Source organism: Anas acuta, chromosome 16, assembly GCF_963932015.1.
Source record: "Anas acuta chromosome 16, bAnaAcu1.1, whole genome shotgun sequence".
In the NCBI taxonomy this organism is placed as follows: Eukaryota; Metazoa; Chordata; class Aves; order Anseriformes; family Anatidae; genus Anas; species Anas acuta.
Genome location: NC_088994.1, coordinates 9,693,691 through 9,765,564, shown reverse-complemented (window position 1 = coordinate 9,765,564; position 71,874 = coordinate 9,693,691). Strand labels below are relative to the sequence as shown.

At 40.1% G+C, this 71,874-nt stretch overlaps 2 protein-coding genes and 1 long non-coding RNA gene across 9 annotated transcripts in view; 2 read left to right on the top strand and 1 right to left on the bottom strand.

The window, feature by feature from the left end:
• Nucleotides 1-20,074: 20,074 nt before the first annotated feature.
• LOC137865425 (uncharacterized) lies at nt 20,075-22,545 on the top strand. Its single transcript, XR_011101891.1, has 3 exons — nt 20,075-20,233; nt 21,641-21,746; nt 21,818-22,545. It is a non-coding gene; the product is annotated as an uncharacterized lncRNA (long non-coding RNA).
• Nucleotides 22,546-27,698: 5,153 nt separating this feature from the next.
• Nucleotides 27,699-56,084, top strand: ZNF217 (zinc finger protein 217). 5 transcript variants are annotated; one of them, XM_068700661.1, is made up of 7 exons: nt 27,699-27,890; nt 39,987-40,079; nt 42,469-44,258; nt 46,392-46,517; nt 47,343-48,938; nt 52,550-52,678; nt 53,969-56,084. In XM_068700661.1, exons 3-6 carry the CDS (start codon nt 42,860-42,862, stop codon nt 52,657-52,659), a joined length of 3,231 nt encoding a protein of 1,076 aa, XP_068556762.1. In that variant the 5' UTR covers nt 27,699-27,890; nt 39,987-40,079; nt 42,469-42,859; the 3' UTR covers nt 52,660-52,678; nt 53,969-56,084. The 5 variants fall into 5 exon arrangements, with proteins under 5 accessions (XP_068556762.1, XP_068556761.1, XP_068556760.1 ...); XM_068700660.1 differs by lacking the exon at nt 39,987-40,079 and adding an exon at nt 28,308-28,536; XM_068700659.1 differs by lacking the exon at nt 39,987-40,079.
• Nucleotides 56,085-64,176: 8,092 nt separating this feature from the next.
• Nucleotides 64,177-71,874, bottom strand: part of TSHZ2 (teashirt zinc finger homeobox 2) — a 230,243-nt gene continuing 222,545 nt past the window's right edge. For all 3 annotated transcript variants that reach the window (XM_068700669.1, XM_068700664.1, XM_068700668.1), the window contains one exon: nt 64,177-71,874. This exon is cut by the window's right edge and continues 1,488 nt beyond it. The gene's annotated coding sequence lies outside the window, so the exon portion shown is untranslated.

Below are 71,874 nucleotides of genomic sequence, written 5' to 3'. Positions count from 1 at the left end.
TCCCCACACCACTGCTATTTCTTTATATGAAAAGAGAAAATACAGTTGCCTCCAGGTCCTTACCACCCCCTTCTACTTTGATTAACACATTTATCAGGCTATTTTCCTTTAAACATCCTGAACACCAGGGTGGTTCAGGAATCAACAGGTGCTCAGATGTTCATGTGGCTGCTGGGTGGGAGCAACGGCTTGATCCATCAGTTCAGGCTCTCCACCTTGCTTGTCCATGTAGTAAAGCCAAGTGTAGGGATGCTCTCAGGCAAAAAGAACTGGAGTCTGATCTTCAAAGTATTTTCCAGCTTAACGCCTATAGAAGTTATGAACAGCTGTATGAAGCTTTGAAAACCTACAGATTTGGGCATTTTTGTTTGTGAAGACTGATAACTAGAAAAGCATGTACCTCACTCAACTATACTCAAACACTGAAATATCTGAGTCCAGTTTCTCTAATGACAGTCCATACAGTTTAGAAATTAGAAGTGAAACAGAAATAGAAGAGAATATGAATTATCTTGAACAAAGGCTGAGTAAAATCTTTAGTCCTGAAGTTATGCATATATTGTTTTCTCTTTCCTTACACTACTCATCAGAGCTGTAAGTGAGCTTGTTCCCCAAAGAGATACTGCACTGGGCATACATCTGGAAGCCAAGTGCTGCAGGAGGCATCCTACTTGTTTATTACAGCTGTGCTTGAAAAACATATTCAGGCCAGAAGGATCTCAGGGCCCAATTCATACTTACTATCTATAATTTGACTCGTGGAATTTCTGTATATCCTGAAGCCCAAGAATTTTAATCTAACAGTTTACATGTTTAAAGACAAGAGCTTTTTGATTATACACTGTAGCTGCTCAGTAGATGACTATAAATCTAAGCAAATAGCTGAAGACTGAAACTCCAGAAGGCAGCAGGAATGATGCAAACAGAAGGTCCTGTTCTGACTAAGTCACTTACCAACTTGTGTTGCATTTTTATTGCAGGTCAAAAGTCGTCAGAGTATGCAAATTAAAAAAAAAAAAAAAAGAAAGAAAAAAAAAGAAAAAAGCAGCTTCTTGTTCTTCTTGTTTTGGAAAAATAAGCCATTTTAGTATTTATAATTACACACTAAGGGGCTTTTATGCTCAGCCTCACTTATCTTGGATTTTTGCATAATTTGAACTAAAAGTGGCAATATATGTAGAGCTCATTTATTCAAATTATACAGGGTTAGTGTTTTCCTTCTCTTGAACGTGGTGTGCATTTTGGGATAAATGCCAAATTCAAGGAGGGAGGAGGAGTACAAAAAGAAGAGTCTGGAAAAAGACTAAAGAGATACTTATTCAACTTTTAAAATGGCTTCCAAACCCTCATGAAAAATGAGATGTGTATGTTAAATCCCCTTCCCTTTGTAAGACAAATGTATTCTCTGTAAATCTCAATAAATTCAGCTGACACTTGCAGAATTACTCATGTCATCTAAGGTGTACAGAAAATTGCTGCTCTCACCTGTGTAGTTTAATAGAAGGCAACTTTTCTGTGTCCTCAGACACCACATCTTCCCTTTTCACCTGCCTTTCTTTAGAATAATGTGTCAAATTTATTAGCTTAAGAATTGACTTACTCTGGTTTTGTGCATGATGTTACAGATTTTACTTCAAGAATTACTCACTGGGCATCCTGTTGTAAATAATTTTGCGAGTAGATCTTATCATCCATCACAATCCAGGCAAAACATGTTTACAGTGTGGTTATCCAGTAAATGAAATGTTTTGTATTTGGTTTTGCACTACACTAATGAACACATACAAAGGTTCAAATTAAAGGTATGAAATTCCTTTAGCTAAGCTGAAATCTCCAGTGCAGCAGAACTGATGTATCAGACCAAAATGGTTTCTGTCCTTAAAGGAAGGAGGCTATAAAACAGTCTTTGAGGAAATTATCCCCTGACATAACAACTGGACTTCTATTGAGATTGTTCTATCACCTCATGTGCAAAATGCGACCGTACCTGTAGGTTACTTTGAGGGGTGTTTGCCCCCCGATATTTCTATTGATCAAACTGACATGAAAAACTGTGTTTGCTGTGAGAACTCTGGCAATTCACTACTGCGTAAGTGAGAAGCAGGTTCCTGGCATCTCTGCCAAATGCAATAATATAGAGATTAATATATTTGGGAACCTTAATGATATATACTTAAAAAGTAAATTTGCCATACTCTTCAGTGGAGTAAATCAACATCCAGTAAATGCAGCATCAGTTCATGCCAGCATGACGATTTACTTTGAAACCCCTAAGAAAAGCTCAGCCCATCAACACATGAAAGAGAACTTGTGCCCCTGTGGGCACAACATGGCTTTCATAAATGCAGTCATTTCTGTGAGTCTAAATTTTAAAAATGTGCTTCTGTGAGCAGGGACAGATGCAGCCCAGATGTGCACTGGACATTTGAGCATCTTTCCTTCCTTCCTTGCCCGCAAGCCCCACACGTGGCCGGGCCGATGCATGGGCTGCCCAGGGCTGACCGGGGCCAGCAGCAGCACGGCTCCCACAGGGACAGCCCCAGCCAGGGAGCCCCACACCATGGCTCAGCTGTGGGGATGTCACCTCTGTCCCCCTGCTCAGGAGAGAGCCCTGGGCCACCACGGTCACAGTATGGGTCCTCCAACTCCCCTGCTGCTCCCGCATCCTCTTCCTTTCCCACAGACCTGGCACTGTCACAGGCTTGCTCACGTTCCTGGGCCTGCGCTGGTGAGGGAATTCTCCTTGAAACACAAAGTGTATTTGTTGTTACTAGGGGGGTTATGCAAAATGGTAGTTTCCAAGCTTTCAGCTTGTGATTCCTGTTCTGGGCTTGTGTGCCCGTTTCCTTCTGCACTTCCAGGTCATGAACCCAGCAGGGTCACAATCTGTTCCCTGGGAACTGCTGATTTAACATGGCTACGTAACTCCACTGCCAAGATCCAGTGAAGTGCTGTGATTAGTGACATGTATTTTTCTTTTCTAATAATACATTTGTTATGGAAAGAACTGAAGTTGATCTTCCATTCCTTAAGAAACAAAGATGCAGTGTTCCTTTGGTAATGAGATGGCCTCAAGGAATTAGTAACAGGAGAAAAGAAAAAAAAAAAAAAAAAGTAGAAAGGAGCAGACATCCACTTTTTAAAGACATCAAACGCTAGATTGTTGTGTACAGAAAATCTTTTAATAGCCCCTGCTATATTTGTTTGACAGACTTGATGGGCCATACTGTTGTCCCATGGAAACCTGTAGAAAAGTCTTGTTAGAAAGTTAGCGCTGCTGAGGGGCAAGCGCTCTATCTGTACATGTTGTGTTTTGAACCATTCTTTCTTCATGGCTTGAAAACTAGCGTCACTGATTCCACATGTAAAATATGAACTCACACTGATACTCTTCCCAAATGCTAATGCACAGCTGTGGAGTTTGGATATTCCAGAGCTGACTCATTCTGCAACACAGCAGATTCACAGAGATGAAGTGGAGGAGGGGCACTGCAAAATAGGTCTTTCAGGAATTAAAAGAACTCCTAAACCCCAAAGTATTACTATTCCATTACAGTATTTCTTTCATTGAAAAGTTTGGTTTTTAATGACCTCTAATTGATTTTTTTTTTTTAGCTTTGCTTTGTTTCAACATAAAATCTATGTCACTCCGGCTCAGCCTGCCAGAGTCTTTTGTCTGATGCTACAAACAAATCCAGCCAAACATTAAGATTCATAAGGGGGATGGGGGGGAAGCACAGCTTCTTAAAGCCACATCAAGTATGTTAGAGACAAAACATTTAATTTAAATGGTAGAAACTAACACAAAACAGCTTCAAACCTCGTAAGCAGAGTTAGCTAAGTAGAAACACATGTTCTTTTGACATTTATTTTCATGACAATTAGAAGCAACTAGTTTTCAGCTCACATTCTTGTTCATCTCTTTGGCGCTTTGGCTAATGCATTAATTCAGAATTACTGTAGAACAGGTGCTGATCGGAACAGTATAGGTAATTACATTCAACTCTGTAGCATGTAAGGCAAATAACACCAGTCTGGTTCAGGCATGTACATAATCATATATTCAATGAGTCAAGCAAATGAGGAACATGAATGCGCTTTCATTTTTATGTTGTTTTGACCTCAGTGTATGTTTTGCTCTAATTTATTTTGCATGCTCTGATCGTTCTGATCACATGAACGTGTCTCATTCACTTGCCGAGCATAGAGTTTCTTCCCCCCCCCCCCATCCGAAGACAAAGCCCTGTGACAGCTTGCAAAGACAGGAACAGGTTTTTAACTTGGTGTCATTAGCTGGTTGGGTTTGGTTGCAACAGTTTTAATGTCAGCCCAGAAACACTGAGATGATTAACTTGTCAATAGGCTCTTCCTACTTTTTTTTTTTTTACTTACTTTTTTTTTTTTCTTTCTCTTAGCCAAGAAGTGAATCCTCGCTTTATTAAAGTCAGTGGAAGGTTCAAGACTGATTTCAACAGGGACAAGATTTCACATGCAGATAGAGACAAAGCAGAGGTTTAAAAAGGGCAGATGGGGCCAACACACCCTGCTGGTGGGGGCTGTGCCCTTTCAGGTGACTCTCAGGCTTCTGCTCTGGAATGATCTTGAGAGTCCAAAAGGACCAAAATTACCTCAAAACTGCACAGTGGCATGGGCTACCCTGTAATGTGTTGTTCCCAGATTGCCAGGGTACTTTTCTCACAATTAGGGATGGAATTGGACTGAGGAGAGGAGGGCTGTGAATGACTTGGTCTGCTATTCCTGCTGTCACTGGGTGCCTACAAGGGATAGGAACGATGCTGCCAGCAGAAATGTCAACACCTCATCTCTCCTGGGGTGGGGCGGCATGGCTGTGCCCTCCCTTCAGTCTGACACGGGTGCAGTCAAACAGACTGTTTTGCCTATTTTGCATCCCATTCCTTCCTATTGCTTTTGTGCCTTATCCTGGAATTGGTCCTGAGCAGAGGGACTTGGTGTAAGGGTCTCACAGATAAGAATTAGCAGGTTGTGCCTCAGCACATACAAAACGGGGAGGGGTCACTGGGAAAATTAATAGAAATTGTATTAGCACCTCTGAGTCTAATTTTCAGAAGAGCTCCAAGAACTAGAAGCACACATTGCTGTTGCTATCAAGGGATTTGTGCTAGTAGGTGAGATTTTCAAGAAATCCATGTGACGTGTTATTATTAGCCAATTAATAAGTATTTTCTTTTTGTTTGTTTAAACAGGTTTACCACACTACTGAAAGACAGGAGTAGTCTTAAAAGTCTTGGTAATGAGTTAGGAAATGCAGAAACACCACGCCCTGCACTAGATTTATTTCAGTCATACAATGGATTTGTACATGATGAAGAATGCAGATGGTGTCCTATTACAAAAAATTTATGGACCTAGCCTGCATTAAACAGACACATAGGTGACCTTCACCTTCACAAAAGACCAACAAAGGGCTTAGCTTACTACCCTGAAGTCATCAAAATACCATTTTAGCATCCATATATGCTCTTGGCATATATGCATCTGTGTATGGTGAGCTGGATTTTCTTCCAAATAACATAAAAGCATGATAGCAGAATGGTTTTCCCAATATTTCTGCCTGTGCAGCTCCTGCTTGGCAGCAGCTGGGTGAGGGCTGCATGCCCCCTTTGCTCTTGCTGGCCTTCCTGGCCAAGCCAGGCTCTTACAAAGCTAGGCAGCCGTGAACTGTTCTGGTGTCAGCCACTGCTGGGCCTCCACCTCCAAGGCATCCACCTGCAGGGCTGTGTGGATCTTTTAATACCACTACGGATTTGTTACACCTGTGTTAAAACCTTAGTAGAATGATATGACTGAATGACAGCATGATAAAGGGATGTAGTGGGAGCGGGAGCATGGTTTCACAACCAGCAATGGTTCTTCTCGCCCTGCACCAGGCTGCCAGCAGTTGCTCTCCCTCTGACCTGAAGGACTCTCCCCATGGCTTACAGGGTTTCACTTTTTTTTTAATTGTTTTTTTTTTTTTTTTTTTTTCTTCTTGCTACTCCACAGTAATGCATACACATATACATTCTTTGTATTTTATATGTAATATATTTAAATAGAGCAGTACTTTTTTGCTTCTAGGAAAAGAAAAGAGTCTGGTAGTGCCTCCCTGGGAGGGGTTTGCCGCTGTTGCTGCAGCAGTGTAGCTGCATGGCAGGCGATTTCTTTATACTCCGGCTTGCTGCGAGGTGTGGCAGGAAGCGTAAGTAGTTCAGCAAGACAGCGTACAGCACGCTCCAAGGGACAAAGTGTTGTCATCGACACGAAACACAAAGCTGGTCCTACCCTGCTCTGCTCCTTAGAGTCCTAGAGTTTTTGCAACACCAAGGTGTTCACCTCTTAATCAAATCAAATTATCTCACTTTGACGACCTTTACCTGCGGTGGGATCTGGCCCGGGGTAGCCTCGCCGGGAGCAACGTTGTTTGCACCAGCAGAGAACACTTCAGAATCAGAGCGAACATTGGCATACATAAATGCTACGTCTGTTGTTACTGCCTATTATCGTGCTGCTAAATTATGCCTTTTATCTGATGATCCCAAGTAGTTTATCGACAATGGGTTATGCTCTCACAACATCACTGTGAATCTTGTAAATAACTGAGATAAGATAATGCAATAGAATTAGAGAGAGGCTTTATACAAAGTATGCTTTTTGACAAGCTGCAGCACATTGTTTATTACAGGGTGCAAAACCACTGCGCAAATGCCTCTTCTTTGCCAATATTACGTTTTGTTCATTTCATTTAATCTCACTTATTTCTGAAGTCTATTAGACCAATTGTCTTAATCTCACTTACTCTGCGGTGTATTTGCTCTGTGTAATAGCAGTATTAATAAGAATCCCTCTATAAACACACACCTTGCTGGAGCAAGCACCACAAAACCAGAGAAGAGCAACCCATGTGTACAGCATTACCTCTATTCTTTTTATTACAGATAAACATTTTGTCTGGTCCTTTTCAGGAATGCCTTTTCCTGGATGCCCTGCTCCTTCCTCCTGCCCTACAGTGGGCCAGCAGCTGCAGCAAATCAGGCAGTTTTCATCATACTCCCCACCCCATGGGGAAGTGGAAATTTCTCTTCCCCTCCCCTTTTTTCTCTGTTCAGCCAGAGGTGATAATCCCCTCGGAATGCAGCATTTAGCACTTGTCAGGTATATGGTAATTGCTACATTCCCAGGGGATTAAATCTGTGGAATCTAATTACAGTGGGCTGAAACCTCCCTATAAGAGAGGAGCTCTGATATACAAGGAGTGAAAGTCTATGCCTGTTGAACATAAGTGATGTGGTGGCTCTTCTTCTGAGTCACCTCGCAGCTTCCCTTGGACCGGAGTTCCAGGTGGCCCTGGCAACTAGAAGCTGCTTTATTTCTCCTCGAGTATACCTATCATGATTGGTTTTATCTCCACTTGTTCTCATAACAACCCAGGATTGTGCTTCACTAAGGTCATGTTTAATTGTATGTCCTCTTTGGGTGCTTACCCTCCTATTTAAGGTGGGCAGTAGCTCTTAGGTTTGGCCTTGCCAGTGAGGTTTCTCATTCCTGGAATAATATGGATGCAATCCAAACCTCGCTGAAGTAAATTGGAATTTTACAATTCACTCATAAGTTTTGATCAAATGTTGTTTTACTAAATCAGTTTGCAGTATACGTCCAGGAACAAATGCATATATATTCGTCTACAGATGTACGTACAAATTTTATTATCAATAATCTAAAATAGCCTCAGTTGCTACTAATGTGTCACCTAGAAGCACTTGAGTTCACTTCAATTTGAAGTCAACAGAGCATATTGCAGAGGAGGAAAACAGAATTCAAAAGCAGTTAATACAAATATACTGATCTATAAATGATAGCAGAAAAAAAAAAAAAGAGAGGAAGAGGTTTGTTTAGAAGAGGAAAGATCTCACTGTGTACAGAAAGATGAAGTGTGTTAGTGTGTGTTATGTGAAGATACCAAGTAAGATTCTTACTCTGTTTTACAGAGATTAAAAAAAAAAAAAAAAAAAAAAAAAAAAAAAAAAAAAAGATAAAAACAGATGCAATGTAAATTTATCTGTATAGGCTGTTTTGTTGCATTCACATTTCCAGCTGATAACTATATTTCGAAAAGAAAAAAAATATGTAATACCTCCAATTGAAGCAGTTTGAAATTATATGTGTGTCTGCCTGTTCTAAGGAAGGGGCTCTGCCTTTGATTACCTAACCAAATATTCTGAAAACGTGAGTTTCAAACAGATGAGTTTCTTCTCTGCTTACAACCTACACCTGCTGACTCTGTAACTGACAAAACGCAAGTGGAAACATTTAAAATGTTCCTGCCTAGCTGCTTCGGTTGTATAATGCTGTGACTGGGTTGCCAAACAACAGCATTAGAAATATCATAGGACTGACTTTTCAAAATCTTAGGTTTTAAAATCATGTGTCTCTTTCATTTGTTTGTGATTTCTGAGAGTTTATGTAATCTCAGTTCATGTTTTCAAGCTTTGTTTTAATTCAGAAAGGCTAAAAGAAATAAAGAAATAACTTTGAGAAAGTACTTATGGTTCTCATGGAAACAAAAGAGAACATTTCTGTCTCCCAGAACTGAATTTAAAAAAACAACACACAAACAAAACCACCCCAAAATACAACATCGCTAGTCCTGGTGGCATTGCTAGAGTTGACACACTATGCAAAACATCACTTCTTTGAACTGGTATTTATAAAATAAAGATATGTACAAACAGTTCTGCAACAAAAGTATTCAAAAATTTGTGTACAAAATATTTAACATTTTAAGCCAGAAAATTTGCTCTGAGAATTGAGAGACCTGACTTCTATTACTAACTCAGCCACTGATTTCCATATGACTCAATTTCATCAGTTCTTTGCATCTTCAGTTTCTGCATATATGAAATTTAATTATAATTCTAATAAGTGAATCCTTCATAATGTGTGCTGAGATTCTTGGGTGGAGGTCATATACATGTGTAGACTATTAATCCGTATTATTAATGCTATGGCTAAGAAGCATGCATAATTATAATTTGGAAACATAACTGGACAGTATGTATATAGCCTATTATAGACATTTCCCCATCAAGAAAATGATTTCTAACTATGCCACTGATTCATTTTCTCATTTGGGGTAAATTATATCTCATGCTAGATAATTTCCTCCAAAATAAATACAGAATGATAATTCCTCTCATTCTTTTGAAATGCTTTTCTTCTGATTTGGGAAATGTTGAGTGTTTAAGTCCTAGTAATCATGGTTAAACACTAGTAACAATAAAATATTCATATAAGAAACGGACTGATAAAATTATTCTGTTTGCTTATTCATAAATCATGAAAAAAACTGATTGACCTTGCTTTACTTGTCAGCTAAGCAGCACAAATAATTTCACATCTATTTGCTCCATCTTCAGTTTTGATCTATTTTTGTTCATCATACCTGTGTGTATTTGGAACAACATTTGGATACGCAGTAGTGCCCATTTGTGGTTTCCTTTTTCCTATTTTCTCTTTTGTATTTTCCTGTGGTCATTCTCTGCATTCATTGCAGCATACAATAATTCTAGACAAGAGACATGCACAACACGCAAATGCTTGTTCAGACACAGGCAGAGAAGCAAGAACATGTTACAGCCCAACCTCCATTAGTACATAACTGACAAATTACGTTGCATTCACCTAACATTTCCTCTGCTATTGTACTGAATTTTTGCATGTTATTTATGAGCTGCTGCATTTGACTCCGCAGTGGCTGCATTTACCTCAATGAAAAAATCACAGTTTTGTAAAACTCATTAGGTTTTGCTCATATTTATGTCACCTTTGCTCAGAGTTTGACAGGCTGTAAAAACCAAGTGAGTTGTAGAGTTAGCCCGATATCTGCAAGGTGTAAAGTGTTGCTCTGTCATGAGAGGTGTCTGTGTAAACACGCAGAGAGCTCTTTGTGGCTGTGCCTGCCGGTTCATGTAAAGCCACCCGTCCCAGAGAGCCAGCTGGGAAGAAAGCACTAAAGGTGGCTGGGGAGCACAGGGGGGTGAGAAGGATGATCTGGTGGGCTGAATAACGAGGCCAAAGGTGTTGCTGCTTAGGCATTGTCCCTGCAGGAAGGAACCTCAGCTGCTGCTTTCAACCTGCCTGGCATAAGGAGGGCACTGGAACGGGGGACAAAGGATGGGGCTGGGGTTGCAGAGGTGGTGGCATGGGGACACCCAGGCAGAGGGACATGGGGACACCAGTGTGCCCTGCCTCTGTCCTGCTCCTGGTGTTGCTCCACTCAGCTGTAAAGTGTTAGTATGGTACCAAAATCCCCTGTGTCTTCTCACTCCGTGCAGCCCCCTTACCACTTCACATGAGGTACAATGCTCTCTGCCTTCCTGTTCACCTGACCTCCTCCTGGGTCTTCTCAGTGTTCATTTCAGATTTAGGGGCTTCTTCTGGTGCTTATTTTCTTCTTCTTGCCCATTCTTCTGTACAGGTAAGAGATGCAGCACTCCCAGCTATACCCAAAACTTATTTCATATCACTCCAGTGTTGGTAACCATAGAATTTATAGACTGCCTCTGGAACCCTCAAAGAAGAGTAAGTCCATTAAAAAGTCCCAGGGAAACCAGCACTGAAAGTCACTTGTAGTGTTGACACCGTGCCTGATTTGTGTCCTTATCCCTGTAATCTCAGTAAAGGTCAAATCAGAGCATTGAGCAGTTTTTGTTCTGTGGATCTGCACATTTTTCACTACTTGGAATTTATTAAGGAAAATAATACTTAGTAACTTTTGTGAATCTCTCTCTCTCTCTTTTTTTTTTTTTAATTTTTTTTTAGCTGCATGGCTATTAAAAATATTTTTTCCTTTCAAAAAGGGAAAAACACATTCTGAAAAACGATCACATGAGCTTTTCAGAAAGCTTTTTGCCAAGGTATCCTGTTTTCTTAACAGTTCTATTTTTTTAACTACTAAGCTGTTGGATTTTATGTTGTGTTTTGTTTCTAAATCTGACTCATAACATTTATGCAATAATAGCAGTAAGGCCTCCTAGTGAAAAACAATAGCACGTGAATCCAACACAGACTGGTTCTGATTGAAAATTGTCACCTATTGATGACTCTGACCTGTGAACCTGGTGGCTCCAGCCACACGGGTTTCTCCACCCAAAGCCATCAGCGTGGCTGGCAGCCCTGGCGCTCGGTGAGTGCCTGGGGAAGGCAGCCCAGGAGGATGTACTGATTCAATCGCCACCTCTGGAGCTGTTGTCAGGACAAAGCTTTGCTTCTGCCTGTTTGGTTGGCCAGGGGAACTTAGGAAATATTTCCTCCCTGCTCTATAGCGAAAGGAAGGAGAATTTCATTTCTTAGGACTGTGATGTATTAAAAAGAACTAGATGTTTTTCAATTTATTTCTTTTATATATTTTATTTTGCCAGATTAGAGTTAACAAAAACAGTAATTTAGTGTCTGATTATAGATAACTGGAAAGTGTGACCCAAAATCTTAAGCGTGACTGCCAGAGAAATTTGGAGAATTTCTTCATGCACCTTTGACGCACACATTGTCTTTCTTGATGAAACATTGAACAGGAAGTATCTGATTAATATTGGAAACATGCAGAGATGAAATTGCCAACTGTCTCCATACATAAAATGAATTTGCTAAGTAAGAAATTAGCAGTTTGCTACTGAGCTCAGGGTTGCTGTAAATTCACAAGACAAAATACACTGCAAACCTTCTTTTAGCCCTCAAATTCTCATTTACATTGAAAATATGCATATGTATGGATATCAGGAAACATCTTCAGAAGTCGGCAGTTTGGGTCAAATTTGCAAGGCACTATGTAATTTACTTCAGTGAGGCTGATAGATTGCTGGTCATCGTGTGTTTAAATCTTGCAGCTGTGTATTGACTCATTCCTGTGCTCTCTATGCCAGCCGTTTTTCCGTACTTTTTAATGTGTAGATAAGAAAGGCATGTGCGAAAAGTGAAGGGGAGGCCTGTCACAGCTGCACGTGTGCGAATGACCACTTTCTGGTTTTGTAAATCCTGCAGAGATGGCAGGATGATTGGATCTGTGTGCACCATTGTTTTATGAGGCAGATTAAAAGAAATCGTTTACCCAAATCTTCCCTCAGAGATATACTAACATAATTCATTCAAGTCCTGTTTATACACAAAATTAGCAGCCTTTTAAAGTAAAAATAAAATCTGATGAGTAAGAAATGTACCTGTTAATATCGGTGCTTAATGAACTTTGCTCATGGTGAGACCTGTGAATATAATGCAGAATTGGGCACTGCTATTTTTAGGAGCATCAAATCGATGTCACTGTGACACTGCACTTACAGCTTTTTATGTTGCTTTCCTGAAGAGCTAACCAATTTCTTCAGCTCATCGAGACAAACTATTTGAATCATTTAGAAAATGAGAACAAAGGATAAATCATTCTCTGCTATCACCAATTAATTTTACACCCTTCCAAATTTTAGGACTTTTTTTTTTTTTTTTTTTTTAATTGCATGTCTATATTACTCCCTTGAAACCATATTTGAAAATATTTTTTTAATTTAAATTGTGTGAGGAATACAGTTGAAGGGGGGAAAGGGAAAAAAGATTTTATTTGTCAGAAGAACCGATAGAGTCTATGTGGTCAAAAGAAAAAAAAAAAAAGTACAACAAATTGCTGGTCACTGAATATAGAAATCCATGTTGTTGTCCATTAATTTGCAGTTATATAACTATTGGCAAGAAAAAAAAGATACACTTTTTTTTTTATTATTCCTCCTTAATACAGTAACAACAACAAACAAAAACAACGTACACATAGCCAGCCTTTCTTCCATCATTTCTAATCACTATGTATAAATGCTTTGCTAGGAATACATTATGTCCATTTGCAGACTGTAAACTTGTATTTCTGATGATAAATCTGCTGAGACATTGGCTTAGTTATGAGCACAGTGCATGGGTAACCAGAGATATTTCATGTACTGCTTTATATCTAAATTCAGAAAATATGACCCTTATGTTCTTAATATTGTCAATTCTGAAAATGCTTTACAAATGTTAATATAATACCTGAAGGTCCAAAGTTCATGGAAAAAGTAGGGAAACCCTGAAACCGAAAGCAGTCCTATCATGAGACCAAAAGTAAAATAAAATAAAATAAAATAAAATAAAATAAAATAAAATAAAATAAAATAAAAATAAAATAAAATAAAATAAAAATATGTACACACTTTAAGCATATATTGAAGTACTGTTATGGTTACTCTGTTTTGAAACAACATCCTCACAGAGTAAGAATTAGAATGTAATGTCTTATTATCATTAACAATATATGTTTATTTTTTTTTAGCTGTTCCTTGCACTTAATGCCATGTACGTTTCCACTGGTAATAATGAGCCAGAGCAGTAGGTATTCACAGCTGGAATTATACTAGCTGAGGTGTCCTGTGCATTACCGAAATCTTTGAGCAGGTAAAGCAGTTAATTAGTCCCCTAGTGCGAAGTTTGCAATCAGGTGTTGAAGCAGTTTCAGTTACAGTGTTGTGGTGAATCATTTCCTTCTGATGCTTGTGGTGATCAATCATGTGGGGCCCTCTTCTAGATTTTCACACTAGCTTTAAGACAAAAGACTTTCAGAAAGAAAAACAAAATATTATCCATCTGTGTACCCAGCATGTAGCTCATGTAACCATTTTAAAGTTTGTTTATTTTCTAAATAAAAGGCTATACAAACATTTTACTTTTTAAATTTTACATATTAATCTAAGACTTTATAAGGAAATGTTCTCTAATACCATCTGAGTTTAAAGCACAAAAACTATATATATATTTTGAAATGCTGTTATTTATTTTTTGATTGTTAGCCTTCTTTCTGACATTAAATATGTTATCAGCAGAACATTCAGGAAAATATCCTGATTTTTCCAGAGGCAGCTTTTAAACTGCATCACAGATAAAACTAAATACTTTTTTTTTTTTTTTTCCTGAAAGAAGAGGCAACACAGGTCCGTACTTGTATGACCACGCATATTTCATTACATGCACAGAAAGCATGTATGAAGAATTTTCACCTGCAGCTATTTTGATTGATTGATTTGGATTCAGGAATGCATCCCTATTTGAGCCCACACTTAAGCATGTGGTTAACAACACGCACAAGGTAATACTTAAATTTGGTCATGCACTTAAATGTGGTCATGATGAAGGATGGATTTGAGCATGTGCGAAAGTGATTTCTTGACTTGTGGCCTTTGTCACTGCAATATAAAAATATGCATACAGAGCACCAGCCACACACTGCAATTATGAAAGCCTAACCTCCTGTCCTCGGTCGTGTTTTAATATATAAAATAATTGTGTGACAATGAAGACCTTCAGCTCTCACAGACTTCAGTGGGAATTAAGGATCATTGGAGGTGGCGAAACTAACAATATTTGCATAAAAATGCACATGGGAAAAAAAGAGCATCAACTGTATAATCATATTCCAGGCCTATTTTCAATGTCTTCTTTATCTTTTTATCTGACTACTGTGTTCAGGGTGGAATTTACTAGAAATGTAAATGAACATTCATTTCAAAAAAATTTTTTTTTTCTTTACATGATGGTAATTAATTGTGGGAAACAATTTTAACTTTTCCCCATTGTTTCCTCCAGTTTGCAGACCTGTACCCTGGGGTCTAGGAAGATTATTAGCTGTGGAGATTGCTTGCTTTCCACTGCTTCTTATAATTATAAAATGGTTAAATGAATAAAGAATAAGGGACGTGACCTTGTCACCCCAACTCATGAGTGATTGTCAAGCGAGGTATCCCAGTAGGTCAAATACCAAAGTCTCCCATTTATTTTTTTCCATTTTATCATGAACTAAACCTGGAAGTGCTGATCTCACAAAGACTTCTGCACATTCATACTTTTAAGCATCAGAAAGGAAAGGCCTGTGCCTTCGATATGTATGGTGCAGGAGTGAGACCTAAGGAAATTGGGAGCCAAACCCATTGACTTCAATAGAGGTTTCACATGAAGGATTGCAGGATCAGATTCCTGGGTGATACAAAGGAAGGTTTACAGAAAGTGCTGGGGGTGGGGAACAGTTACCGAAGATATAATTAAAGTTGCGACAGCGCTTACTGATGAAAGCAGCAAAACTATACACCAACTAAATGTGAAGGTCTCTTCTTGGTTTAATTTCCAACAATAAGGTTAAGCAAGCAAGAGCGGGGTGGGTGCAAGGGCTGGGGGATGGGTGCATTTGCATATTCGTAAGAGATGGGGGATATCACAGGGGAGGCAGAGTACAGAGAGAGCATGCGGAGACTCTGGCACTTGGATGTTATTGCCCCCGCTACAGTATTTTTGATAGCTGGATCAATATAACATTGGCTGTCCTTGCAAAACACAACAGGTCAATAAATAAATTCGTCTGCATTTTTCTAGCTTGCCGTGCTGGGAAATAATACAGGTTACTAAAGAATTGTCACCTTTGATTTATAAAACTAATTGAACGTAGGTGGTTTGGTTTATCTCAAATCATTTAGCAAATTAAAAGATACAGGGGAAGAAAATTCTACAAGTGAGCCAGTGCAATCCAGTGCATCTGAACACTTCGCAGTTTATGGAGACATCTGACCTTGATTAGTATGAGTGCGTTTAGCACAGCACTTTGGTGTTTCTCACCCTTTGTCTGTTGACAAGATACAATATTCAAAATAAATCTGCAGTGAAGCATTTTTTAAATTATCATTTAAGATTCTAGGAATTAATTTCAACTTCAGTCTTGGGGCAACAATTTTCCCTAAGGAATTCCTGCTTTTTTTTGCAGCATAGTTTTCCTTCTGATTTTGTATTGCCTTGCATTATATTTTATTTGTAATAGTCGAGTTTATTCATTTCATTGGGATTCATTTATTACATAAACTGGCTTTTCTCTTAGATTAACACATATTTCTGTTCAAGACACTTACTTCTTGCAGACTTTGGAAATATTATGTGCTATTTTTGTCCTGTCCTTGTGTTATAAATGAGTTGCTCCTGCAAGCTAAAGAAGCAGTTTCAGGATTATTTTTTTTTTTAATCATGGACTTTTCCTAATTGTCTTTGGCTTGCAAAAAATGAGATTCCCAGGTGAGTCTCTAATATTCCATCTAATTAGGATTCCTTTTTTAAAAAATAAAATAAAATAAAATAAAAGTAAAAAAGCTTGGGTTAAGCTCCCCTGCCTGTGATGGCAGTGGCCCAGGCTGCGCTCCCCGTTACGCTGTGCAGTCAATCAGAGCCTGCCTGGACTTTCCTGAATATCGTGGCATGAAAGGCAGTTTGGATAATTTCAATCCTAAAAAACCTACAGCAATGAATTGGGGGAAATGAAGCTGACTTGTTAACATTCCAGAGATGGAAATTTCCCATATTTCCCCTCGGGATTTTGCATTGGGGATGATGAGTATTGTCTCCAAAGCCGAGAGTCAATATACATGTATTCCTCACAGCCAGCAGGTCCCTAATCCACTCACTTCTTCCCTGGTTATGAACAGCTAATCTGGGGCTGCTACATTTCTGTCTGGGATTTCCTGGACAGAAATATGTGCACATGTGCTGTGTAATGGCATGTAGAATAAACCTGATGTATCCGGGATGCATCAAACTTATTGCACATGTGTGAATCAACCATATATCGCATGCTCAATAAATCCAACATTTCCGAGAAAAGTAGTACACGACCTACACATTCACTATACAGATCCTTAGAATTGGGGATGTATGAAAATTCATCTGATGCCACTGCACAGAAATTTCAACTGGGCTGCTCTTTTAAGCAGGAATCCCAGATGAAGGGCAAAGGCACGCCTTAATTTTTTTCTTGAACAAAGAAGAGGACAAAAAATTGCTTTCCTCATCTCTCTGGTGACAAAAAAAAGGAGATATCTAAGCATAAAAGTAGCCTCAGATAATCCTACCATATTGTACATTTCCATTCTGTTCCTCCTTTGGTTAAGTGCTGAGAGTTCATGGTTTTGGTCCATTAGATATCATATGGGTATCCTAAGGTATTCTTTAAAGGATTTATACACTTAGTTCAGTGTTTGTGTTCCAGACAGACTTGTAGTATCTTGGGGAAAATGCTGCATCTCTCCAAGCCGCAGTTTCTTCATCTATAAAATGGGTATGGAGATGCCTACCCCTGTTTGTAAAGTATGAGTACGCTTCAGTGGTTCTGTTGTTCTTATGGCCAGCTGTGACTTTTAATTAAATTGTGGACTGTTGTAAGAAAAGCTTGTGCTACCTATGCATGTTGGGTTGTGCCTCTGTAAGTCACTCACTCCCACACAAAGCAATTTTTGAAAGCCCCACAAAACTCACTTTACTTTTGACCTATTCCTGTTTCTAAGATGCATGACATGAAAGCCTAGGACATTAACACAGTGCACAGTCCTCTCAGCTAGCTTCAAAAAAAATGCATATAGTCACAGCTATCATTAAAAAATCTTTTTCCTCCTTTGAAAAATGAGAAAGTAGAAACAAAGGCTGCTCAGATGACAAATGTTTCTTACTAAAAATAATTTAAATCAATGAAAATATTTATATAATTAAGTAATAGGTGCCTGGGGTAGTAGAGGGAGTCTGTTGACTTTATGTAACTGGTCATTATTATACTAAATACAGGGCACACTATTACTACAAAGCCATTATCATTCAGTACATGGCTTCTTGTTCAGAGTAGTTAATGCATTTATGAACCTTTAAAATATCTGCATGAGAGAAAGGATTAGTGACTTCTCTGCCTTAGAAAAGAATTCTTTTCCCTTTATTTTACAAATTGTGATTTTATTTTCAAAGCTGAAACAAAGGAAAGGCTGTACTCTGGCAAGGAGACTTAAGGCTGACAGCTGGAGTACTGTATATAGGATGGCAGTTCTTGATTTGTCAGCATGTTGCTAGGGGTAGGGAAATTGAGAGTATAGTAAAATGCCTATTGAGATATTCCTGTATCTCATGGCACATATGTACGCTTGCTCTTTCCCTTGTCTAACTATATTCACTGCAACTTCTAAAAAAATATATATATATATCCTCTTGACGAAACCAGAAAGACACATCCTGTGTTTCCTTTCTTCTCTTTGCCTTTGTGCACAGGTCGAAGAAGTAACAGAATAAGGGGCAGCACAGAAACCAAGTCTGCAGAGGAGTTGGGTTGGAGGAGGGCTGCAGGAGTGCTGCAGTGAGGCTGCGCTCCCCCAGGGCACTGGGGGGGAACAGGGGACAGCCAGCATGTCAACACGGCTGGGGGCACTGGGAGCTCTACTGTCTGTATAGATACACTATCTATATGTAGCATCTATCTATCTATCTATCTATCTATCTATCTATCTGTTTGTCTGTCTGTCTATCTATCTATCTATCTATCTGTCAGGAGCTGTACTGCCTCCTTACTTCCCAGACAATTGTATACCAGGCTCCACAGCAGCATGCAGGACCTGAGGTCCTGTTGGTGTTGGTGCAGGTAGGACATGAAGAGGGCACATGTTCATAGAGAGTTCTTCCAATTTCTCCTGAGTGTCTGCACAGGTAAAAGCAAATGAAAATGTGCCCAATTAGCTGCTTCCATGTACAATTATCTGGTGTACATACATGAATTAAAATAATTATGTGCCTAAAGTAGACATCCAGCGTCACGTACATTTGCAATACTCTGTCAAGTTGCTTAATTTCTCTTGAAAACCCACCTTCAATAATGAAGTCTAAAGCCATTTTGTATCCAACACAGCAGAATAGATTTCTGTGCTCTTCTTACACTTTGTACAATGACCTTATTTACTATTGCCCTTCAACGTTTGTAAAAGATATTTATCTAACTGCACACACATAGCACCAAAGGACATTGTACAGCATTAAAACTTTACTCATTTTTCTAAACTTCTGTGTGCTGCTTTAAGGGTTTGAATTCACCATAGAGCCTGAGAAAGGCACAGCGTCTGAAACAAACTGGTTTGTGCTGTTCCTGCAGAAGAAGCAGGAAGTTTGAAGCAGGAAGCATTTTTTCACTCTCATGGTTTATATTGTCACCAGAAGTCCTTGATAAAGCTATGGTTGCATCTGTTGGGCAAGGATTTTGTCAGTACCAAAAACTGGTATTAGGAGACCTGAGAGAGGGCTCTGCTTCTCCTCAACATCAGTGACTAATGCACTGTACTTCAGCCAAACAGTTCTCTTTTCCTGTACGTATGCATGTAAATATAGTTTCCAATTATTATATATAGTCTAAACTGAACGCCTTTCTTACTCACAGAAACTGTGTTCTCCCAAACTGTGTTAATAGCAACTTTGTTATTCTAAAACTATAGTACCCTACAATTTTGGAAGAACACTCTTATATTATCAAAAAGTCCATGTAATTTTTTTTTTCCTATCTAATCTGCAGTAATACCATCTCAAATAAACTGAAAGGGGTTTACATTTCAATTCTGCTTGACATTTCACTTCTGATGCTATAGGTTTTGCATTTGATTCCATGGAACAAGTCACTGTAATTTTTCTCTGATGTCAGAAGGTGAAGTTTGAAATGTTCTCAGTTGCATGTGCTACTGTGAGGCTTCACAGCATCATTTGAAATCAGGATTTTTAATTGTAGAAAAAGCCCAATTATGTACATTTATTAAAACAAACAAACAAAAACCACAACACTTCTCTCAAAAACTTCGTTATTTAGTAGAATTTATTTTGAGGAAGAAAAGTACAGGAACTAATGTAAAAAATGTCAATAATGAATCAAAATCTGATAATTTACCCTGAATAATATCCTGACACAGCCCACAGGGAAGCTATTACTCTGTCCCAAACCAATACTTTCACTGTAGCAAAACCCCAATGTCAACCTCTGAATTTCCACCTGGGAGTAGGAGTCTTGCCTGTTGAAATGGGGGGCAGCCATCCAAGGGGTGCGCACAGAGCCTGCCCTGCACTGTGGGATCAGGTCTTGCAGAATGATAACAGGTTAATTAAAATAAAAATAAAAGCAAAACTCCTCTTAAGCATGCTGAAGTGCTGTGGGGAAGTCACAGCTGCTGGAAATGATTGCAGCACCATTAAAGCAATAGCATGCTCCTATAGGCACCAGCTGAAACTCTGGCTCATACACATCTGCCCAGGTTCTGCATGAAGCTGGGGCTGAACCCCTGCTCCCTTGTCCCCCCAGAAGTGAGGCATGGAGGGGAAGGCACTGCAGGTAAGCAGACACTCAGCTCTTCCTTACATGTACTGCACTTGGCAGGTTTTCTCCCCCTGGCTGGCTCTCAAGAGTTGCCTGCCTGTGAGCCGAGCATTGGCAGCGCATTGACAAAACTTCCCTTCGGGGATTGTTTGGGGAATTTTGGCGCAAGTCAGCGTGGCAGAAGTTGGGGAATCTGTGCAAGGAGACAGCACTTGGGGCTTGATTTTTTTGAAAGTTACTTGAAAGCTTCTTAGATCCGGGGAGTGTTTTTCTCTTCCCCCTCCCCCTTCAGCCCAGAGCATCGATGGCAAATGTTCATCACCTGTTTGCGCAGCGCCTGCCCGCTCCCGCACAGTTGCAAGAACGTCACTTCTGCAAGAACAGGGAAGCAGAAAAATGTAAATCAAATAAACAGAACAAATGCAGGGAAAGCGATCAGGTTACCGGGCAGTTGTGAAAGGGGAAAAAAAGCTAAAGCGTTTTGAAGTAAAGCAATATTGTGGTGTCTGAGAACTGATTCTCAAAATGGGGAAGCACAGTCACTGCTGGTGGGCAAGAGCGTTTGAGGCAGCTATCTCTGCTCAGATCAAGGAATACTTGTTCCCATTAACTAGCATTAGAAACCAGTGAGATCTGGCAACATACCAGGCCTTTGTCAACTGTCATGCAAATACCCCGTTTCAAACAATCGCTTGTCCTTTTTTTTTATAAGCTTTCATATGCGCATTTTTGTCATACCAGCCCTATGGCATTCAAAACGCTAAGAAGCCTCCGATTTTTTTTTTCCTCCTGCATTTCTGATACAAGGAGGAAGTGTTGATGAAGGTGCAACTGTAGGAAGAAACAAGTAATGATAACAAAGAGAGCGAGCTCAGGGAATTCATTGTGATCAGATTAGGAAGAAGAAAAAGCTGCAGCCATCCCAGAATGGTAATACAGCTTCAGTGATCAATATTAGCTCCCTATTTATAGAACACCTTTCATTCAGATGTTGTGTGGTGTTTATAAATTAATAAACACACGTGCAAGAATCCCATCATCCATTATTAACATATCAGCAGTTTCAGCTTATGAGAGTCAATTATTATTTTTAACCCTGAAAGTTTTTAACAGACCCACAAAATCAGTTTTTGTATCCCATTCTCTCTGCCCTGCAATTCGGTCTTTTAGGTGCTGTAATAGCACTACTGCTGAAGGAGAGGACACACCCTAAGATAAATAGTTTTGCAAAAGAATTTGTGCAAAAATTAATTTAACCAGTCCCATAGCATCTCTCAGAGTCTGGGGCAATCTGACATAGGAACCCATATAAGGACCCCATATTCATGGGGTCTTCAGTCCCTCCGTTACTGCTGTCCTAAGGCAGATGATTTTGTGTCCTTGCCCATGGTTCAGTACCCAGGGCTCTGCCTTCATGTCCAGGTCCAGGCAGCAGTGACCCCCCCTCCCCTCAGCCCTTGGGTGCATGTGGAATACAGAACAGGAGGGAATTCCCCAGGAGATGTCTCCTGCAGTTTGAGAAACTCAGGTGGGCTACTTCCAGTGTTTTGGTGATAATACACAATGTGTATTGAACCATGTTGTAAATAATATTATTAGTCTGCCTGAAATTTCTATTCCATTTGTTTAAGAACAAAACAAAGAGAAGGCTTTTAATGGAAGGCAAAACGGAAGACAACCCTCAAAAGAAGAAGTGAAGAAAAAGGTGGCATTTGAATTACATTTACAGCACTGCACAGGTGTCAGAAGTGAAACACGGCTGCAGAGCTCTTCAGATCTTACAGAGATCACAGGTCTGGGCTTTTGCTGTAGATCAACTTATTCTGTAGCAAGTGTGAATACTTAGAGGGAAGAGTATTTACAAATACAAAATTAAGCATATCATCGTATCAAAACAATGCATTTAGGCTTCAATTTTAGAACCAGTTCAGTGTGTACCTGCCTCTACACATGTAAGCAGCCTGCTCAGAGCTAGGCTTTTAATATTAAACATTTTTTTTATTATTTGACAAATGGTGTTAGATGCTAATTAGCTTGGTGACTGCATTCTTAATTTGCCTTTGCCTGTGCAGTGGAAAGAAGTAGTTTATAAACTGAGAGTGAGAACACTGAAAGACAAAACTAATCAAGGAAGAGAGAAGATTAACAGCCAGTCTCTAGGTCTGCCCCTTGATATTCAGAGTAAAGGGCAGGTGATAGCAGGGAGTACAATTTGGAAAGTTACAACAAAAGTTTAGGGCCTCCGGTCCTGATTACTAAGCACATTTGGGGCAGACTGTACAACACCAGGATCTTCAGTTTATCTTTTCAAGTGGTCTTTTTTTTTTCTTTTTATTAAAAAAAAAAACCACACATATATTTTGTCTTAATTTACTGCACAGTACAAATGTGTGCATGCTTGAAGTTTGCTTCTGTTTTCAGTCCTGAGGAAGAGCTGGTGTGCCTGAAATCCCTCCTCTCTTCTGACTGCATTGCTTCAATGAAAGGTATTACTTCTCTGTGCAAATCTTTATTCTCATTCTAGCACCATAGTAGCAACTCTGTTACTTTCATTACTACTATCAACCAATTCATATGTACTCAAATAAATGGCAGTAAGATCCCAAAGATCTTTTACCCTATGAGTTAAAAGAAAAGAGAACAGCCATATCATGTGCTGTCATTTAGAAAAGGATCCATTTGCAGAACAAAGTACAGAAACAAAACTGTAGGTTGAGCAAAATGAGCTTGGAGAAAGCTATTTATTTATTTATTTATTTATAGAAATCTACGTGCTATCGAACAAGCTTCTGTTTACATGTCTTCTCCTACACTACGTGTACTGTGATAAATGGAAAGAAAAGGCATGCCATGCTTCAAGTCTGTTAAAGTTCATACTCAGTGAAAACAAAACAAAATCAAGGTCAAATAGAAAATCTTTAATAGCTGTACTGTCAGCATGCCTCACAGGACTTGAAATCTATGAGTTTATACACACAGGATGTATGAAATAGAGAAAGGGGGAAAAAAAAACCTGCAGTTTCTTTTGCGTTATAAAAATAAACTGTTCTATGCTAAACGTGCTGCTTATAAAGTAACTAGACCTACACATTTTAGCAGAGTATAAAAATACCTACCAAAATGCGTTTTTAAAGAATGCAGCACTTTGGCCTAGAATGCAAAGAGGGGAGGGGAAAAACAAAACAAAACAAACCCCAAGCTGTTGCTGATGACAGAGGGAGGCTGGTAACTGAATATGCGTTGAGGAGATAGCTGCTAATGCAAGAGCAAGGCACATTCTTGGGGGGGAGGGCGCGGGGCGCCTTGTGCACGGCTACTGCACAAAGTTGCTCCATGGATTATCTGATGTTGCAAGAACCTGATTGCTTGCAGCTTTCTCATCACTGCCTCATCTGTGTCTTCATTTAGTAAACCTAATCATGTGAGCATGTTAGTCAAATTGGAGACCATGCCTAACTACCAAACTGCCCCTGCAGCAGGCGTTTCCTGTAAACATACTACTGTGTGCACTGCTGCAGAGGCAAGAACATGAGAATCATCTGACACGATTGGATTTTCTTTTAGTCGTTGCTGAAATAATGCTGAAAGACGTAATTTGTGTGAAGGGGGAATTCAAAAACAAGCCACAGAACACTGATAAAGCTTTCTCATCAGTCTGTCTATTTTCTAGTCTCAGTCTCAGCTATCTCGCAAACAATTTATGAGCAATTTTGTAAGCAAAGTAAAATGATCCTGATTTTACAAACAGAATTTGCTGTGCAGAAATGAATCCTGTACAATTTTATATCCTAACACATGTCCCAGACACCCAAACTAATTTACAAAGGACTTCTCAAATTTGTTCTGTAGCTTTGAGCCATTAAGTTTTGCTGCGATTGTGGTTTCAAGCTTATCTCCTTTAAAAGCTAAAACATTGTGTATTTACTTTATTTATCTATTCATGCCAGCATAAGGAGAATTTTGTATGACTTGAATGCTAGAGCCAGGGCTTTTAAAAATAAAACCAAAACAAAACAACAAAAACCTGCCTAATTTTTTGTGCTTTGTGAGAAGACTTGCCCAAGATCACACAGGAAGTCTGTGGCAGACTTGGGACTGAGCCCAGATCCCCGAAATCCCATTTGTGCCCTACCCACACAGCAGTCCAGATTTAATAGCTGCCTACGTGTGAATCTAAACTGAGAGAGTCCCTGTGCAAAAGCATGAAGCTTGGCTGATCCCCTGCTCCCAGGTATATTCCGGGCACTGTGCTGCTCAGATCAGTTATTTCAGACAAACGTCCACGCTAACCCTTGAAAGACTTAAACTTAGCTAAAGGCTTCCTGTTGCTTGAGCAGCTTTATGTTCGTTCTCTCTCTCTCTGACAGCCAGTGTTTTCCCATGTGCAGCATGCAGAAGAGCAGGGCTTGAACCAGTTTACAAGACTTTTACTACGTTTTTTTTAATGTAATGTAAATTTACATAATGTAATTTAAAATAACTTAAACACAAATTTATGTACATTAGGAGTTTGGGGACTGAAACCAAACATTTCAGCTTTCAGCAATGTTATTTTATTTTTTTTTTCTGTTCTTATGGAGGAGATTATCACAATTTTGGGCTTGCTGCCTGGTTCCAAAGTCTAGTTTGGAGTTAATATTGCAAGATTGTGTAGTAACATACATGTATAGTGCAGTACAGTAAACACAGGTTTGTTAGTCCTTCCTGTGCTTTTGTTGTCGAAGTTTTTACTTCATGCATAATACATCAATTCCTGAAGCTTCTCCAGAAAGGCAGCAAATGTCCTCAACCCAAGGCAAACAGAGGGAGAAGAAAATCTAAGATTTATTTTTGCAAGTTGCCCCTTGCCTCATATCAAACGTTTCCAGTGCCATGAGCATAAATCATGGGAGTCACTGTGGCTAATCTGTAAAAATAAATTGGATGTTTTCATTTCAGTCATGTAATGTGATATTATATGATGCATTTTGAGGGGAAAAAACAAAAACAAAATTTTAAGGTATGAGCTTCTATATATAAATACATTTATATGTATATATACATATATATTTTCCTGAAAGTTTTTTTTTTCCATGTTTTCCACAGGAAACTGAATATCTCAGTTGATAAAAATCATACAGCTTCTGCATTCTCTATTAAATCATGTTTACAGTCACCCAGAGTCCTTGCTCCAGTGGAGTGCCCCTTGATTTTAAGGGGTATATTTCACCTGGAAAAGTACACTTATAAAAAGGGGTGAAAAACAAAAGGGGGGGAGAAGCAATGGGTGTTGATATGTCACAAAAACAAGAAATATTGTAAAATATGACTCATTGAGTCTTTTAGGTGACAGAGTTAAGATGTTAAGAGCAAAGCACAAGGGTTCTTTTGTTTGTTTCTTTGTTTAAAGTTTGTGGGCACTCAAGTTAATTCTTCAATATAAGGACATTTAAAATGCTGAAATGGGAAGACAGTAGCCAGACTACACTTTTAACAGTCATGATTTTCAAGGGTCATGTGATTGAGAGCACTGGTGGTAGCAAACCTGGTAGCTCACACCCATTTCCAGGGAGATTCTACTTTGTTCTTTCTGCCATGCTTCCATTTGCAGGAAATCGATACCAAAATAAATGTAAGTGGCAAGTCCCGCTGAAGCGCAGGGACCCACTCCCGTGCTTAAACTTGGGAGTGTTTGTGGGATCAGGTTTGGTCACATAGTACAAATTAGTGTGCAGCAACTTACAAAGAAATGCGAAGCTCTTGCAATACAGTGGAATATTTTGCAGGCATGCATAAGCACCTTGCTCAGATACATGATACTGTAAAAATCACAAAACAACAACTTAAAAACAACAACTAAAAATGCTCATTGTGCAACAAGCACTGCATCGGTTTCCTCCTGTATCAATCATCAGGAGGACCAAGTCCTAACAACTTATAACCTGTAAAGAAGCAGGCTGAGGCCACCCCCCATGCTCTCGGTTCACACAGCTGATCCAGAGGTATTTTAACCTTCAGGAAACTAGTAAGGGTGTGCCACCTCCCTTTATGACTAGTTGAAGGTCTTATGCATTGAAATTTTAAAAGTTTGGCCTCGTGTTGTGGTCTTCTTTTCATTAAAAGAATTCCGCTTCAAGTTAGTGTGATGTAAGATTCACATTTGTCAATAAAGATAATTCATCTTCCAGGATGGTGTCGTAAGTAATATTGCCACATTTTGTAATGTTTTTGATTAATCTTTATTTGCCATATAAGTGACCTAAATTTCAGCCTGAGCACTGTTGTTCATTTCAGTCTGGGAGAACAGTTTGAGAAAAGCTTTGTTTGTTTGTTTTTAATGTCAAAACAAAACAAATGTATACTTTTAGTTGCAGTTATTTTAGAAATGTCCTCCATTCAGTCAGGATGATTTTATGTGGAAGCAAATAAGCTCCTGGGTGTGATCTCAACCTACTGATGTGAACTAACCTGACTTTAACAGGTCTCTGTGTGTCTTTGGGGAAAAAACAGGAGGAGAGGCCACATGGAAACCTCGCCTCTTTCTTATCCCATTTACTTGAAGAAGGCGCTAACCTCAGGTCTAGCAGAGATTAAGCACTTTGCTAACAGTATTACAGATTTAATTTAACTCCTAAGAAGCTCCGTGGTTCCAGCTGAAATACTTAAAAACTCTTACAATGAATACTGAACTATTGTAGTGAATCTTCTTGCAGTGAAGTTTTTAATTTATAATTTCTTATAATTAACTCTTATAGTTCCTCTGCTGCGTTTAATTCCACTTTAGTGCCCATACCTTTAGAGAAGTAACACTATGCCACACTCAACAGCCGAGTGTTTACGACCATAGATACATAGAATATATGAGATAATTTGTTGTTGTTTGTTTGTTTTTAAGCCTACACGTTTCCCCTGTTCTTAGGCTGCAAGTGCTTGCCAATCCATAAGGAGAGGTGACAAACTGCCATCTTTCTCTGTTCTTCCCCTCATGGCCAGTACCTCCACGTGCTGGTCGCGTTTATTATTCACTTGGCTGTGCTCTTTATTTATTATTCATTTTACTGTACTCTTTATGGATATATTTATTAAGCTAACTACTCTGCAGCAGTCACGGGTCACCAGGGCAGCGTGCCACCCCGAGCCGGCCCAAGCCGCTTCGCCCCACCGGGGCCCACAAAAGCCCACTGATGGCGGCCCCTTCCGAGGCGTATGGCCGTATTTACATTTACAAAGAGGCAGCCGATGGGGCCCCGGGGGCTGACTTGCGGCCCCCTCGCACACACACACCAGCGCCGTGCCCCACAAAGGCCGGCTCGGCTCACCAGGGGCAACCACCGGCGGCGCTCCAAGGCCCAACGGCCCCTCAAGGGAGCCGCGGAGAAGGCAGCGTGGGGGGAGCATTGCCGGACCGCCCCACTCCTCACTGCCGGCTCCGGGCCGGGAGAAGGCGGGGAAGGGAAGAAGAGAAAGGAGGGGAAGGGAGGCGAGGGGCAGGGCCTGCCGTGAGGGCGGAGCGGGCGGCCGAGGGCTGCCCGAGCAACAGCTGCGGCGGGAGCGGTTTACAAACAGTGCCCCGAACGCCAGCACCGCCGCCGAGTCCGGGCTCCGGCGGCACCGCGGGCGGCCGCCCCCGCTCCCCTCCGTCCCTCTTTGCCCCCACCTCAGGATGCCGGCCGGGGAGGCGGCTCAGGCGCAGGTGAGGGAGGGCTGAGGGTCGGCTGCAGTGAGGGGGGCTCCCCTCTGGACCCCCCCAATCCACTCGTGTCCCCCCCTACTCATATCCTCACGGGAGGGGAGCCACAGCCCCTTCCCCGCGGGGCTGGCTCCCGTGTGATGGAGGGAGGTGGTGGTGGGGGGCAGCACCTCTGCGGGGGGGGTCCCCGCTTTGTGAGGGGCTGGGGGGGCCCCCTCGCGGCTGTCCCGGAGCCTGGAGGGTGTGTGTGTGTGGAGGGGGGGGAGGCTGAGGAGGAGGAAGGGCAGGTGAGGAGGGGGGGCAGGTGAGAGGCGGCGGAGCAGCAGCAGGTAACGAGCCCCTCCCTGGGGGCGGTGGGGGGCGAGCGCAGCCCTTCCCAGCCTCCCTGCCTCCCTCCCAGCCTCTCTCCTTCCCTCCCAGCCTCCCTCCGGTGCCTCCCAGCCTTGCCCGGCTCCTTCCTTCGCCCGCTCGGGGTCGCCTCCCCTCTGCGCCCCCCGCGGCCAGGAGGTGTCCCCAGGTCCCGCTGCGGCCCCTGCCCCTTCCCTTGCTGCCTCCCCGGGGCTCTCCCAGCGCCCAGGCGGGGCTCGGGGGGAGCAGGGGGCACCCGCTTCTTTGTGAGCCCGAGATGGTCCTGGAGGAAGGATTTGGAGTAAGTGGCTCATGGGGCCGGGGATGGGGGGGTTAATGAAAAGTTTATCGATCCGTTTTGCCATTTTTTTTTTCTCCTAAAGGCTAAACCCTTCCTCCTAATTTCCCAGGCATCGTGTTCCTTTCTCTCTTTTTTTTTTTTTTTTTATAAGAGGAATAGGAAGTTTAGGAAATAAATAAATAAGCCCCAACTGACTTCTTAGGCAACAAAGACGTTGCCAAGCGAGGACAATAAAATTCTAGAATATCTAGAGATTGAATTTCACTCCTGCTCCGTGATACTCGCCGGACTTTCTGTTCCTGGGGGTGGAGGGGGGGGGTGTTTATTTGTTTCCCACACAGAAAACCTGCAGCCAGAGTGAGCTGTGTGTACTCTAATGAGCCATCCCATAAACGTGCTGTGTGACTCCCAGTAAGTATCTGAATTGAAGTGTAATAGTTTTGAAGTGGCGGTGAACAACAATCTTTATGCTGTGTTATTGATCTGCTGATGAAAGGCGTTTGGATCTGAAAGGGGTTTAGTTTAGGGTTTTTGTGTGCTTAAAGCTTTTTTTTTTTTTTTTTTAAGGCAACAACACTTTTTTTTTTTTTTTTTTTCCCTCTTTCTGAAATGACCTTGAGAGCTTTAAAACTCCATCAGTTTCTAGCCGGTGGGTTTGAGGGGAAGGCAGTAGCAGAAGCATCTAGTGAAAATCGAAAATAGAAATAGGAACTGAAGTAGGTGCAGTGAAATGTTTTCTTATAGAAGTATGTGAAAAGGGAAGTTTTTGTAAGAATGTGTGAAAAAGAAGAGAGGGAAATAACGCAGTTTCAGATGCAACGAGAGACCGAGCATATCATTCTTCACATTTTATTAGGCCCTGAGCTGCAGGACTGATACGATCTGGAAGACACCGAAATAAAACGCCTAACTACAAGTTGAATAGCAGGCATTGACTTGCTGACCAGGGCTTACATGCTCGTTGCTTGGGGGGGGGCTGGCTCTGTGTCTGCAAAGGTATCGGAGCACCGAGCTATGACAATGGCTTGCAAGCGCTTTCACGCCATGTTTTATTGCTCCTAGGAGCTCCTACTGCCTGTGGGTTTGGGAACACGGCTGAGACTTTAATTCGGGATGTCCACCCTAATGTTCAAGCGTTTCCTGGGATAACACAGAAGGACGGTTTTAAATCAGAAGGATAAGCTGCATTCTTTGGCCGAGGGGGAGGGCAGGGGGGAAAGGGTGGAGGAGGCTTTTTTTTTTTTTCTTCCCCTTTAACTAGTTCTGTAACTGAGTCAATATTTTAAGATCTGTAGCAGGAATGTGGCTTTGTGATCACTGATCTTTCTGCAGCACTTTTGAAAAGGAGCAATACTGTAATTCCCTGCGAAATATTCGGGTTTTCTCTCTTTCGGCTCCCGTTTGCAATCAGTGTGAGTTTTCAAGTTCTGCCTTTTGAGTTTGTTAGGGTGATGAATATGAAAAGCAAATAACTTTAGAAACGCGGTTATTACAGGGATTATTGATTGGCTTGGCCTACAGCCAGCAGCTCTTCTGCCGGCACCGGAGTTGCTGATTTAAATTCTGGAGATTCTTTTAAAATATGTAAGTCTTTGTGCATCGTTAAACAATATACCGGGCTATTTAAGAACAGTAGATCAGTTTTTTTAGTTAAGGTTGTTCAATTATGTCTTCATCGCTTTGGAGTTGGTTGAATGACTTGACATGAGATTAAGCACAACAAAAGAAAAGGCAGGGGAACAACAGCTGCCTGCCAGCACCAGAGCACTCGTATTCCTAGCAGTTAAGCATTTTTACCTTCTAGTACTCTGTGGTGTCAGGTTTAAACGTTAATATTTATATTCGTGTTTACAAGAACCTTAGGCATTTCTGATAACACATCAGGCGCTGAGTCCTGGGTATTCGTGTTTTGGGCTTGTTTGTCTCTTGCGTTTTTAAGAAAACTGCCTTCAGATCTGATACTAAGGAGTGAATTGATCTCATTAACTTTTCAGACAAAAGTAGCAAACAGTCCCCACTAGTTTGTACTTGTTTAGTTACTGTGTGGTAAGAACTTTAAGGTGTGTCCTTAATGGCAGCTGACGATTCTTGCTGAGAAGCCTTGTTTATTTTAGGTAGATGTTTTATACAGAATTTCCAGTGGGACGAATTACTACACTGCCTGCACTTAGCCTTTCTGAAGACTGGCTGTAAGCATAAGAGAATAATTTTACCATGCTGCAATCAGTATATATATTTTTAAATTAAAGTCATTAAGTTTTACTGTGTATTTTGAGGGTTTTCCTACTTCCTTTGTTTAAACATTCTTAAACAGTGCATATCATACATGAATTTAAAACATTCATATGGCACTATTGGGCTGGATTTACATTTAAAATGAGTACCTACGTTCTTGATGATCAAAATAGAAAAAGTATTTCTTTAAATAAGTGGATGTTTTCTGGTTTTGAATGTGGTAAGAGGACTATATTTGTATCTTGTAAACAAAGTTTCATATAAAGTAGTCTTTACAGAATGGCTTCCAGGCTTTGGATTAGAGGATTTTTTCCTTAATTTTAAGTGAATATTTTTTTTTCTTTGTTTTGGTAGGGGTGGGGGGAGCAAGATATAGCACAGGGGCTGGGAAAGGGAAGCTAATAAACTTTAGCACCTTTATCAGACTGTCTTATGAAAGGTTACTTCATTTTGGCTTCCTCTTTCATGAGATCACATTCAAAAATTCCTTTTTGAGCACTTCTAACCTTCAGAAAGTACCTTCCCCTTACTGCTATACTTTCATGTAGAACAGGGTTGCTGGATTAATACCACATTTTATATGAACAGAGTGCTAAGTTATTACTGTGATTAGGGGAAATAATTTCAAAAGGGAACTCTGAGTTTCCCTTGACTGTCAAAACGGTGATTACAATAAACTCTTAATTACAAACTCAGATTTTTGTAACTAAGAAGCTCTGGGGAAACGTTAAGTAAATTTTGACTTCCCTTTGTTCTTGGGGACTTCTTTTTGTCCCAACTCTTTCTAACCTGAATCTTGATATGGAATTCATTGTCCTGGTAAAGGATTCCATGCTCTGGGTATGTAAATACACTCCCTCTTTCCTGTGTTATGAAATGTGCAACTACCACTGGCATATGGAAGGAACAGCCCCGTCCCCCCTTCTCCTCCCCAAGGTAAAATGGGCTAAGCTTTCTTTTCTTTGCAAGCAGCTGAAAGAAGAGTTTGACCTTTGAACTCCCCCTCACACTTCCACCCTGCTTTCAGGATGATTAAATAACCAAGGATATTTGCCTGTGTCTTATGCTTATTTATCTCACTTAAAATGTTCTAATACTTAACTGTTGAGGTATTGTCTTTAAATATAGCAAGATAGTACATTTCAGCTACAGCAGGGCTGCCATTTGCCAGCTCAGCCCTCTTATTTTTGAGACTCTGGATTTAGAACATCAACATTCCAGTAAGATACTCTTTCCACATCTCATAACTACATTAATTTCAAGCTACTATTTGCTTTTAATGGACTCGGGGTCGTTTCTGATGACCCTTGACCCCCCACTTTTAAGGTAACTTTAGTAACCAAAAAGTTGAAAAGAGTTTTTCTTTGTGGCGCATGAATACGATCAGGGGATTCTGCTGACTACTGTATGCATGCTTTTAGAGAGATGTGACTCATACCACAAGAGATTTGCAACTGAAGACAAAAGTAAGGAAAAGGATATGACCAAGCTGTGTAAGATTCTCAATGTGTTGTATTTTAAGGTTTAAAAAAAAAAGCATGCTTTTCCAAGCTAAATTTGCCTAGCTTTTTCTGTACCTCCAAACACAAGGCTATTCTCAAAGATTTGGTTTTAAACATCAACTTTTTTTTAAAGCGAAATTCCCAAATCTTGTTTTATTGCTGATAAAAACTTATGCCAACAGGAGAAAAATATATTAAAATTTCTACTGTTACAATCATATGACTTTGGTCAGGGTAGTTTATAGCTTATCATAAATCTAGCTGCTCTTGTGATTCTTCCCCTTCTTTTTCTTTTTTTCTTTTTCTTTTCTTTCGGGGGAGGGAGGGGAGGCGGGGAACAGGCTCAGTGGTGTGATAGGAACTGACATCAAGTTTCAAAGTAAACCAGGGTGGGTGCTGGGAGAAGTGAGGTATAAATGCAAAAAGAGACATACTTGTTTATGTACACACAATGTCTGTGAGTGTGTTGCTGGAGATGGAATTAGTACTCAGACTGCCTTGGGAATTTCAAAAGAAAGTAGAAGAGGAAATGTAGTTAAAATATGCAGGAAAATCTATGTAGATCAGTGTGACTTAGAGATTTGAGCAGAAACCTGTCCACGTAAAAGTGAATAATTGACCGGGTGGTGATTCTCTATGTGCTAAAGATTTTATGTAACTAAAGTATCAAAGTCTGAGTTTGTTTATGCACAACAGGTACACTTGCATTTTTCTGTGTAATAAAGTGTAGAGCAGTTTGCCTCTGACATAAGCGACTGTAGGAAATTAAAGGCCTTTGTATTGTGCTTACGCTTATTGTGGTGGTTGGGAGCTGATTGGGTGGGACCTTTGGGGTTATGGCAGCCTCTGTTTCTTTTCCACAGGTAGGAAGAAGCAAATCAGATGTGCTCCATCCAAAACCTGTGATGTACATAGTTACATAGTGCACTGTTAGGAAAATGGGCATAAAGGTTTTCTGGAGAAACCACTGCTTTTGTTTAGCTTTAGTGCTCATCTCTAATCTTTTTTTAATGCTAGTAAAAATTCATATAAGAAACTTCTGCTTATTTCCTCTCTTCAGAAAGGTCAATTTCTTGTGGATGCTGACTCTTGTTTCTAGGATAGCGTGGCACCTTAAAGCTCAGTGAGGTGCACTATGCCATCTCATGCATCCCTTCAGTCCAATAATGTTGGATAATATGATGCAAAGGAACTAAGAGTTGAGTCTCCATCAGTTGGTGCTGGCCTCTGGAAGAGCTCCCACCTGCATAGAATAAAGGAGGCAACGATTTGAAATGTCTATTTCTAGCACACTTCTATTTTAGTATCTTCAGATGCTATGCCAGGGGATGACTTGAGTAGCAGTAAATGTCTTTCCATCAGGCTGTGTACCTTTTTCCATCTTTCAGGACTGATTTTTGCTAATATGTACTTGTGGATATCTTCAAAGTGACAACTTTGAAGTCAGTGCTCTGCAGCGGGGGGGGAGGATAAAAAGCTGCTGCTTTTTTTTTTTTTTCTCCCAAAGTACGGGGGCTTAAACTGTGCTGGGTGGGAGTTTGATTCAGAGTTGAAATCAGGTGAGAGGACTAGGGAAGACTAATGACATGGACAAAGCGAGCTCTTTGGAAGTAACTACTACTCTCAAATTCAGGAATAACAAAATCTCTTTTCCTGTTATTTCACCTTTGCTGCTCAAAGGGATGCAACTTCCCTATAATTGCTACAGAGGAACTGCAGGCTCGTGAGTAGTAAGGAATTGTCTAATTTGGTCATCTCTGAATTTACCACTTCTTTGTAGTGGTGGCTGCTGGAGAGATTTTACATGCTTCTGCCAAGAAGTGTTAAAAATAAGTAAAAAATCAAATTTGCTGTTAAGGTCTCTGAAAATATCTTCTTTCAAATGGAAACCAGGACTAAACATATAAGGCAGTTTATGTAAGGTGAGACTGACTCAACAATAAAAATGTATCTCTCGCTGCACCGAGAGTCTTTACCTGATGTGGAGAGAACAATAAACTGTTTTGTAAGGTAAGGGGTCATTGCCAGTTTAAGTGTGTGTAACTTCTTAATTTAATGAAGTTGCATCATATGGCAGTGGTGAAATGTGTCCCAGACTTATTTAAAATGGGATTACTCTTGTCTTTCAGCCCTTCCACGCCAGGTATTGGCTCCTTCATATTGTCTAAAGTACACTTTGCTTTTGTGGTTCCTGAGAAATTCTCACCTAATCAGAGGGAGGGGGGAAAGAGAAAAATCTGGCCTTTAGAGCAGTCCTTCTAACTTCAAAAGTCAGTACTTATTTGTAGCACTTCCTCCTTTAATGCCAAGAATTAGTCTCTTTTATATTTGCTCTTGCTCAGTGGAGGAAAAACATGTGCAAAGTGATGCAAGCTTATATGTTCTCTTCTTTAAAAGGAATAATTACATCTTTTGATAGAAGAGGCATTCAGTTCACTGAGGGAGACGCATTCAGCTCATCTATCCTCTGCCAAAACAGTTAGACATATAGCCTTAAAGAAAAAGGGACTCTGCAGGAAAAGTTTTTTTAGAGAAAGGATATCCTTTGTTTCTATTAGTATAGATGTCTGAAATGGGGGGGGAGTTTTCCTAATATTGTTCATTATTAACTACTAGTTATTTTCCACTGGTGATTAAAATCCTGTTTGCTAGACTTCGGGGAAAAGGATTTGCATGTATGTCTGTCTTATCTGGCTACAAAAGAGCTTTCAATGCAAAATCTTTCTAAAGTGTTTGTGGAGAAACGCCTGGGCAGTAACGTTCTTGCATTCTGGTGTACTCTGGTGTACGTCTGTTCCTTTAGGTCTGCTTTTTGTGAATTGTCTTGGTTTCACTGCATTGGAAAGCTCTAGTTGTGTGAGAAGGTCCTGTAACTGAGGGAAATAGAATAGCCTTTCTTTTAGAAAGAATGAACAGATAAACCATGAAAACCCCTCCAAGAATTGAAGTTTAAGATAACTTTGAAAACTTCAAGCCTGAAGGATGAAGACTTAAAGTTGTGCAGCATTTAGGGAGTGGAAATTCCAATTTGTGGTCATCTTTTATGTTCTCTTTTCAACCTGAACGTCTTCGTTTTGATCTTTTCCTGCAACTGAAATAAACAACTCTCTTCCTCCCCTTCCTCCCGCTAGATCTCCGTTTCCTTTAAAGTACTCGTGTTAGTTCTTTATCAGAATGAACTGTTAACAAACTTTTATTTAAGAACATTTTTGTACTTGAACGCTTGGCAGAAAAATTCATGGTTGAGAAGCTGTGCTAGGTGTATTCACATGCTCCTCCGTTAACAAAGAAATGTACTGGGAAGTTGTTAAAATGATTTACAGTTAAAAGAGAGAAGGGAGTAGCTCTTTCCTTCCCTAGAAAGCAATAGGACACAAAGTAATGAAGAGTAAGTTATTGGCTTCATGTAGTGTTATGAAGAAAAGCTGACTCCTCTGCTGTTCTGCAAAATAATGCTTTATCTGGGCTGACTTTTATAGCTTTCCAGCATTCAGCTCGAGTCACAGGCAGATGGGCACTGTACTCAGAAATAAGGTCCCAGTCCATGGAGCGTATGACTTGTTGCCTTCCCTGGGTTTAGGGGCTGCCATTTCTTCAAACTAGGGCAGGGAAGACATTTGTCTGATACGGGAGAACAGCTTACTGCATGAGGTGTGACACACGGCTTTCCTAAAAGTAGGAAGGGCAATGTGTACTTGACTGAAGTCCAAGCACCTGTAGAGTCAACGTTGGAATTTCACGCTGTGGATCTCTGGGAACTCGACTAACGTTTCAGAGCAATTGGTGAGTTAGTCATAGCACCCTGCGATGACTTCTTGCCTCGCTTTCTGACTAAGCAGAGGAGCTTGTGAAGGCACAGCACGCCAGTGGTGGTGGCACCACGGAGCTCTTGTTGCTGGTGGGTTCTGCAAGCACTACACGAGCAACATTAGGATGCTGCATGTACTATCTTGAGAGCTGGGAGTTCTTGATCATTGCTAGAGACTACTTGGGGGTGTGGTATTTCTGCTTAGTGTCTTCTGTGTGCACTTGGTGTGGTGCAACTGCCTTAACTATGTGCAATGAGATGGATGTAATCTTAAAGAAAGCTCTAAGCTAAGTTCAGCCTCATCTCTAAAGGATAAGAAGTTGTATTGAGTTATGCACAAGTTATATTGTGATCAATATTGCCCCAAACGTAGATGTGCCCAGCCAAAATAAATAATCTCCATAAGGTGGCTTTTGTTTGCAGGCAAAGGGTGGAGGTTTCAATAAGGAAAAAGTGGTTAATTGCTTCATTTTATCTACGTTCATCAGGCAGAACTGGAACAGCTATTCTGCAAAAGCAGAAGTTTTAGATTGAAATAAAAAAAGATGGTTAAATAACTTGTCAGTGGTTTCCAATAAGTAATCATTAGTATAGGATCTCTCATTAGCAGTGTCGAAGAGGAGGAACCTGTTCTGAGGTATAAATGTGCCAAGAGAGGAAAAAAATCACGTTCAATGACTCTGACCTCTTGAAACTGAGGAAAATTGAAGAAAAACTTTGAAAGCAGGTGGAATTATTTCACGTTTATATTCCTGGAGTGCTAGTACACCTAGCACAAGTGAAGGTGGCTACTCCTGGGTGTGCTGGTGAGGCAGGGCTGTCTGCTGGCAGGGGGCTGTGGGGCACTCCAACCTTTTGAACTTCAATTGGGATGGTGAGAGAAACAGGGTATCAATCCGTCCATCTGTCTAGCAGTGCTGGATTCACTACTGGCCTTGAGCTTAAGGACCTGCTGGCAGGTTGCTGAGGTTGTCCTCTGAGTACATTTTGCGTAGGAGATACAAAAGTAACCCAAGTGTCACTTATCTCCTAGCTGGAGCTTCTAGTTTTCTCACTTCTGTTTTTAAGAAACTATTGCAGCAACTGGGTGAACTTCTGTAATTGGTGTGGCTTGCTTCTTGCGTTTGAGCAGCAGTTAGTTTTGCTAGCACACAACTCACAAGGTGTAGTTGTTTGTCCTGCTACCAGCTATGCAACTTCTACTCCCAGAGCTCTGTAGCGTTTGAAGCAAGAAATGTGGTTGAACTTTGCTGTTCTCTGAAAGGTGTGTCTAGAACTTTTATTACATATTCATGGACGTTTTGAAATGCAGGAAGTAGAAATGCAATAAAATTACTACTGATCGGTCATTTCCCAAAGAAATCTTTGAGACTGTAACATGTAGTCTTTAGTTGTGTAATTTAATAAAAATAAATTAAACTTCTCTACAGGCACTTAATTAAAACTTTGTCAGCTCTAATAATCTATTTAGATGCAGCAGCTTTTTGGTGTGGTTACTAGGTGGTGTGGCAAGCGCAATGGAAAGATGTTCTCATCTGTCCAGCTCAGTTTTTATTTATATACATTTTGTGGTGTTTATACATACAATGGGTATGGCTGCAAATGCGTTAAAATATTTGACCAAAGACCACATAGCCAAATCTGACTCCTGTGAACGGCTCTGGGCTGTTGGCAGGATAAAGCTCAGTAGATGGCATCCTTGGGGGAGAAGAGCTCACCTGGAGCCTGGGCAAGGTGATTTTCTCCCTGTTCCTTGTACCCATGCACTTGGGGCTCTGCTGGAGGTGCATGTCGACATCCACAAATGGTGAGCACGGAATTTAGAAGATTTCTTGACTCACTGAAATGTGAGGAGGGAGGGATAGTCAGCCTCTGTTTTCAACTTTGAGTTAATCTGCAGCAAATTTAGACCTTTCTCTACAGCTATTGGGACTGATGGTTTCCTGTTGTAGTCTGCTCTTTACTCAAGATCTCTGGCTGTCGGACACTGGTGCTGTGTCCTGTTCTTCATTTCTCTTCTCTGACCTTTTGTCTACTGAAAGTGAAAGACTATAGAAGCTACCCCAGGTACTGCAATTTTTTTTGAGCTAATGTATAGACCTTCAGACATAAACAGTTACAGTGCCCTTCCAGGCTGCAGGTTGTCTACTTTCCCAAGTAAGCAATAATATGGAATTAAGGTAACTCTTTACAGTTTTGCTGCTATGCAGAGGGTTTTGAATAACAGGAATGTAATTAATCAGCATTTTTTGATCCTCAAATCCAAGGCATATTATTATCCTTCCTTGATCCTCACAAGGAAGAAAAGTTTTTTTTTCTTTTTTTTTTCAGATAATGGATAAAATTGTAGTGCAGATATTCAGCTTGCATTTTAAGCGTGCATTAGCTTGTCTAAACAGTATGAGGATAATCATGCCCCCCTTTTTACAAGCTGTTTGTCTAATCAGAGTGAAATATGAAATCACTAGATACAGAAATAAAGCTAGTCTTCCATCTCACCTGGAAAAAGTCACCTTCTGATTCTAGTAGTAGGGTCTTTTTTCTTTTTTTTTTTGGTTATAATTTTGTCTAGTTGCATCTGCAGTTTTCTTCAGAAATTCCACCTGAAGGGCTTTTCCTGTCTATAGGTATTATCTCCTGTATATAATGGTATACCCAAGAGAAAATAGTTGTCTGAACTGCAATTAGGCGTTTTGGATTCTAAAACAGGAATATCTTGCTCTGCTTTGCAGTGTTGCCTAGAGGATGAGCTGTGCCCAGTTCTTCAAAAGTGTTCTGAGCCTTCTATTAACAAAGTGAAAGCCTGAAAAGCATTCAGCAGCCAGCACGGGTCAGTGGATGAGATACAGAGCTCTGAAGAGCCATGGAAGATTTCTTGAAAGGATTTGTTCAAGTCTATCAATACCTGATAAAACTTGAACCAGAACTCCTCTCATGATCCGTGTGTTAGTTATATGTTTGGTATTTGCAGATGCAGTTGTGAGGACAGGCTCAGTTTTTTATAGTTAAGTAATTTTTATGCTTTGATACGGTGAGATGAGGTGAGATTGAAGTGGACCAACTTTCAAAGAGCTTGCCAGATAAAATGTTGTTGATCATTTGAGGTTCATTTCACATGCATCAGTGACCGAACTAGGGCAGTTCCTAGAATTGATCCATGCCAGTCTCTTAAATTCTAATAATCTTGAAATGTTTTTTTTTTTTTTTTAAACATTTCTATTATCCTAGATTAGGTTTGAGTGGAAACGTGTGCAGTGGTTCCTATTACAAGGATGTCCCTTCTACTCTCGCCTCACCCCAGAATGCTGAAATACCTTTCTTTGGAGGACAGGGGATCGCGTGGGGATTTCTGATGGCTTTCATCTGTGTTTTCTCCACAGTGACTTCATTCTGGTTGCTCTGTCTGTTGTGTAGATGTTGTAACGCCACAAAGTGGGGAGAGTAATAGACTGGCATTTTCTGTATTCCTAGACGGCGAGGTAATGGTTGATGATGACTCTCAGCAACTCAGTACGTGGGACTGCAGAGACACTGGCCTTTGGGTCTGACTTTGTCCCAAAATGCCTGTGGCCTTTGTGTGGGATGATCCTTACATCTATAGCTGCAGAGCACTTACCTGTGTCTCCGAAAGGAAGTGCATTAAGTTCAGTTTTTATCTTGCCTCGATATTCATTATAGGTGTTTAAGAGTCTTTCAAAGTGGCTGTCCATTTTTAGTTTGCAAATAAATTATTTTCAGGCAGATAGCCACCATCTAAGCATACGAGCTCTGTCACAGCATGTTATCCCACTGTGTAAAAATACCTCCTAAAACTACAGTAGAAACAGAACGAAGCAGCAAGTTGAAACATGAAGTAAAACATGCTAACCATTACTCTTTGATATGTTTTTCCTTATGCTTTACAGGAAGGGAAAGCTTTTTGAATACTTCAGCTTCAGACTTTTGTGATAGCTTCTCCACCTGCCTCTTAGGGCTGAGTGAAAGCCAGAAAGTCAGAGGTGAGTGAGGAAGATAGCAAGGCAAAAGCAAAGGCCACAGCAGAAGCTATTCAGATATGTCACACCACAGGCTGAAGCTGCCTACTACAGAAGGTTTTTGAGTCATTATGAAAAGAGGAAGTGTTAATCATGGCAGTGATTAAACTGTAAATGGGGATAAAGGCCAGAGTCAGAGACTTTGGCTGCAGAAAATTTGGGTTCTGTTGCCATCAACCTGTCAGCCTGTAGCTTGCTCCCTCTTGTGCTTTCTACCCCTACCCACCAATCTCCTTCTGTTTTGAGTTTCTGGTCTAATCTTGGAACATCATGGCTTTAAAAAAGCTAGAAGGGACCACTATGGGTTCTTGGTACTGAACCAAATTGTTGTCTAGACCTTGGTTAGATGACTGGATAGTGAGCAGAGTAAGCCCTGGAAATGAAGGAAAAAGATGGAATACAAGCAGTTGGCAACAGTTATTTTATTCTGTGTTGGCATTTGGGTGATTTCTTTTTTTTTTTTAAATCCTTCTTCATTAAGTTACATTTTTTGTCTCCGTGGAGGCAGTAAAGGAGCTAACTTTGCAAATTAAAACCAAGATATTCTCAGGACCAGGCTATAGTGCAGTGAGATGAAGTGTTTGAGAGGTTAGACCTACCACTCCTAGCAACGTGTTGTCGTGTTTCCTTTCCCTGGTGGTTATTTTACCTGGAATTGACTGTTCAGTGGTAGACAAGGGTTTCTAGTATAGCTGAAGACTTATCAAACCCGGGGTCTGGGGTAGTTGCCTTTTGGCTTCAGTTGGTTAAAGGTCCTGTTCCCCCTCCCCAGCTGATGGCTGCAGATGTACTGGTTGTGGGAGTGTCATCTGCGCCTGGCAAACCTGTTGGCACCACAAACCTGTATAAACAGGTCAACTTCTGGTGGTTGATTTCTACTGAAATGGCTTTGAGATGTAATGGCTTAAGACACCTTTGCTATCTAGGTGGAACTGTTGATGAGAAAAGGCTGGAGAAGGTAACCTCAGCTGGGTTGGTAGCTGTGTCTTTGTGTGCTACCACTGCCTGTTGTGAAAGTCTCTGTAGCCTGAACTCTGCCAGGGTTGTACTTTGAATGGCTACCTCTTCTTTGGCTGAAATGAGGCAAAACGTTTCAATTTTCCACCCAAATATAACAATGCAGAAATGTAAGTCCAGTGGAAATTAAACAAAAAAAAAACCTACTTATCTTGTTCTACAGCTCGTATAGCAGAAGACAGTACATATTGTATTCTGTGAAGTTAATTCAAGTAATGTGAATCACTGGCCAACTGTCTCTTATGAAATAATTTGTGAAAGTTTGAGGCTTGAGTCAAATTTTACATGTATTCTTTTCATTAGATATTTATGCAAACATTCAGAAAACATCCTGAGATGAGGTGTATTTCCCATTCAATTTATATGGTCGTGTATTATTTTGGCAAACCTTTTCTTTACCCCCAAATTTGACCAAGAAGAATCCTGAACTCCAAAACTATAATTTGACAACCCTTAGAGTGGCAGCCATTAATTGCTGCTAGCAGACCCAATGGTTCTTACGGAGATGTGATTAAGTATATCATAACCTTTTTAAATCACATGGAATCTGAAACTTTCACTTTGGAATAAAAACAAACACTTTCTGTTGCACACAACTTGAAATTGGAAGCATTTCCTTTCTAAGTGTAGTAGTAGCCCCTTAGATGATTTTAAATACTAAACTACTGGTCAAGGAACTGTATCGTTAGGCTATTTCAAAATTTGAGTTGATTAAATTGCGGCAAAGGTTGTAAATCTGTGGATGATATTAAAAGCTCTCAGTCGTGGTATTAAAGAATAGCTGTTAATACAAAGATTTGTACTTACGCTTATTGTGTACTAGAACTATGAATGCTAATTCCAAGCTGTCTAATCTTGGCGAGGGGTGATTATGGTGGTGTGGTTGCTCAACAGCTATTACTAAACAGATGAGCACAGTTTTTACCCTGCCTCCAAACTCTGGTTTCGCAGGTTCTTGGAAAGGTTGCTTTGGCTTGCTGCATTTGTCACAAATTCATTTAATGCACAGATTGAAATATGGTTTCAGCTGCTTTATGTAGATGAATAAGAGTAGACTTGGAGTAGATAATAAATAAAAGATTGCTTTTATATAACAATCTCAAAGCAGTAGGCCAAGCTAATGGAGTACATGGATGTTAAAGACCATACTGTTTATTTCAACTTGGTAGGTAGAAAATTGACGAGCATCTTCTACCTGTCCCCCATTGACTAGTAAATTATGCCTGCTGTGTTCGAGAGCATTCAGTAGTTCTTTAGTCCTGAAGTTCTTTATTTGGGAGACAATGCCTTCCTTTTCTTTTGAAAAGTCTTACTGACTACTTTCTCTCTTTTTCAGGTGCTGGAGTTCTTTGTGGCACTGAACTTGTCCTTGAGTATATTTTGCTCAATGCAACTATTTGAAATGTTTGTACAGAAAAACTAAGTGCAACTGACTGTTTCTACAGACTTGAAAAATCAGAAGAAATAGTTCAAGAAACCTCATTCAGTCACTGAGAGAACCAATGGATACACGTTCAGTGATGTCTGAACACGGACAAAAATGAAAAAGAAATAATCTTTTGCTTGTGGAAAACAATTTTTTTTCCTGGCAGAGGTTTTTTAGCTTAGCAGACTTGCAAGCACATGTTGGAGAACTTTACAAGTGTCCTTATTGTGATCAGTGAACATCCCCCAAAGAACTGAAACCTTACATTAAAACACGTAATAGGGAACAGAACGTAGGAAACATGCCAACTCAGCCTCTCTTGGCATACATGGATGGACCGGATGGAATAGCCAGTACCGTTGGTGCACAGATGGAGAATAATGATGCCTCAATGACAATAAAAGGAACAAATACCATTTCTTACAAAAGCTTGCAAGAAAAGTTTCTCATGCAAGCTGAGGGATGTATGCCTCTGGACTGCATGTTTTGTGATGAGACTTTTAAACATCCTGAAGAACTTGGTAAGCATGTTTTAACTCAACATAGGCCCACTCTTTGTGAACCAGCTGTCCTGCGTGTCGAAGCAGAGTACCTTAGTCCTCTAGATAAATGTCAAGTAAGAACAAATTTGCCTTCTCCAAACAATGAAAAAGACAGTGAAGAACTTAGTTGTGAAGTTTGTGGACAAACATTTGATGAGGCTTTTGATGTTGAGGCACACATGAAAAAGCATAAAGATTCCTTCACATATTGGTGTAATGTATGTGGAAGAAGATTTAAAGAGCCGTGGTTCCTCAAAAATCACATGAGAACTCATACTGGAAAGCCAGGTTCTAGAAACAAGCTCCAACAAGGTTCTGAAAGCCCCATAACAATAAATGAGGTGGTGCAGGAGCATGTAACTGAAAATGTAACATCACCTTACAAAATTTGTATGGTTTGTGGCTTCCTATTTCTCAATAAAGAGACTCTAATTGAGCACAGTAAAGTGCACACCAAAGAATCAGTACCCAATGGTGAAAGTCCTCAATTGACTGGTGAATCTAATCCAGAAGAAACAACTCAAAGAGAAGAATTTTTGCGATTCTTGAATTTGAGACCAAACTCGGTTTCAGAAAATGACAAATCACAAAAACCTGTGAAATGGATAGCTGAACTAGATCCATTCAATACATATCAAGCATGGCAGCTGGCTACCAAAGGTAAAGTTGCAGTTGGGCATGGCCAAATTAAAGAACCCGGGCAAGAAGGAAGTACAGATAATGACGATTCCTCTTCTGATAAAGAAGAACTTGGTGAAATATGGAATGCAAGTAAAGGTAGCCAGACTGAAAATACAGGGAAGTCAAAAGTAAATAAAAACAGCAGTTATACAGGGAATAGTAACTTATCCCAAGACAAATTGAAACATCCCAGTGGTGAAGTGCCTTCTATGGAGATGGATTCTAAATTATCCCAGAACAAAGAGAAACCGACACACTGTTCAGAGTGTGGTAAAGCCTTCAGAACATACCACCAGCTAGTCCTTCATTCCAGAGTGCATAAGAGAGACAGGCGGACTGATGGAGAGACTTCAGCTGCTTCAAGGACGTGCTGTAATGATATAATGGCAAATCTGGATGAAAATGGAGCAACAGAGCGAATGGAAGGAGGGTCTGAAGATGGGTCTGAAGATGGCCTTCCTGAAACACTTAATCTAGGTGAGCAGCATTTTTGAGACATGGGATTGAACTAGCTGTTGCTATACAGTTCAGGAGCTGTTTAAAGCCAAAAATGGATCTTGTCTCTTAGATAAATTTTTCAAAACTTGCCCTGAGATATAGAATGCTATGGTGGGAGAAGGGGAAAAGAGGAAAGAGAAGGAAACAATTGTCCGAACAGCAATGTTTTCAGATCTTTGAAGCTGTGTTGGGCCTTCTTGCAGTTATGATTTGGGTTTCTTGAATAATTGAAATACTTTTAACAATAATCTGTCTAGAAAAAGTCTGCCTTGTGTCTCCCCCCCCACCTGTAAGATTCATAGTTTTACTGAATATATCAGTTACATTCTTGTCCAGCACATGATTTTACAAGTAATATTTCTGAAGTCATTGCATTTTTCACACTTTATTCTGCATCTTGTAAGAAAGGGCAGAAAAATGTCCAGTGCTCAAGATTAGCAGCGGTTGGGATCCTGAGAAGTGAAGAATAATTCAAAACTTTTTTCTCTCCATCTGCAGGTTGCATGCTTATTTTGAAGGGAATGTAAATTGAAAGGCTAAATGCAGAACAAACAACTTTAAATTAGTTGTGTAAGGGCATGCATATAGGTTATTAATATGTGGACACTATATGTAAGAGGAATATATTGAAGGATTGCTAGCAGTTCTCTCTGACAGAATAGATGGACTCAATCTATGTTACTCAGGACTAATTTTGAATCTCACTGTCTCTGGAAAAATGTGATACTGATGCTAAATGATTCCTTAATTGAAAAAGCTTGCATGTCTGGGGACAAAATGGAGTAGCAAAAAGACATGTAGCTAATCTAGCACTCTTGTGTGTGACACGCTTTGAGTCTGCCTTTAAAGAACAGACACTTGCATAATCTCAAGAAAAGACATAACGTACAGAATGTCCTGGCACGCACGACCGAGTTTTCCGTTTCTGGTAATGTGCAGCCCTTTATTTTGCCTCCAGTAATAAAGGAATAAAATCATTACCTAATGTTAGCTTGCTTGTTTTGTTTCTTGGTCTTGTCCAAAACGACAACAGCTCTCATTGTGCGATGCTGAGTCATGCTTATTGAGACATTATCTGTTTGTTTAAAACAGCTATGGCTCTTCTTAGCCAGAGTTTAGCCATGCTTAGCATTTCCAGTATGGAAGCTTTCCAACACACAGGAACTGTAGAGAACCATTTTAAGCTGTCTGTCATGGCTTTTAACATCTTAGTCAAGGAAAATGTTTCCTTCTTTCTATTCTCGCTGTAGTGTTCTAGTTAGCTTTGACTTGGGTATTTTACTTAAGTTGTCTTGATGTCTTTACAATTCAACCTGCCAAAGAAATCATGTTGATTTGACTGGTGCCTTGTGTGGAAGTTTTCTCCACTTTCTTCTTAGATATTATGCTGTACTTGCCGCCCTCCAGTGGTAATTACTGCTGCTTACACTTGAGTGAAAACTTTTTTTTTATCTGTGAATTTGTTCCTTGAAAACGTGCCTCACGGAACTAGCAACCCAGACACTTTCCTGTTTGTTGAAGCTTAAGCATTCATGCTTCTAGTGAAAGATTGCTCATCAAAGCTAAGGTGGTGGTTAAACAGGCAAGCAGTCCATTGATTAGCACTGAATTTTATTATAACAAAGAAAAGAATCAGTCTTTGTCCCCACCTTCCTTCTGCAGAACAAGTCCCTGTGTTGTGTTAGGGTGCTCAGAGCAGGTTTGCAGTCCAGATGATGCACTGATTGAAGCATTTCCCTTAAGATAAGATAAGCTTATAACCTCCATGAAGTTTTGACATAGGCCATTCTCTGCTGTAGATCATTAAAGATAATTGGATGTTTTTTCTTCTTTGAGGCCTAGTTTTACATCTTGTTTGTTCTCTGGGGCTTCTTCATTTCAGTCACTAACCGCAGTGTTACTTGACACAGTTGGAAACCTACTTAACTATTTGGCTTTCTGATCAAGTGTGCATCAGTGCTGAGCCAAAGATGCTCACAGGCTGTAGGAGCTGACAATGGTTCATCATGCTGTGCTTTTTCCTTAATACAGTTAAGATAGTTGTTTATAGTTTTGAAAGGGACTACAGACTTGCATTTGCTCTTCGTAATATAGCTATATTTTCTCCCAAAGATAAAAATGAAGATGGTTTGGAAAGAGCAAAAGTTAAAAACCTTGGAGCCTCCAGAGAATGCAGCTATTGTGGAAAGTATTTTCGCTCAAATTATTACCTCAATATTCATCTCAGAACTCATACAGGTAAATGGGTTTCAGCTTTGTGGGAGGGGAAGAAAGTCTGCTGAATCCAATAGGACAGAATATTTGGTTTTGCTTAAGAAAAACATAAGTTACCTTCACAATTTCTGGTGTTTAAAAAGTTTTCTCTAATGCTAAGAAAGTTCCAATTACAATTAATTCATTATTTACCTAAATGTAAATCTTTCTGAATAAGGCTAATTATATTATACTCTGAACAACATGTATTGTGTTTTAAAATTTAGAATTCTTTCTGCTTTTGGCAGTCTAGCAAAAAATTTGTTTTAGACAAACAAAAAAACACCTCTACCTTCCAAGTATTAAGTTGTTTTTTTGTTAGTTGCTACTACCTGAGGGAAAAGTTGTCTATTCCTCAGTTTGCTTGGCTAAGGAAAAGTTAAACTCTTCCTACTTCTGTTAATACGTGCCCATGTTTCTTTTGAAACAGCTCTATTTATAGAAGAACTGTAACGTTTGTGTTGTTGAATAGCATGCTTGTGGTATGATCAAGGGCTACAAATTGTTGGAGTTGACCCACAGCTGTACTTCGTGCTTATCTCTGCCAAACATATTGTCAGCTACCATCTCCATACATAGGGAACATGTGGAAAATATCTTCATCAGAACCAGAAGATGTCACTGTAGTTAGCAAAAGTAGTGAGATGTAGTAGTTTAAATGACTTAGTTTGAGATTTAAGTTTATGTGAAAGGTGAAAGAAAAAGCTATTTTACTGTTGTAAGATATAGACTATTCCCTTGTCTTTAATTGTATTCAAGATTTTAAATCAATTTGCATCCAACTGATTTACTGATAAAACTGTGTTTCAGGTGAAAAACCATACAAATGTGAATTCTGTGAGTATGCAGCAGCACAGAAAACTTCACTGAGGTATCATTTAGAGAGGCATCACAAGGACAAGCAAGCTGATAGTGCAGCAGACGTGAAAGGTGACAGCAAAGTTTCGTTGCAGAGTCAGGAGACGGAGCTCTTGCTGGCTGCTGATGGTGCTCAAGAAACCAAAAATTTGAAGAGGCTTTTTGATGGTGCCAAAGATGCTGAGGGCTGCCCACCTGCAAAGCAGCAAAAGGAAATTCTGTCCTTGAATAACGCAATAGGCAGCACAGTCCTTATAAGAATGAAAAACGATTCTAGGGAATTGAACAAACGTTCAATTTGTAACAATTTGAATCAAATGCATGAGAATATGTCTGCTCCTTACTTGGAAAAACTAAAGACTGAGAAGGAGACAAAGGAAGTTCAGCCCTGTGCTCCACGTAAGAGAGAGAGAGAGGCTTCTGTGGAATCGGAGGGAGATGATGTCCAGTATGTTTGTGCTTTTAAGGATGGAAAAAATGCGAGTGATGTGCGAGAGTGCCCTGAAAACTACAAACACAAACTTATGGCGGACTCTCAAGAAATGCCCTTGAACTTATCTGTTGGGACTTCACAAGAATGTTCAGTGGTTTCAACTGCTAGAGGCCTGCTAGCACCCAGCACCTGCCCATTTTGTACTTACAGAACATTCTACCCAGAAGTCCTAATGATGCACCAGAGGCTGATGCACAAGTACAATCCTGACACCGTTAACAAAAACGGCTATAGAAACAAGACTCTAGCTAAAGCCAGACGCACTGGATGCCCTCCAGCTCTGCTTGGTAAAGATGTGCTTCCTTTGTCCTTTAATCCTAATAAAAGTAAGGCTTCCCCATCTACACAGCAAAAACTGCTGCAAACAGGGAAATCTAAGCAATGCCACCCTCCACAGAACAAAGTCCCTCTCTTTGCCGTGACTGACTCAAGCAGCACAGCCCCAAGTAACCTCAAGTTTCACAAACAGCCAAGTAATGTTGGAGCTCAGGCAAATAACTATAGACAACCTCAGCAAGAAATGCACTCCAGTTCCAGTATCTCTCCAGTATTGGACAGAGTAAAAAGAGCTGAATCTAAAGTAAAAGCTCTAAATGTGGCAGTGTCTCAATCTGGTGTAGTGAGCAGCAACATGAATGGGGCTCTTGACTCTCACCTAAACGAATCTGCCTGGCCTTGTCATCGAGGAAGAGACTATCTTTGTAGTAAATCTGTGGGCAATGTAAATCTAGAGTATGGTGAAACATCTTCTAAAAGAATGAAACATAGTGTGTTAGTTATTGAACAAGCTGACTGTGCAGTGGCTAATTACAGAAGATACGAAACGAGCAGATTTCGTGTTGCAAACAGATATGCAAATCTGCTACCTCAGGAATGTTCTCGCACCAAACCTGCATCCTCTGTTTTGCCAACCAAACAAGGGCTTCTGAATTCGGATGACGTTGACTCTCCTAATGTATTGACTGTTCTCAAACCCTATGAGCCATATAGCTCTGGATCACTTTACAGTTCTTGTGGATCTAGTAATGGCCAAGTAACCAGCTCTACAATAGAAGGTACCGTATCTCCTTCCTACTTAGTGTCTTATAACATTATAAAGGAAGGTGAATGAAATAAAACACAAATGCATAGTGATAATTGAAACAATAGAGAAAATAAAGCTTTATTTTTTTCTGGTTAAAGCTTGGATTTTAAATGTAAAATCCAGGTTCAGCAGACTCCTGTTTTGGGGAATAAGTCATGTAAGTTCTGAATTTTAAAGAGGGGTTTAAAGTTCCTCAAGTTCTGCCCTCCTCCCCATGGGTTTCTGATGTCAAACATGTATTGTTTGCTCATCAGAGCCCTCCAGACATGCTGTCTAATTCAGGATATGGAATGGGCCTTTCTACTTAATTTACAAGAAATCTTGGACAATCTGGAATATTAATAGAAGCTTTAAAAAATTAACAACCCCCCCCCCCCCCCCCCCCCCCCCAAAAATAATAATCTCATAGACAATTGTTCTCTTCCATTGCAAAAAACAATGTATTAAAAATCACCAACTGTGATGTAAATCTTAAAACTGTATCATTCAGTGGATTTTTATAATGTCTAGGTTTTAGTTGGAACAGAATGCTTCGTTAAATCGAGACAACATATTTCTGCTATTCTAATTATGGTGTCTTCATTGCACTAAGAAGTAAGGCTTTACTGGTTAAAATGCTTAATCTAGCAGAGATAAATGCTTTGATGTATTTGGAAAACTGGTAATTTTGAGATTTTTTTTGTGCTTTGTTAGCACTTGCAAAACTTAGCAGGAGGCCAAGATTAAAAGGTGCTAGGTGATATTTAAGCAGTTGTCTTACTATTTGTAGAAGATATTTATGACTTTTAGCTGAGGCTGGTATGTATTTAGCCTTAAATATAGGACTTTCAATTTTGAAATGAAGATCCTATTATAGAAGTGAATAGTGCGTGTGTGCACTCTGTAGTCTGAAGGTATCTGCTGAATACTCCAACTCCCTGAATACTCCCATTCTCTAGAAGAAGATCACTCTTCTGAGGTAGTCCGGGTTCGTAACAAGCAGGGTTATGTTACCCTAGGTCAGAGCAAACTGCAAGGCACTATGTGTGTTTAGTTATGTGGCAAAAAATCATGTTTGGTCTGTTCTGTTTGTGTGTATTAGAGTTGTGGGCTCGCTAGTAGATTGGGGAAAGATGAAGTAAAGTGTTATAGCGCTGCTTCCAGCCTAGCTATGGGAAGGATAAAGGAACAGCTAGCATCTCCGCTGACGCATTGCACAGCCACCTCAGCAGGGTTAATTCCTGGTTTCGTGAAGTGCTGTCTGTGTGCAATGAATTGCACAGAGGAATGTGGAATGGGCACTGCTACACACAAAAAGCAGAAGGACAGACGCAGGGAGAAGTGCTACTGCCTCTTGGTTCCTAGTGATCTGAGAGAATTAAATACTTTTTTTTTTTCCTAACTGTCTTTTCTGTGCACAGAAGTCGTTCATGCTGTTGTGGAATTTACAGCGCTTTGCAAGGCTTTTTATTAATGGTTAATTGCAGCTAAGAACATTTGGGCTTTTTAGGGAATCTCATGATATTGTATAAACCCTTGTCAATTTCTGTGGAAACATGAGGGGGAAAAATACCTGTTGTAGCTTCAACCACTTTGGGAAGTCTGTACCCTAAGGACTAGCTGGTGGGCTAGTGTCTTGCCCCTCTGCTGCATTACTGTACTTCTGGACTAGACAGGCTCTCTTCTGCCAGTATTCTTAGTGAAGCCAGCCTGTGGAAGTGGCAGTTGATGCAATACTATTTATAAACAGTGACTTCATTGGAATTCACCTTGTTCTTCTTTTTGAAAGCTCCACCTGTCTACCAGAAAAATCTGTGGTAGGCTTTTCTTCCTCTTCTGTAGTACGAGCCTGGAGTCAGTAGCTCACAGTCAAGAACTTTTTACTGGTTTTTGCTATGTAAAGTTCTCAGAACTCTGGCTACAACTGACGTGACGGTATCATTGTCATAGAAATAATGATTTCATTGTTCGTTGCCTAATGCCATCTCAGGGCAAGAGGAGCCACTTTTTATGGCTGTTACTTACCTTGGAAAGACTTGTGAAACAAGACCCCTTCAGTGGATTTTCTTAGCATGTTCAATAAAAGCCTTGTGCAATAAAATGTAGGCTTTTAAGGCTAATTTTCCCGGCTTTCCAACCATTCTGCCCAGAAGTACACAAATGAAACCAAACCTTGATGTTTTTGAGAAGGTTATGGGTAGCAGACAAGTAAACTTCACGGTATTAGAGTTCTAACATGGGTGGAGACAGTAAAGATGAAAGTTTCTGCACATTCTTTTTTGGTTCAAAAAAAAAAAAAAAAGCTGAAGTACCCCTGTTTTTTCAGAGTTGCAACCCCACAGAGGTGCTTTGTGAGATGTCATATGCAAAGTACTGCAGGTGTAGGCCCGCAGGTTTCTGTAGTCTTTTTATTCAGCCCTGGTGATATTATAAAAACATGTCCAAAACCTTTCTTTAAGGGTCCATGTGCCTTGTGGCAACGTTACTTAGGTCCTATGAACATGTTATGTTGCATGTTTAATGCTGGATCAAGTTGTCATGAGAATATGTTCCACTTGGCAAACTTGATTAAAGCATGATGCCTTCCATTACTGCTTGTAAGCTGTGCCACTCTGTGTTGCCCTGAAGAGACAGAAACGATCTGAAACCACTCAGTTTGTGTTATTTTCAAATTACTTGCCTTTGCAATGGCAACATGCTATCAAGGATAACCTGTTGGCTGATTGATCTGGCAGAAGCTGCAAATTAAAGACAATTGCTCACGACACACTCCAATGGCTTTGTAGATTCTGTTGAAATATTAATTTAAATTTGCCATTTTAATTTAATTAAAGCTTGCTAGGTTTTTTCAATGCTGCATTTAAAGCTTTCATGGAGTATGGATGGCAGTTGGGCTTTTTGTATCCTGTGGGAGTAATGATTCTTGGCTTTTTTTCCTTTATTTTATGAAGTGATTTTTGACTGCTTGCTTAAGCTAATAAGACTTGATATGGAACAGGCATTGATTTCACATATATAAATCTGAATTAATGGTCTTAGATAAATGTAAAATTACCTGTATACTAGACTGAAAATTACTTAAAGTTCTTGATGTACATGGTTATTTAAAGTGTTACAAATTCCACATAATCTATGAAGGTAGTAATGTAGCACGCTTGTTTTTCATTTCAAATACACGTTTAAGAATTTGATTTTCAAACAAATACAGGAAATGGACATGTAGGCATCATGCTATAGAAGGTATTGCAGCACTTAAACCTTCTTAAAGTCAAGCCTACTGTATGATGAGTTAAGCAAAGATATCTCTTTCTTGCAAATAAAATAAGCAAAACCTAGCATGATGGACATTGTGTGCATACAGCTTAAAACCTAGTTTTTATGTTTACATTTTTCTCCTCGTCTTAATCCTGGATATTGCGTTTCCTATAACCTTTTAATAGGACTAGGAGTAGCTATTGTCTTGGGCCATGCTCATGAGTTGTATTTTGGTAGCTTGTGGTGTTTTGGGATTCTGGATGTTGACATAGACCTGCTCACAACTGAATGTCTGACTAATTAGATTAGCAGGAAATAAATTAACTCCTCTAAATTTATTTTTGTCAGGAAAGAGATCAGTGTCATACCAACACTTATCTAGCAGCGTGCTACAAAAACGAAGTTATGAAAGTTTCATTGGCAATGCACGCTTTCGACCAAGTGACAAGAAGACTTGATCATTTGCTTCAAGAAACGGTAAACAAACCTTTTGAACTAATTGTTACTTAAATATTGCATTATGTACTCATAACATCAAACGTTGCTGCACAGTGTGATGAGAGGTTATGAAAGTATGAACCAGAACAGCTGAAAATACAAACTCTTCTTAGGAAGTGAACCAAATACTCAGAGAGCATTAGTTATTTCAAATATCAGCAGTAGCTTACTTTGCATAAAAATGTATACGTGCTCCTTTCATAAAAGAAATGGAAGTCCTAACAATAGATAAATATTTTAATTAGATACAGTATTAGTGGGAACTGCTCAACAAGAGGGCCTTCCCCTTGAGTCAGTGTATGCGGGCGGGGGAACAACATGCAGAGAACTGGAAGTGAGGAAGTGCCTGTTATCACAGTTCATGAATCCTATTAGTCCCTGAGAGGTTATCTTGGTTAGTCCTTCCTGAAGATGTCTACATTACTCATTTTACAACTTCTGAAGACTGTGAGGATTGCCTCAGACAAGACTCTTGGATTATTTCATAGAAAAGTAAGGGTTTCCTGATAGCTAGCTCCTTGACAGTTTATCTTTGTGTACTGGAGCAGTTGTTCCAAATAGCTTTTCCTTTGTTTGGCTGAGGGATGGGTGTAGCCTCTAAGGGAAACAGGTCAAGTGAGAAGAATTAGCTTGGTATTCTGAATTCCTGTGCTTCATCTCTGCAGTATGTAGCTATATCTCAGAACTTCACAATTCCATTGTGTTCACAACATTCTTAGCTGCTAAGGAGATAAGCACTCTATAAGACTATAAATAAATGTGTATGCTGCTTCTATGCTGAAGCTACAGATCATTTTCCTCATTCAAATTTAAGCAGATACCTCTTGAGTGCTACAGCACCTGGACCAGCATGCAGGCTTTTGTAGAAAGATTTTCACGTATCTGGGGAGCAGAGCTGTCTGACCTCTAGCCGACAGCTTTTAAAACACTTTGCTTTAGTTCTTGATAGTCTTCTAATCTTACTGCTTTTATTGTCCCCTACTAAACATATTTTTGCTTAGTTCTGCTTTTAAGCTAACTCAATTTCCTGCCTGTATTTCTGCTTGGGGCCTGAGTGTCTTCAAAAGTAGACTTGATTGCTAGCTTTTATTTGTTATGAAATAGATTCAGACTGTATATGGCAATAGTAATTTCAACATACACTTGTGCAAGGGTGCAGATTAAATTCTTTGTTTTAAAAATGCATCCTCCCAAACAAAGTGTTACGGTATTTTATAGTTTTATACAAAAAACACAAACACCAACGTTATTTTTTTTGATTTGTTCTAGGTCTGAAGGACACAAGTGCATGTTCTATGGAATTATATCTGCAGTTCATCCCTTGAGGAAAATGAATGGTGAAAGCTACTGAACTAAGCTGTGATTGTACTGTATATAAAAACACTACAGTTTTATAATATTGGTTCTGTTAACATTTTGTACCAAATAGCCATAAAAAGTAGTCTAAACAATTGGGTTATGAAGGTGTGTGGAGAATGTATATCTTGACATTGACTTTGAGTATTTTTCATTAGAATTAATTGACCAAATATTAGGTAGGAATTATATTTTTACATACTTGAGCGCTGCTGAAAAGAGTTTCTTTGAAAGAATATATAATCCTTGCACCTCAGGTAAACTGTAAATACTGAAGTTGAAATCCTGTTTGCTTAATGCTCCTTTTTCATAAAGGTGAAAGTTTCTCAAATGTTTTTTTTTTTCTGTTGAACTATGTTAGTTTCTTGAAACAACTTCCAAATAAACTGTCTAAAACTGTCCAGTTTATAAATGTTGTGAACATCAAAGCAACGGTGCTGATGTTAAGCTGATCTGCCTTGTATATGTTAGGACCATAATGTGTTGGAGGGATCTGCTTTCCTGGAGCTGTTTTCAGCATGTTTTTAGAGGCGTGGATGAGGCAATACTTGACATTTGAATTTGTCAGTGTGGTGTTCCTGAAATACGGTTGGATTCCTCTTTTGGCATTGGTTGCTGTTCTTCAGAGAAGTTTTTTTAGTGAACATCTCTAGCAACGTACAAACTTTTACAGCAGAAAATACCTAGGACTTGCATGAGAAACGATACTAATCTAAATGTTTCAGATGTTTAGTTTTCTACTAAACTCCGTACAGTTACATTTAGAGAAAACTACTTTGCACCTTTGTCCAAACTATCAAGTCACAAACAGGCTTACAATATGAATATGGGATCTACAGACTTCAAAAAAGGGATGTGGCTATGGTATAGCCTGCTTGACTGTGCTTGGAAGCTTCTTGATGTCTGTTTTTAGCATCTACTGGGTGTTTAAAATGAGTAAGGAATAACCTGTTCATAGGAGAATATCTCCTTTTATATTTTTTTGTGAAGACAACAAGAGTTTTTTCTAATGCACATGCAGTTTTAACTTTTCCTAAAGGGAAGATGGCCAGTTTCCATCCAGTAAAGCAGAACTGTGTAATTTGACATGCGTTCCTAGTTGCTTCTCATAAAGCCTGTAGTTAAGTTGATTTCTTCTGTACCTGGCTTTGACTTCCATATATTTGAGTAAAACAAACAAAAAAAATTTGCACTGTTCATTTTACTCTCTTCCCTCAAACAGCAAATGTAAACTAGCAAAACCTAGAAACTCTTGTTTTTTCATTATGCAACTTGAGATGTTCCCGTTGTATGTCTTAGTTCCTGAATATGGGACCTGATTTTAATGTCTCTGTAAACTGGCGATGTAATGAAGTGCTGTGTATCAGGAAATTGTACACTATTTACCTTCTTTCCTGTTCATAAGCTGAGCCATATGTACATAATCTAGATTTGTTTTCCTAGTTTTGCACTTTTATAGCCTATTTTTTGAAGATGGATTCACTTGGAAAATGGTTAATCTATTTTTTTGCGTGATCTTTCAATGAGTCTTATAGAATGCATGCTGTAACTATCATCTATGTACCTTATGGGGTTCTGTGATTAAAACATGTACAGGGCTGTATTAAGATGTGTAAGCAAACAGACCTAAGATGTGTTTTTAATCTTCCTTCATGCCGGTACAGTTTCCCTCAAGGCTTTTAGTAGATATCTTGGGGGTCGAATGGAAAAATGGACATGAAGACTCTATTTCATGGCAGCCCAGTCCTGTACTTCAGAATACACTTTGCCCATCAGTATTAACTATTGGGATACTACTGGTTTTGTATGTTTCTTTGGAGATAACAGTGCATATATAGAGGTACAAATTGTTGATTTTTCTTTTTGTTTTTTTGTATTTATTTCATTCCATTTTGTTTTATTTTAATTGGTGAAACCAGAAGTTGTCAAGCAGTAGGCACACATTACTCATTTAATTTATGATGTATTTCACTTTAGTTGAGTATATTATTACATGTGGATGTAAATATAGACCTGGTGTTTTGCAAAACTGGTTTCTGTGTCTTGTTTTTAAAGATTAAAATTAGTTGGATGGAATTTCATATTCTCTTGACCTTTCATCATACTCAGACCCCTGTGGGAGGAGAAGGAGGACCTGCCAATAACCAAACCCAAATTCATGTCCTATTCAGTTGCTCTCATGAAAATACTGAGTCACTTCCCAGGAAGTCTGGCTGAGGCTTGGAGGACAACTCTAAAGAAGAAACCTTTTGTTTCTTCCTCTTCAGTTTTCTTCCTTTAAGAAAAACAGAGTTCTTGTATACGTACATTGTGGTAATAAGGAAGAGTAAGGGCATGGATTTAAAAAAAAAATATTTTTGAAGCTTCAGAATTTGTAAGGGCTTCTGGGGAAAAAGATTAAATCTAGATCGGATGTGCTCTTGGAGCTTGACTGACTGGCATTGCCTTTGATAGTATCTGAAAACCAGATCAGGAGCTTGAGGAAGACAGTTGGAAAAGACTTGTCAAAGGCAACTCACCCTCAAGAGAAGAGAGCTCCTCAGATGATATCCTCATTATAAATTAACTTCATTTAAGGGCACATAGAGGTGACCAGTGCCTCAGTGGCATCCCAGATTAAGCTTTTGATTCTTGTGCTGGGCTGGTACTGGTGGCTGTGATTAAAGTTTGTGGAAGTAGGCTAGGCTGCTTTGACTAAAGAAAAGGCAGTGCTGGTGGGGAGAACAGAAACTTCAAAGTGGAAGCCTAACAAAATGAAGTGATATGTAGATATATGTTGATCTGTCACTTGCTTTGGGACTAGTGAGTCCTTCCAGTGCCTGTGGTGTACAAATGGGTCTTGGAGTCTTGCTGCTGAGGACGTTCATCTAGGCTTGGGGTAACATTGCTACTGCTAAATTCCTGTGCAGTGCTGAATGACGGTGCGGTAGAGGGGGGTGTAAAACAGACATGAGCTATGCAAGTCATCTTTAATGTTAACCATAGCTATCATTTGGGGGATATCCTTGGGGGGGGGGGGGGGCTTAAAAAAAAAAAAAAGAGCCAGTGAATGAATCTAGGGTGCATCTTCATTGCTGGTGTTGATTAAAGCTGTTCTAGTTGAGGGATTAGTGTGATGTGCTCCTGACTAGTCTGCTGTCCTTCCTATCCTGGTACCAACGAAGCCCTGTGGTAACTGGTTTGCCTGATAACCTGATGAGTGCCGTTTGTTTCTTCTGAGTGGGGCATTACTTGAGGACTTAAAAGTGCTATCTAAAATGCTGGAATGTATAACTACTAAAGTGTTTCTCTACAGCAATAACTGTTCAGATCACTTGGGTGGTAACATTAAATATAAATGTTTGAGGCAGCTTCTATACTTTTAATGAGTTACGCTGAAGGCACATTCAGGTGACCATGTCTTGCAACTCCAAAGCAGCAGCGTTAATTTTCTCATACTAGGAAGTTCTAGTGTTAAATCACCAAACAGTTTCATGTTCCCCTTTTTAGTAAAAGAGGAAAATATGAAAGTGCATTACTGAGCAGATTTCTCTGTTCATTTGCACACACTTAAGAAAAGTGCATTTAATTAGGATTAGCGAGTCTCTAAATTGCAGATGGTTCTCAGGGGAAAAAATAGTTATGAGTGCATTCATGACATTAAAATCAGTACATTTAATTCAATTTCATCTTAATATTAATTCATAACATCTAAAGTAGTAGTTCCTACAGAAGATGTTCATGTGATTTAGGATTAGTAGAGAAAATGAGATCTAGCATTTCCAAACATGCAACAGCATGATTACCATGTGTAATTATACAGATTGAGTAACTACATGCTAATTACAAGAGTGCCCATTTCGACTTGCACTGTTATCTGTGACAAGGGTCTGTTATGTGAAATGCAATTTTATTTAGTCGAGTTCATTACCAATAGATAATCCATGTCCAGGACTGGGTCACGTGTAAAACACTGCAAAACTCAGGGGTTAACAGGAGCTGTTGGTGCATAACTCCAGAGTGGGCTGTCTGCTGTGCTAAGCATGATATTACAACACAAGGTATTTTTGTCTTAAAGTTTAACACTTTTTAGACTGACACATCGGTCTTTGGTTTGACCAGACTTGAAAGTACAGCATCACTTTCTTTCAAGAGTTAAACGTAAGGGTATGGTATCTTCCTGGATTAACTGTTCTTAATTTTATTTCTCTACTTGAGATGAGATGAGCTGTATCTGCTTTGGGCAGATGCAGAAGCATTATATTCCTTCTGTATATGTAAATATGAAAGCAAAGTAACGTGCTTAGGTCTGGACCAAGCTGGATTCTTCTGCACAATAATGAGGCGTGGACTTTAGAAACCCTGGATTTAGATAGCACTGCTCCCTGGGATTTCCTCCCTCTGTTTCCACTGAGGTTATCTGTAGGTCCCCATGTGCAATACCATAGCTGTCACCCTCCTGGCTTAGCAGGGCTCTGCAGCCCCCAGAAGTTCTCACAACAGGGTTAAAAGCAGCAAAGCAAGGGTCTACGTGGTGCTGTCTGCCCAGCAAAAGGCTGGGCATTCCTCAGCATGCATGGGCATGTGAAGGATGAGGTTTTGCTCCATGGAGCAGGTTTTGACTAAGATATACCATGGTCTTGGCTTCTCTGTGTTGGCAGAGGGGAATATTCTTCACAGTGCTTCACTCTTGAGGATCTCCAGCTCTCTGATGTCTCGTTAGGGGTCCATGGAAATGAGTTAACTCCTCACGCTTCTCTCAGGGAGTGCACTGTGGGTTTCTCTCCCTGTCTCGCTAGAGTGACAACGCGACAGCTTTCAGCAGCATTTTAAGCAAAGAGAGAATGTAATGCGTGAAAGGGAATCAGGCTCTTTGAGAGAGTTTAGCGAGTGTTTGAGCATTAGATGGCAGTGTTGGCAAGGAGGAGCGCTGGGAGCAGCTAACCAGGAGAGCTCGGGCACCAGCCAGCAGCTAGCTGTGCGGGGAGGGCTCTGCAGCTAGGGCCAAGTTGACTTCAGATTCCTAAATTAATTAGCAAGTGCGTAAAAGTAGATACAAATAAAATAAGTAGAGCTGCCTCCAAGCACACCATACGTGCAAAAAGACGTTGACCTATTTAAATAATTTATGTAGCAGAAATTGTAGGATAACCAGAAAACTTCACCGACAAGTGAGAACCCAAGGAAATCTGTGGATATATAAATGTTGTCTCTGATTTTGTCTTCTCACCCTATCAATATTTACCAAAATGTGTTGCTACAGAGCAGATTTGGTGTGCAGTTTAGCTGTTGGCTACCCCTATATTTGGTTTTATGATTAATTAAATGATGTATTTTATGATGTGTTACACATCATCATGAGAACTATTTGTCTGAATCTTTAATACACAACTTCTCATGAGCAAATCTGGGCTAATAATTGTGCAATACTTTGGCATTTCAAACTGATTTTGCACGTATGAAATGTTTTCATTCACCCTCAATGACTGTCATGACCTAATGCAATTACTGATTTTTCATCCATTGAATAATCACCTGCAAAGTGCCTCTCTTTGATTTTACCTCCCTCACCTTTGGTGTAGGTATCAGAACAAGTTGGAGGAGCCTGCGTTACCTACGTGAGCTGGGAGAGCAACAGACTCCTTGGTTTTCTGATAGCTTCTTGATTTTCCTGGAAAATCAGGAGAGTTTTGATTTAGAGTAAATGAGTAAAGTAAAATCCTGCCTTCAAATTGTAAAAAAGTTTCATTTTGTCGTGAAATATGTCACTTCAGTTCAGAATTCTCCTGAATTTTAAATGTAGATGTGTGTATATATATGTAGTCTCAAAAAGCTAATTAAAAGCATTGCTAAATAAAGTAATTTTTAGTAAAGCCGGTGTCAAAACTGAGCTCAACTTTTTTTTTTTTTTTTCCAGGAACATAGAAGGTCAGAACAACTGAATGAAATTAGAATTAATTCAGAATTACATTTTCACCAATGTTGCATTTTTTCCTCTTGTGTTTTTTCCACAACTGCTCACCAAAACCTCTGGAAAGTGCCAAGCTTTTCAGCCAGCAGATTAAGTTATTTTGTACATCTGTTTGCAGTTTGCAGTTTTCTGTTGAACAAGGAGAAATGGCTCAGTACTTCAGTTATCTTTATTGTCTAGATAACACATTTTCCAGGCTCTTTTTTTTTTTTTTTTTTTTTGGTAAACTTTACTTCGAATCACACTTTAGCTGAAGCACCATCACAGCACACTTCTCAATATTAACCCTGTGTCTTTGCTCTGGGCATTCCACCAAGGTGGACATGGTCTAAGATGAGATTTGGCACTTCTTAATTTGTGTTTCTTTTTGATTTACCTTCATTGTTGTGTTTAGGCTTGTATTTCTTCTCTCCCTCCCTCTGCAACTGTTACTTGAAGTTAAAAGGTAATTGAACTCAACATTTCTGTTCAAATTGGGTCTTGTAAAATTCTCTTTTAGCGGAACCTAAATCTGAGACTTTGACATTTTGACAGAATCTGTTTTCAGGTTGAAAAATTTCTTTCTCGATAAGAATTTTTGTTGTTTTCCTGTTTGACTCCAAAACCCTAAGAGCTGATCATCTTTAAAGTATTAGCATAATTGTTTACAGATGGTCTTTTTATATTAAAAAAAAAAAAAAAGCAACAACACACAATGAAACACACACCAATTTCTCCCTTCTCTAACCTAGCTCCGCTGCTGTTTTTCTAAGCTCAGGGGCTTCTCATTTTCTTCATTTAACCTAAATGTATTGTGGGATGAGTTTATCCAGAGCTATTGATATTTCATTAGTTACTTCAGAGAAACAAGCCAACAAAATTCTCGAACACTTGTAGAGCTGTTCAGTTCTTGTTAACTAAATGGAAGTGCTTGAATGTCCTGTTACAAATAAATGTGGTTTTATTGCCAGTGATTTTTGGCACTGCAATTATAAAGCTCAGTCTTGGGACATGTTAATGATGCCTGGATTACACCACGTCACTGAACTGCACACTCAAAAAGCCAGATCCAGTAAATTTACTTGCGAACACTTTAAAAATAAAGATCAGGGATAGTCTACCACGAAAAGGGACTTACTGGCATGGAGTCAGCTCTGTTAGCAGGAACTATAGCTGCACTTCCATCACTACAAATTAAAGTTGAGTATTAATGTAAAACTAACATCAGTTTCTAAACAAAACAAGCAAAAACCATGAAAACCTTCATATTTCAGGTATGTTTGTCTGGACACTACTTCCTTTATGGAATTTCTTGTTTATTTTGCAGTAGCACCTGGAATGCCCAATGTCTAAGCTGCAGCCCTGGTCAGTTTAGCCACAGTAGAAAAAAACAGTAGGAGAGAAACTCTCCAGTATTTCAAAAGACGCATTCATTGCTACACTTTAGACAGCTTCTCCAAGTATGTTACATCCCTAAAAGTACCATTTCCTCAGCAAAAGCATGCCTTTTGTGTAGGTGGTATTAAAAAATGCTGTAAATACCTCTTCAGTAACAGTACCATTGCAGTAAATATTTTAGCGTGTATCCAGTTCTGGTTTCCCAAATATTTTTGTTAGCATTGAGGTTTATCTGACCATCTCTGCAAGAAGCCTCCTCTCTCCTGACTGGGGCCCTTTAGACGTGGTGCAGAGAAATGTTTTAGGGACTCAGGTGTCTTCTGCAGGATGACCAAAGAAGGCACCAAAGGGCCCGGATGCAGGTAAGCACAAGAAGAGTGTGAGCAGACGTCACTGGAAGAGCTCCCTGTTCAATCCTCACACATGTGTCCTAAATTTCACAGCCAATGGATGCTGTTGGTTCCTGCTTGTGGCCCCAGTGCTGACTGCCAGCTCTCTGTCCCAGCAGGATGCCACTTACCCACTGGGACCGTGGGCTGGCCCTTTGGTTGTGCTGTGCAGTCCTTTACTGACCTGAGAGCTCTGCGGTGCTCCGGAGGGTGCCTCACAGAATCCCAGTCCCACAGGCTCAGTGAGGTCCCACCCCAAATCCTTCGTGCCTGACCCCGGTGCCCTGTGAAGGTAACCAGCTTCCCCTTGGCACCCAGCCCTCACGGGCAGAGCAGCTATTTAAATTGTAAAGCATTCAGCAGAGGTAGATGGAATTAAATTTATTCCTGGATTGTTGAATAATGTAATATACGTGTTGTACATAAAAGAATCACAAACCACCCAGCCTGATTTTCCTATGAAAACATTTAACTTTTATTAAATCAAGACAGTTTTAAGGAGCAGCAAGAATGAAAGCAAAAACAACAATTGAACCAGCTTTCAAAGTTGCCCTGTAGCCAAAACATCCATATGAGAAGCTGAAGGGTTGATTTTATTATTTGTTTGTTTGTTTATCCAGTTGAAGTGCATCACCAATAATTAACAACAACAACAAAGAAAAAAAAAAGGGAAAAAAAGATGCAAGTTCAAACCCTTGGAATAAATCAGAGTGGTCTCCAGAGTCTCCCAGAGCTGCCTACAGCTGCTTTGGCTGTCTCCATCAACACGGGAACACTGCAGCCTTTTAAGCCCTTGATCCTGCCCAGGCCCAATAGTGTCCAGCCGGGTCCAGCCTAGGCCTCGAGGAAGGGCAGGACATGGCCATGGGCCTGGCCCCACGGCCTCGCAGGGCAGTGAGCTCCGGCACGCGTGTGTTAGGGCAGGAGGTGGGACCGGGTCCAAGCAGCGAGCACGTTGCTGCTTCCTGGAGCCATTCAAGTATTCGGGGTCGATGCCTGTGAGCCTTGCAGGTGAAACTCCCCTCAGGCCAGGATTTGGCCCCGTACCTATAGGACATACCTAAACCATTAACTATTCTTCCCAGGAAAGTGGCAGAGGACCCTGCGTGCTGGAGTTAAGTCAGAAAGGCGAGACAAAGCCCTGGGGAGCGGTCTGCAGGGAACAAACCTGTATTGGCAGACAGCAAGATAAATTGGATGATCTAATAGTCCTTTTCCATCTCTAAGTTTTATGATTCATTTGTTATTTTAGCCATCTATATATATTTTTTATTTTACCCTAGAGGGGTTTCTTGAAATGTGTGCAATATATTCCTTAAAAAAAAAAAAAATCACTTAAAAAAAGGTCTGTATTGCAGGATCCAAGGCACTGACTCCTAAGTGCGTTCACTAATGAACTACCCAGCGTGTAGAAGAGGAAGGGTGCTTCTTGCCCCCCCTGGTCCCTGGGTGCGGGATGGTCCCTTTGGGCTGCAGGTGAGAGGGTGGCGGGTGGAGGGGGGCTGGCTCTGGGTGGTGGGGATGGCTGAGGAAGAAGGGAGGGATTGTGCCTGCTGGCTTCTGCCTGCCAGGCTGGGCTGGACCAGCCCCTGAGCAGTGCTTGGCTTGGGGATGGTTGGGAGATGGCTTGGGGTTGGTTTTGGGATGGCTTGGGGACAGTGAGCAGCGCTCAGGGGTGGCATTGCTGCCACCATGCAGCTGGCAGGGTAGCTCCAGGTGGGTGCTGCGCTCATCTCTTTTATCACCCCGAGGAGGAGTGGTGGCAATTAAACACAGCTAACAGGTGATCCTGTACCCATCAAAATTTAATGAGTACAAGGCTTGGGAATCTCTGCCACGTCTGGCTTTGCCTCATCTGCAGTAAATAACAGATGATGGTGGTGCGGCAGCAGCGCGAGCTCCTGAGCTCGGCGCATGAGGCATTGCCCGGTTCGGAGGGAGCGTTACGGGGAGCGAGGGAGTACTTAGGGAAACTAAGTGTTAAACAGAGCCATCCGTCTGAGGTGGAGCACTTGAGAGAAGGGTATTTGGTATCTCAATCATGCCTGGTTTATGGCTAGCGAGCCTTGAATTTGTGTGACAGCAGCCCAATGCCTCGCTGTAGATTACATCATAAATAACCCAGGCATGGAGTGGTCAGAGGAGCCAGATGAGGGAGCGAAAAGGATGTGTAGAAACGAACACAGGGTGGTGTAGTTAGATTTTTCTTTTTTCTTTATTTTTTTTAATGATTATTATTTAAGGGAAGGGAGGCTGCTAGAAATCATTTGTGAGTTTTACTGAAACAGGCACATTCCTGTGGTTTTTACTCCCACAGTCTCTCCAGGTCAGTCTTTTTCTTTCTCTGTAGAGAAAGAAAGGGGGGAAAAAGAAAGAAAGAAAAGAAAAACCCACACAAAAATCAATCCATCAAATGTCATTACAGATTTATTAAGCCTGATGTAGAAAGACTTTTAACAGTAACATCTTCAGAAAGCATAAAAAGAGCACTTCTGTTCAGTCTTGTGCTTTGAAAATCTAAATATATTTTTATCATATAAATAATTCTTTTCATGTTTTAAGTGCATCTGTTTTTTTTTTTTTTTTCCTTTTCAAATTTCCATTTTACAATTGGCCAAAACTGAAGTCTGCATTGACTGAAATGAAGCCATTTGCAAAGCTAATGATGTTGTGAAGCATGTCTATGGTGAACCATATCAGCTAGATTTCAGAAAGGTAGTTCAATGAGTGCAGCATTAAAATGAGGGACAGCCTCCAGCAAAATCATAATTGAACACACCCAAGTCCTTAATGTCTGCAGTTGGGTTTCCTGATGCAAATTACGATAACATTTCAGATGTGAGCAGTCGCTTTCCAATAGCTGCAGTGGAAAAGAGACATTTTATGCCACAAAGGAAAGAATTACCATGTTTAAAAATGTAAATAATATATGTATAGAAACCTTTTTTATGGAAATGAGGCATTCAGGATTATGTGAACAGTTTGGGCTATTTTTTTTCCTTTTAAACACAACAGATAAAGATGTGTGATCTATTATTCAGGGCTTTAATTACAGTTCTAAAACTGCAGTGATTTTATTAAAAAAAAATCCCTGGGCATAAAAAGTAATGCTTTTTTTTTTTTTTTTTTTTGTGGTAAAGTTGAGGGATTTTTTTTTTTTTTTACAATGTATTTGCAATGATAAAAAATAAAGAACAAAAAATCACTGTTGATAGATTTCTATGCTGCAAAATCATACACAGAAATACATCTTAAATGCACTGGAATACAGGCGTCTTCCTGTAAATCAGAAAAGGCCTTAGATAAATAGGTTTGACCTGATTTAAATTTAATGAGATACATAGTCCTGATTGTTAATAATTGGTTTGGGGAAACCCAAAACAATAAAAGCAGTAATCTCCTCTAGTATAAATTATACGAATTTATTTAGCAATCAACCAAAGAAAAAAATACCATTAACATTTTCAATTTGTTTAGTTTAAGTTAGTTGTAATAAGCAAATAATTTGAAGCAAAATTGCCAGCTAGGCTTTGAGCAAGACAGCAAATACTGGGAAGATGCAGATCTGTGATGGATCCATTGGGCCACTAGGTGGTACAATCCTCCCAGCAGAAAGGGCTTTTTCCGTTGTAAGGACCATTCATAATCATCAAAACCAAGTGAAACATGGTTTTGATTAAAACAGCCTGTTGGCTCAATAATCTTAGTAATTTTAAAAACATCCTTAATGTGGAAGAAGAACACTGCAATGTCAGAAATGGCCTTGGGGCCCATTATAAACAGCAACAAAATAAATAAGGAGGAGAAATGAGAGGTCATGAAAACAAAATTAAGCTAATGTTTCAAATTTTGACAATTATGAATTGTTCCTCCAAGAAGACATTAAAAAAAAATTCAGGCACTATTAGATAAAATACAAAGAGAATAATTGTACATGTATGAGTTTTCCCATGGGACTAAGCATGCTTTAAAAGCAAAACTTGACTCAGATTTCCCCTCTTCCCCCCGCCCCCCGTTATAGCCAGCAATTGGGCAGGTCTCATGCAAACACAGACTTGCTTCTCACAGTTCCTTCAAAAACTCATCCCTAATTCCTTTATGAACCATTAAAAGATGATGACCAAGGAAGCAAACAAACAAAAATTACAAGCATATTTTCTATACAAAAAAAAAAAAAAATCCCCCGTCATGGACCAATTTTTGTAGGAAACAGAAACAAGCAAATATAACAAAATCTGTGTTTGTAACATGGCAATATAGTTAATATATACAAATATGTACAGTATAAAAATGCATCAAAGGCGTAACTTTTCATCCAAACAAGCTGCAGTGCACAATGGAAAGCAGCTTGGCACCCCCGCCATCTAAGTATACAGGCAATATAGTCTATACAGCATGCACTTGTTACAAAATGAGTGCATAAGCACTGAAACATTCTACAGATAAAGTCACCGTGAGTCCTTTTCGAAAGGAGTCCCATTTGTGTTGTTAATATAAAAAAAGTGTTTAATCTTTCCTTTTTGCAGTTTGTAGTATATACATTTTTAAAGAGAAATGAGTTTTTGATTCATTTTATTGTATTTTATTTTATGAAACAAAATTCTAGAACTAACACCACGGGTCACGTAAGTAACCTGGAGATGCTGCCAGTAACAAACTTACCACATACCACAAGCATTGGGGCAGAGCAAAACTGTCAGATTTACTATAATGGCCAACTATGCTCTATTTAAAGTGGGGATGGATCTCTTATGATTCATGCTGACATATTCAAGATAATAAAAACCAAAACAAACGCACAGAAGAAGAAATAAAAGGAAAAAAAAATAAAAATAACAACAACAAAGGAAAGGATTAATAAGTGGTGCCTGAGCACTAGACAAAAGGGCATATTGTACCAGAGACATATGACAGTTAAGTACCCTGAGCCAAATAAGAACTGTTTAGCTTGTCAGCTTTTGCAACCTGTATTGCACATTCCAGCATTTGCTGCATTGTAAAGCCAAAACACTGCATTGTATGTCCTGAAGAGAGCTGCTGTTTGCTCGGTGCCAAGTGCCCAGCTGCTATGTCAGCCGCAGAATCGATGCCTGTTGTAGACACACATGCACACGTACTGTTGTAGTGTGCCACTGTGTGCACAGGTATATATATGTGTGTGTAGGGGGCAGGTACCTGTCTGTAGCTGCACTTCTGCCTGGATACATGCAGGCGTAATTTTTGACCGGTATGTGGACCAGTGGTAAGTGGAAACATTGCCCATACAAATCTGCCACACCTGAGACAATCGCATACAAGTTTGAGACCTGCACTCCCCTTCCCCTGGGGCTGATGCCCATGTGTGGATGTGGGTTTCAAGAGCATGCCATCGTTGCATTATAACATAGCTGCATTTTGCAAGATTTTATTTTTGTTTTTGTTTTCAAATGGTGATCTTTTTTTTTTTTTTCCTGCTATCTCATCTAAAAAGTCTAAGGAAACAATTTGTTGTCTTTACCTAAAGCCAAAAAAGAGTGAAAAAAAAAAGTTTACAGAGCTCAGTGGTATGAACTCAAGTAGAGATGCATGACCTGCTAGGATTAGCATTTAATCTGGTGTCTCAAACAAGGCTTTTTACAAAGGCCTGAAGACATTTCATGAGCTGAGAGTGAAGATGAACTGGAGGTTTATTACTCTGCAGCTAAATCCAGTGGTACAGCTGTTTTACTTTTTAAAATGCTCTCAAAGAAAATATTGTACAGACACTTGGGTACAAGGAACAGCAGTGTCATCTTAAACTTTGTCTACTCGTAACATTTTTGCCAGCATAGTTAAAACAACAAATGGCCACTGGTGTAGGCTGAAGTACACCGGGATAAAAGTGCTTGTACTGGTATAAAAGTGGTCCAGCAAAGCAAAATAAGCTGTACCAGTATAAAGTGCTTTATAGCGATACAACTGTTTTTACATTAGGACTTCTACCAGCCGAGCCACATCAATAACAAAGTTTTGCAATCACTTCCCTGACATGACTATAAAACTTCTGAAGTGCAGACTGTGCCTCCGATTTAATCTGCACAGAGCTCGGGACTGCTTGCTGAAGTTGTTTTCAAAACCATCTAAACATGCTAGGAATCCAAGGTTAGGACTGTGAGGGCTGTGTTTGGATCTGCGTAAATATACCGAATTCAAGGAAGTTACTCCGGATTTACACCGGAGCAGGCGAATTCAGAATCTGGCCTTTGCGCCTGGCACACGGCCATGTGCCAAGGGCTGTCTGCAGGCTTCTGTTATCACCGGAAAGCACTCCTTATTTCTGTATTCTCTCGTTTTCCTTTTGAAGAGATCTGGAGAACAAAATCCTAAATTCTGCACGCTTGTGTGAAATAATTACTGCAGTAATTAATTAAGAAAAGAAGAAAAAGGGAAATCCAGGCAGCATTTCTTTCTGGAATGCATCCTGAGTGGCTCATGCGGTGCCATCAACAGGACTTACACTGACATCAGCTGCTGATGAAGTAGCTTCCCAATTTGATGAAATGTGAATTGAAATCTACCTCTAGATGTGTGTCATTTTATTCCTTAATTATGTCTCAAAACACTGCTGTCTCTGTGGTCCAGCGTGTCATACATTAAAAAACACTCACTTTGCGCCTACCAGTGGCCACCTCAAGCTCTTCGGTAGCGTTCCTGAAAAGTTATTTGTTTTAGTGAAATTCGATAACGTCTGGCTGATCATTTTCTACAGGAGATGATCAGAGGAAAAAGAAAGTGGCAACCTGCGGGATGAATTGTGAGAGGGAGCAGGAGTGGTGGCCAGCAAAGCTGGGTGTCATCGCCCCGTCACGGCTCCGAAACCCAAAGAGAAGCTGGTCTCTGGTCTCCCTGTGGGGGGCCAGCAAAGAGGAATTACAGCACTGTGCAGCTCCCAAACACAGCTTCTGGGAGCAAAAACGATACGTCAGCTTGTGCAGGGAGATGGGCACATACCAGTAGCACTTTTTCAAAATATATAGAGGTGGTTATATCAGTTCTCTTGCTTGGGGACAGATGGCCTTTAAAGCCTGTTGTAATTGCAATGTATTGATCGGGAATCTGTGATCAATACTGTCTTTATAGAGAGAATTTTAAATATAAATTGCATCGTATATCTGTTTGAGAAGACAAAAGCCCTGTGTGACGCCTCCAACTAGCAGGAGCGCTGTGACCAGCAGGAGAGTTACAGCACAGGAGGAGAGGGGATGGGGACGGGGATGGGGACAGGGACAGGGATGGAGATGGGGATGGGGACACAGCCTCTGCTCAGCCTGGCCCCAGGCACCGAGGAAATTTCCACAGTAAATTATTTTTGTTGTCCTTTGCCATGTGTTTACCCACAGATGCCCTCACGGGAGGCTGCTGCAGCAGGCAGGATCATGCTGCCAGGAATTAGCAGGGAGCAGCGCCCCAGAAAACAAACCCCCTCTGGGCAGTGCTTGCCAGAGGCTGCCCCAGGCCCAAAGCCAGTTCCTTTTGCATTTCTGCTGGGCTCAGCCCTGCCTGGCACAGAGCTCTTTTGCTCCCTGCCAGGCCTGCAGCCCTCAGTCCCCACTGCCGCTGTCCTCTCTGCTTGAGGAACTGCCCCAGGGCATAAAGGGCTTGGTATCGGCCAATAAATAGGGCACTTTATCAAAATATGATTAAGGGAAGAAAAAAGACCAAAAATTAGGAAAGCAATCATCGCCCTGTGGATGTGTAAGATTTGACACAATAGCCTGTAAAGCTGGCTTGGAAGGCCTCAACCCCTATCGTGTTAATATATAATTATTGATTTTTAAAATGACTTGTTATATCCTCCCTGATCTCTAAAAAAGCTCGGAAGGTCAGTCTTGTAAATACTTTTACAAGTAGGTAATAAAAATCATGATGAAGTTGCATTGACAAGTAATTACTGGGTAGGTTTGTTAGCAGATTCTCAAAGTTTTTTTTTTTTTTTTTAAACCAACAATTATTATTGCACTAATGACAGCCATTTTTAAAGTTAAGTGTCCTTCTCCCTCTCAGCTGAAATAATAAGGGCCTGGAAAAAACACCTGAGACTGATATACTGAAATTCTTATATATTAGGCTCCAAAGAGATGCTAATTTTTTCTCTTCCTTTTAAAATAAAATACATATTTTTAAGGTGATATGGCTTATTTTGACCAGGAAGGGAGCTCCGGTTTCTGAATAAATCTCTCAAAGCAGTGTATAAGGGTAACAATTCTTACTGCTTTATTGCAGTGCAAGAGCATAAACAGCTTGGATATGTGGTGTATCAATATGCCACTTGTTAATAAGCAAGGATGTGAATCATAAATATTCGGCTGTTTGATCACCAGGCTTTTAATTAATGTTTTGATGATCTCCAATAAGAATAAAAGTCAGAACGATAGATATTGAGTAGATACGACAGAGAAAAGATGCAATGATTTTCTATGTTACCTGATTTATATGACAGATAAACTATCAACTCATCCAGTTTCATACACAGAAAGAGAGAGAAGAGACGTACATTTTCTTTTTTTTTTATATCTTATTGTAAAAAAAAAAAAAAAGAAAAAAAAAAGAATCACTTAATTCAAATGTGTATCTAAAATGTTCCCAGAGGACAGCGATGCAGGCAAAATAATCAAGGTTTAGCACTGTGTAATAAAGGTTTGTGGCCGGATTTTAAATAAGCAGCTGTTCCTGCACTTGCCTGTGCTGGAGCAAAGCTTCTTGTGCAAAGCAAGGTGCTGGGTGGGCCAGCCCTGTGTGGGGGGAGCAGCTCTCCACAAAACTTGGAGCTCTCCAGCCCTGAGGTCCCCAGGGGCCAATACAGCATGGCTGGGGGCAGGGGATGGGATGCTGTTTCCATCCTTCACCGGGAGTGAACCCCATACCTGCTACAGGCACCAGGAAAGCCTCCCTACTGCCAGAACTGAGCAGCAGGTGCCCCGAGGAGCCCCAGCCCCAAATGCCATAGGCTGGGGGGGATGCCAGAATGATCCTTTTTTCTATTATTATTATTTATTTTTTTATTTATTTTTTTCTGGAGTGTATAGAAGCTTGGGAAAGGAGCGCGTATGGAGAATGGCTCACGGTTTCTCCCGGGTGGCATTTTGTCACGATGCTGCCTTTGGGCCCATGATGCAGGCTCTCACCTTGTGTAACTTCACTTAATAACTCCGAACTGGGCCGTGCAATTTAACAGCTTCTGAGGAGCTTGATGCTAATGCATTGATTTCGCTTTAATAGAATTTTGTTGTCAATGGACGGCGCTCAGCACGGTGCAGGCTTCAATCTTAACCCATCTGAAGGCTCTGCTCGTTTCCAGTTGAGCTCCGTTCATTTCCAGTTGAATAGGTTAAGCAAAGACAGACCTCACTGTTCTCAATTCACTTTATGATCCTCCCATCATAAAAAATAATATCAGCACCTTGCTTTTCATGTCAGAACTACATTTGAGCTGCTATTCCCTATGCCCATGAGTAAATCCCATAAAAGCCGCCCCGTTGTACTGTCGCTATTTTTCCTTGTGGATGATTGATTGATGGATGAGTGCTGACACTTCAATGAAGCTATTTCGACTGCCATCTCAATCCGATGATGTGAGGGGTATATTTTCTGTCCATGCCTCATTACTTCAGAATGACATTCCTGGAACTTCATTTACTTTTTCCCTCCTTCCCTCAAGCGCCATATTTTTTCCCATCTAGGTTATGCATGCCATAAAAAAAGCAATTTGCTATTATATGTGGCATAAGGGCAACACTTTCCCTAGGAGGTAAATAAGAAGGGCCTTTTTTTCTCCTCCATGTTGAGTTTAGGGATCATGTCAAAATTTCCCAAACATTGCCAAAAACGGCCCTTCTGCACAAGCAGTAGGGAATAGGGTAAACATGTTTAGCCTGATTTTGTGAATGCTGCGCTTCAGTTTTAGCCTTGAATGTCTAAAATAAAATAAGAGTAAAAGACACCCCAAAGCCCTCTCTTCTATGAGAAAGATCCTATTCTCAAATTGTGCCTAGCATACTTTGAATATTTCATTTGTAATGGAGTAGTGTTTACAACTGGATCCAGACTTATTTTTCCCTCGAGACTGGGGAAAGTTCATCGTTAAA

What these genes read in the sequence shown, in the direction of transcription:
- ZNF217 (XM_068700659.1), top strand. Translation starts at nt 42,860, where the DNA reads ATGCCAACTCAGCCTCTCTTGGCATACATGGATGGACCGGATGGAATA. An exon ending in TCCTGAAACACTTAATCTAG is followed by an intron (nt 44,259 to 46,391) that starts GTGAGCAGCATT and finishes TTTCTCCCAAAG; the next exon opens with ATAAAAATGAAGATGGTTTG. An exon ending in TCATCTCAGAACTCATACAG is followed by an intron (nt 46,518 to 47,342) that starts GTAAATGGGTTT and finishes ACTGTGTTTCAG; the next exon opens with GTGAAAAACCATACAAATGT.